Source organism: Molossus molossus, unplaced genomic scaffold, assembly GCF_014108415.1.
Source record: "Molossus molossus isolate mMolMol1 unplaced genomic scaffold, mMolMol1.p scaffold_m16_p_34, whole genome shotgun sequence".
Lineage (NCBI taxonomy): Eukaryota > Metazoa > Chordata > Mammalia > Chiroptera > Molossidae > Molossus > Molossus molossus.
Genome location: NW_023425371.1, coordinates 99,657 through 162,270, shown reverse-complemented (window position 1 = coordinate 162,270; position 62,614 = coordinate 99,657). Strand labels below are relative to the sequence as shown.

The following is a 62,614-nucleotide window of genomic DNA, read 5'->3' as shown; positions in this document are numbered from 1 at the left end:
TTTGTTTTTTGTTTGTTGGGGGGTGAGGAGGTGTTTTGTTTTGTTTTTTTAACAGGAGATGGCTGAGTGAAACAGGATAGATTCTGTGTTCTGATCCTCAGAAAAATCTCTGATGAGTTTATTGTGGTCTTTATGGGTTTTTACTATATTTTTATTTTTTAATATTGTGTATTAGTTTCAGTGTAAAGCATAGTGGTTAGACAATCATATACTTTACAAAGTGTTTCCCCCAATATTTTCAGTACCCACCTGGCACCAACATAGCTATTGCAATATTATTGACTATACTTCCTATGCTGTACTTTACATCCCTGCGACTATTTTGTAACTACCAATTTGTATTTCTTATCCCTTCACCATTTCACCCAGTCCCCCACTCCCTGCCCTCTGGCAGTCATCAGTCTGTTCTCTGTTTCTGTGAGTCCATTTCAATTTTGTTTGTTGTGTTCTTTAGTTTCATATAAATCATGTAGTATTTGTCTTTCTCTGACTGACTTATTTCTTTTTCTTTTTCTTTTTATTCCTCACCCAAGTATATTTTTCCATTGATTTTTTTTTTTTTTTAGATAGAGTGGGAAGAAGAGAGAGAGAGAGAGAGAAACATAGATGTACATGTCAGTTGATTGCCTCCTGCATGACCCTGACCGGAGCCAGGGATCAAATCCTCAACCGAGGTATGTGCCCTTTACTGGGAATCAAACCTAAGACTCTTTGGTCCACGGGCCGATGCTCTAACCATTGAGAAAAACTGTCCAGGGCCTGACTGACTTAATGCACTTAGCATTATACCCTCTAGGTCCATCCATGCTGTCACAAATGGTAAGATTTTACTCTTTTTATGGCTGACTAATATCCCATTGTATATATGTACCAACACTTTTTTTTTATCTACTTGTCCATTGATAGGCTCTTGGGTTGCTTCTATATCTTGGCTACTTGGCTATTGTAAATAATGCTGCAATGAACCTAGGGGTGCATATATTTTTTTGAATTAGTGCTTTGGGTTTCTTTGGATATATACCCAGAAGTAGAATTGTTGGGTCATAAGGCAGTTCCTTTTTTTTTTCCTCACTTGAGGATACTTTTCCATTTATCTTCAGATACAGTGGGAGGGAGAGAGGAAAAGAGAGGGACAGAAACATCGATGTGAGAGAGACATATTGACTGGCTGCCTTCTGCATGACCCCAACCAGGGCTGGGGCCAAACCACAACCAAGGTACGTGCCCTTCACCAGAATCAAACCTGAGACTCTTTCGTCCTTGGGCCAATGCTCTAACTGCTGAGACATACTAGCCAGGGCTCACTTTTAATTTTTTGAGGAATCTCTATACTGTTTTCATAGTGGCTGTACCAGTCTGCCTTCCCACCAGCAGTGCATGAGGGTTTCCTTTTCTCCACATCCTCGCCAGCACTTGTTTGTTAACATTTTGATAATAACTGTTCTAACAGGCATGTGGTGATATCTCATTGTGGTGTTTTTGTGTGTTTTTTTTTGAAATATTTTTTCTTTATTGATTTTTAGAGAGAGAGGAAAGGACAGAGAAAGATAGAAACATCAATGAGAGAGAACATCGATTGGCCACCTCCTGCATGCCCCCCACTGGGAATTGGGCCCACAACCTGGGCATGTGCCTCGGCTGGGAATCAAACCAGCAACCTCTTGGTCAATGCTCAACCACCAAGCCACACCAGTCCGGCTCATTGTGGGTTTTAATTTGCATCTCTCTGATGATTAGTGACGTTGAACATCTTTTCATGTCTATTGGCCATCTGTATGTCCTCCTTGGAGAAGTTTCTATTTAGGTCCTCTGCCCATCTTTAATTTAATTATTTGGGATTTTTGGTGTTGACTTGTATGAGTTCTTTATAACTTTTGGATATTAACTATGGATGGATGTTTTGTCTTGTTAGTAACTTGTCCTAAATTTGCTAAAGTATGATGAGGCTTCACATTTGGAAAAATTCACCAAGAGAATTTATTTTATATTTTAAGTCAGAGGAATTTTTAAGTCCTACATTTTGAATTGTTGACATATATTTTAAATATTACTACAATAAAGAAGTCCAAAGAGGTGTTAACTCCTGAGATGGGAAGAGACCAGAGACACACCCCAGGTTAGATTACATTTCCAAGGTACTTGACTAAGGATAGGAAATTATAATGGAAGTAAGATGACCACACAGAGTATGTTTGGGCTATGTGAATGGGCCAATGAGATGTACACAGAAGTATCTAAGCCCCTTATATGACTCACCCATACATGCCATGTGATCCTGAAGGTTTCTTCCTCCAAAGGGCACCATGTGTTCCAGAAGGCAGACACACAAAATGGAAGCAGCCGTGATCCCCCAGTCACCGTTTGGAGGAAAGGTGCAGTACCTGCAAAGAATAAGATGAGTAAGCAGTCAGTATTCGTTGTGCTAAGCCAGGGAGATAGCGCAGGTATATGCCTTATACAACACAGCCTATCCTAACACAATATTCTAGTTTAGTGATAAGAACACTGGTCTCAAAGTCAGGAGACTTAAATTCTGTGAGATTGAACTCTAAGAAACTGATGATAATCAGTATTTTTGATATTCAAGAATGGCAATTTTACATGATTCATCCTAATAGTTCCACCTCTGTGACCAGCTAGATATATGACATTAAATAATACACTAATTCTGTTTTGATCTCATTTTTCTCATCTATAAAAAATCAGACCTAAAAGACCTCTTAAAACACCACACCTAATAACAGCAGAATACACATTCTTCTCAAGAGTACATAGGACATTCTCTAAGACATATATGCTATATGCTAAGCTGTAAAACAAGCCTCAATAAATTTCAAAGGCTTGAGATTATACAAAGTATGTTCTCTAACCACAATGGGATTAAATTAGAAATCAATAACAGCAGAAAATTTGGGAAATACACATTAAATTAAACAACACACTCTTTAATGACCAATAAACAAAAACATTACAAGAAATTAAAAAATACTTTTGAATAAAAAGGAAAGCACAACATACCCAGACATATGGAATACACTGGAAGCATGCTCAGAAATGTATAGCTACAGATGGGAACCTTAAAAAAGAAAAAGATCTCAAATTCAACCTAATCTCTCATCCTGAGAAATGGAGAAAAAAAAAAAAGAACAGCAAACTAAACCCAAAGTAAGAAAAAGAAGGAAATAATAAATATTAGAGTGAAATAAAGAGAAACTAGAAAAATAATAGAGAAAATAACAAAACAAAAAAATCGGTTCTTTGAAAAGAGCAACAAAATTGATACACCTTTTTCTAGACTGACCAAGAAAAAAAGAGAAAGGAATCAAATTACTAAAATCAGGAAACGGGGAACATTACTATGAAACCTACAGAAATAAAAAAGATTATAAGTGAATACTATGAACCATTATATGCCAACAAATTAGATAACCTAATGGAATGGATAGATTTCTAGAGAGATACAGACTACCTAAAATTCACTCACTAAGAAACATAAAATATGAATAGATATATAATAAGTGAGATATTAAATTAGTGATTTTAAAACTTCCTACAAAGAAAAGACCAAGCCCAAGTGACTTTACTGTTGAATTCTACCTTTAAAGAATTAATACCAATTCTTCACAAACTTTTCAAAAAACTGGAAGAGGGTGGAATACATCTCAATGCATTCTCTGAGGCCAGTATTACCCTGATCCCAAAACTAGACACAGACATCACAAGAAAAGTACAGACCAATATCTCTTATGACTGTAGACACAAAAACCCTAAAAAAAATACAAGCAAGCTGAATTTCCCAATACATATAAAGGATTATACACCATGACCAAGAGGGATGCATCCCAGGAATGCAAGTTTGTTTTAACATCTGAAAAATAATGTAATATATCCTATCAATAGAATAAAAGACAAATCATAGAATACATAGGAGCAGAAAAGGCATTTAAAAAAATTCAATTCCCCTTCATGATAAACACATGCAACAAACTGGGAATAGTAGAGAACTCTCTCAACCTGATAAATGGCATCTGTAAGACCCACAGAAGCACCATACTTAATGATGAAAGACTAAAACCTCCCCAACCCCCAATCAGGAACAAAACAAGGATTTCTTCTTCATCAGTTCTAGTCAACATTTCACTGGAGGTTCTAGGTAGGATGCTTAGGCAAGAAAAAGATATCGAAGTATTATCAAAGTTTATGGCAGAGACCTTAACTTAGGAATCTGGAAGGCCTGTGGAAGGAGCTCTCACACCATTTATCAATCATAAAATCTCTACAGGAAAATCTCTATGTTTACAACACACCTCTATGGTTGTAACAGCCCCTCCCCTTACGTTCCTCTTCCCCTCTGTAAAAAGGGTCTTCCTGCTGCTTCTTGCCCTCTTTTTGTACATGGCTCACCATGGCTGCATGTACTGAGTTGCAATCCTTTATTTTTCCCAAATAAATCCTTTTGGTGAGGGAATACTTACTTGACCTTTGTTTACAGTCGACAATATTCATATCTCTATTTTCAGATGACATGATCTTGCATATAGAAATTTCTAAGGACTTCCCTAAGAAACTATTAGAACTAAAAATGAGTTGAACAAAATTATAGGATATAATCCCAATATAAAACATCAATTGTATTTTTATAGACTAGCAATGAACAATCCAAATATTAAATTAAGAATATACCCTGGCCAGTTTGGCTCAGCGGTTGGAGCGTCGGCCTGTGGACCATAGAGTCCTGGGTTCAGTTCCCACTAGGGGCATGTACCAAAAAAAAAAAAGAGAGAGAGAGAGAGAAATAAGAAAGAAAGAAAGAAAGAAAGAAAGAAAGAAAGAAAGAAAGAAAGAAAGAAAGAAAGAAAGAAAAGAAAATTCTATTTATAATAGCATCTAAAGGAATAAAATTCTTGGGGGTAAATTTAATAAACTAGGTGAAAACTCATACTCTGAAAATTATATATTTTTAAACTATAAACATTTTTGAAAAAAAAATTGAAGAGCACCTAAATAAATGTAGAGACATCCCCTGTCAATGTATCAGAAGACTTAATATTTTTAAGATGGCAATACTCTCCAAATTGATTTATAGATTACTGCAATCCTCATCAAACTTCTAGCTGGCTTTTTTGCAGAAATTGTCAGTGTTATCCTAAAATTCACATGGAAATTAAAGAAACTTAGAAGCCAGAACAATCTTGACAAATAAGATCAAAGTCAGAGGGATAACACTTTCCAATCTTAAAACTTACTACAAAACAACAATAATCAAGAGTATGATACCAGCATAAGAATATACATATGGATCATTGGAATAGAATTGAGAGTCTGGAAATAAACCCTCACATTTATGGTCAATTGATTTCAGATACGATTGCTAAAACAATTAAACTGGAATAATCTTTTCAACAAATGGTGCATGGGACAACTGAATATTCTTATACAAAATAATGAAGTTAGACACCTCCCTTACACCAGATTTAAAAATTAACTCAACGTGGATCATAGACCTAACTGCAAGAGCTAAAACTAAAAAACTAGCAAAAAGTAGGCAAATGTCTTTGTTTGTTTGTTTTTTTATCCTCACCCGAGGATATTTTTGCCTTCACCTTCAGATAGAGTGGAGGGAGAGAAAGAGAGAGAAACATCGATGTGAGAGAGACACATCGAGTGGTCACCCACCCACACGACCCCAACCAGGGCTGGGGACAAACTGCAACCAAGGCACGTGCCCTTAGCGGGAACCGAGCCCCAGACTCTCTGGTCCTCAGGCCAATGCTCCAACTGCTGAGCCAAACTGGCCAGGGCAGCAAATGTCCTTGTAACCTTTAGTTAGGAAATGGCTTCTAAGATATGACACCAAGAGCACATGCAACAAAAGAAGTATAGATAAATTAGACTTCATCACCATTTTTAAATGTTGTGCTTCAAAGGACATAATAAAAAAGGTGAAAAGAAAATCCACAAAATGGGAGGAAATTTTTGCAAATCATATGTCTGATAAATGACTAGTATCTAGAATATATAAAGATCTCTTTCAAATTCATAGCAAAAAGACAACTCAATTTAAAAATGGGCAAAGATATGAACAGACGTTTCTTCAATGGTCAATGGTAAATGGTCAATATGCACATGAAAAGATGCTCAATGTCATTAATCAGTACAGAAATGAAAATCAAAATCACAGCGAGATACCACTTTATAACATCTAGAATAGCTAGAATAAAAAAGAAAATAGCAAGTGCTGATGAGTTATGGAGAAATGCAACCCTTATACATTGCTGGTGAGACTAAAAACCTATGCAGTTTCTTTGGGAAACTTCTTGGTAGTTTCTCAAAATGTCAAATGTAGAGTTACAATATAACCCAGCAATTTCACTTCTAGCTATATACCCAAGATAAATGAAAACATATGTTTATGCAAAAACTTGTACACAAGTGTTCACATCACTATTTATAATAGCCAAAGATGTAAACAACCCAATGTCTGTCAGATGATGAATGAATAAACAAAATGTGGTGTATCCATGCAGTAGAATATGATTTGGCTAAAAAAATGTAAAAAAAGGAATGAAGCACCTTGAAAACAGTGTGCTAATTGAAAGAAGCCAGGCACAAAGGACCATTTATTGTATGCTTCCATGTATAGGAAATGTCCAAAAGAGGCATGTCTATAGAGTAAGAACATAGATTAGTGGTTGCCTGGGGCTGGAGTTGGGGTCAGGAAGTGGGAATGACCACCAATAGATACAGGGTTTCTTTTGGGAGTGATGAAAATACTCTGAAATTGGATTGTGGTGATTGCTGGGGACAGACTAAAAGCCATTGAACTGTACACTTCAAATGAGTGAGTTGTAGGACACATGAAATATAGCTCAATAAAAATGTTATGAAAATGTAATGTGCAGTGGTTTCCCTCACATATATTGCAATACGCTTTGTTGCATGTATCTAGTGAACAAAATGGTAGCTGCAAAGAGTACTCAGCTCACAGGAGATGAGATTTCCATTCTGGTTTTGAGGTAGACTCACTGAACTTCTGGGCCCCAGTTTTCTAATATGAAAACAGTCTGTATTTTGAATTACTCGCGTGTTCCTTTCCTGCACTAATAGCCGAGTATCCTGTGGAGCTAGATCTGAATCTGTATAGAATTGCTGTAGGGGATATATTTTTATGTCTGGGCTTAAGTCCTATAATGAAGTAGCAAAATGTAGAATGAAAAAATGTCAGAAACATTCATCTAAGAAGAAATAAGAAAAAAATAAGAAATGAGTAAGTAGATTATTTTATGTATATGGCATATACTTAGATAACTGAGTATCCATCGAGTTGGTTGAACCATACACAAAATTAACTCAAAATGTATTAAAGACTTGAACATAAAACCTGAAACCATAAAATACAGGGGGGGACAAAAGTAGATTTGCAGTTGTTCACATGGAAAATGATACAATAATTAATAAATAATAATACAAGAATAGACTATATTTTGTGTACTCGCAACTGTAAACCTATTTTTGCCCCACTCTGTACATAAAAGAAGACATAGGTGGTAAGCTCCTTGACATCCATCTTAACAATGGTTTTGTAGATTTGACTCCAATGGCAAGGGAAAGAAAAGCAAAAATAAAAACGTGGCACTACATCAAATGAAAACGCTTTTGCACAGCAAAGGAAATCATCAACAAACCCAAAAGGCAGCCTACTGAATGGGAAAAGATATTTGCAAATAAAATTAGATAAGGAATCAATATCCAAAATACGTAGAAAAATCATACAATTCAACAACAAGTATACAACCAAATTAATAAGTGACAGAGGATCTGAAAAGACATTTCCCCCAAAGAGATCATACATATGGACTACATGAAAAGATATTCAACATCACTAAGTATTAGGGAAATGCACATCAAAACCACAATGAGCCCCCAGCAGCATCAGCAGCAACTGATCAAGAGCTAAGCCCCACCAGGCAGCATTGCACCCCACAGTGCACCAGCTGGACTCAGCACCCCAGCTGTACACCAGTGGGACCCATGCACCCCAGAAGCACCTACCACGACAGACTAATACAGGCCGCCAGTTGTCAATCCTCCAGGACCCACAGCAGGCAAAAGGCACCAAGCACCAAAACAGTCTGGGAGGCACAGCAGCCTTAATTGATACCCACTGACCTGCCTACACATCCCAGCATCCCTCACCAGGCCTAGAACTACCAGACTGCTAAAATGGTGAGATAAAGAAAAAATTCTCAAATGAAAGAAAAAGAGGAATCACCAGAAAAGAAACCACAAAAAACAAATAAACAAACCACAATGAGATATCACCTCACACCTGTTAGAAAGGCTATCATCAAAAAGATAAAAAAACAAAAACAAAAAAAAACAAACCAACAATAAATGTGTGAGAGTATGTGGAACAAAGGGAACCATCACACACTGTGGTTGGGAATGTATACTAGTATAGTCACTATGAAAATGAGTATGGAGGTTCCTAAAAAATTAAGAATAGAACTACAATAGGATCCAGCAATTTGGGGGGCGGTATTTATCTGATGAATATATGAATAGTAATTCAAAAAGATATTGCATACCTGTGTTCATTACAGCATTGTTTATAATAGCCCAGATATGAAAACAACCTCAATGTCCATTGATGGATAAATGGATAAAGAAGATGTTGTATTTATATACAATGGAATATTATTGAGCCATAAAAAGGTGAAGTCCTCTATTTGTGACAATACAGACCTTCAGAGTATTATGCTAAGTAAAATAAGTCAGATGGAAAAAGATAAATACATTTGTTTCATTCACATGGAATATAAAAACAAAAATAAAACAAACGAAAAAAAAACTCATAGATGGAGACAACAGATTGGTGGTTAAAAGAGGAGATGAAGGGTGTAGGAAGGGTTAAACCAGCAAAGAGGGTCAATTGTATGGTGATATGGAAACTGGACTTTTGGTGGTGTGCATGATGCAGTATATGGAGATGTTCGATTATAATGTTGCACACCTGCAACATATATTATAAGCCAATGTTATCTCAAAAAATATAGATATACTATTTTCTCTCCAGTTATGGAAGGATGGGATTTATTTTTATGTCTCTTACTTATGATAAGGAGAATTCCGGTTAAAATAAAGTTATCTTTTTCATCCAGGGTGTGCTGCTCAGAATGCAACAGTGTGACCATCTTTTATGGTAAAGTAATGTAGTGCTAGATTAGCACTTTGAAAAATTGGTCCCAACTCTCTTCTAATATTGAATTCACATAGAAAAAAAACTCTACGTCAGGTGGAAAGTCGGAAATTCATCATGTGTGTGCTCTGTTTCTTTGCCATCCAAGCCCTCCCCTAGTAATGAGTTAGCAGCAATGAAGGTGCATTGATTCTTCAGACCACGAGGGAACCACTTGATTCCCACCTGCTATTTATTGATTCTCAAATCTGGCTGATCATCAGGGGAGTGTGTAAAGAAATGCAGATCCATGGGCTCTGTCCCCTGGAGATGTTTACCCAGTAGGTCCAGGTGAAGCCTGGAGACCCTAATTTTTTTTTTTATCCTCACCCGAGGATATTTTTCCTTTTTTTTTTTTTTTTTTTTTACAGATAGAGTGGGAGGGAGAGAGAGGAAGGGAGAGAGAAACAGAAACATCGACGTGAAAGGACACATCGAGTGGCTGCCACCCGCACGACCAACCAGGGCCGGGGACAAACTGCAACCGAAGTACATGCCCTTAGCGGGAACCGAACCCGGGTCTCTCCGGACCGCAGGCCGACGCTCTAACCGCTGAGCCAAACCGGCCAGGGCAGAGACCCTAATTTTTAAATGCTCCCCAGATGATTCCAATGAGAAGTCAGGTTTGGGGACAATCTAGGCCCTGAATTACTGGATAGCCTTAATACTCAGATGCCACACTCTCTAAGACACAATATTAATTTAAGGACAGCTTTTGTGGGGGCAGAGTAGAGAACACTACATCAATTGTACTAAAACTCCTTTTACTAAGTAAAAATAGTAGTCATGTATCTGTACAATTACATGTTCTTTCTTTTTTTTAAATTTTATTTTTTATCCTCACCAGAGGACATTTTTGCATTTATCCTCAGATAGAGCAGGAGGAAGATAGTGGGGAAGAGAGATAGCAACATTGATGTGAGAGAGACACATCGAGTGGTTGCCACCCACATGACCCCAACTGGGGCAGGGACAAACTGCAACTGAAGTACTTGCCCTTAGCGGGAACCGAACCCGGGACTCTCTGGTCTGCAGGCCAACACTCCAACCGCTGAGCCAAACTGGCCAAGGCTGCCCTTTCTTTTTCAGTACCACATTCAAAGTGTTAGCCCAAGTCCTCTGTTCCCAGAGTCTAAATTTAGATTCTGGTTCCGTGGCAGTGGTGCACAGCGTCGTGGAAGCGAGCTGCTCTTAGTAACCTGTGCACAGGAGATCAATTGCTTGAGAACCCTTAGGACCGAGTGATTCTGAAATACACCAAAGAATAGTAGTGTTTTATTTGCATTTCCCATTTGGTCGAAATCTGTTTTTTTCCCCTTTCTCCCCGTAATTGAATCAATAAGGACTGATGTTCAAAAGCTCTTCCTCAAAGCTGGTCAGAAGGTTTGACACAGTCTTTCAATACACTGGAATAGACCGTGGCAAAGTATACGTCGGTTACAGTAACCTCACCTGGCTCTGGAAAGTCTGTGATCTGAGAGGTTTGATAATTACCCCTGCCTTTGATCGACTTACTTTGTATACCCAAAGACCTTGTTTTGATGCTGCATCATGGTTGTGGGCCTTTTCTTTGTTAAGAAAGTTAGGGATCTAAATTCAAGTTAAAAGTCACCCTAATTTGGAGCCACCAAAATAATTTACCTAACTGAGGCGACAGTGAGGGAACGGATGCCTCGGCTGCAGGAGTGGGTATGCACGTGCACCACCAAGACAACTGTCCTGCAGCCTTCTCTTCACTGTGGTGGCGGAACATTTCTTTTGCTATCGGTTGTAAGAGGAAAACATGGATCTAGGGGATACCCTATTTCTCACTCAGAGTGAAGGTAAAAAATGTCTTAAAAAGGGATACTAGCCCTGGCCGGTTTGGCTCAGCAGTTAGAGCGTCGGCCTGTGGACCAAGAGTCTCGGGTTCGATTCCAGCCAAGGGCACATACCTCGGTTGTGGTTCATCCCTGGCCCTGGTAGGGGTGGTGTAGGAGGCAACCAATTAATGTGTCTTTCTCACATCGATGTTTCTCTCTCTTTCCTTTTCTTTCTCTCTCTTCCTTCTTCACCCCCCCCCCCCCCCAGTCTATCTGAAGATAAATAGAAAAATATCCTCAGGGGAGGATGAAAAATATAAATAAATAAAATAAAGAAAGGATACTACTCCCAACCCTTTATTGAAGCCACTCTATTAAAGGCCACTGATGACCAAATTGATTCATTTACAGACATTTATCAAGTGTTTACTATGCACTGGGCATTGCACAAGTGTTGGAAATCCATAGATGGATGACCACAGCAGACATTTATACAGTGACTACCATATGCAAGCAATGTTTTTCAGACTGCACATAGCAACCTATACGTGGGTCACAAAATCAATTCAGTGCTTACAAGCCATCATTTAAAAAAAGAAGATAACTGAAGCAGCAGAGTGCGTTCACGCATGTATACTCCCACAGCCGTGTGCACTGAACTTCCTATGGTTTGGGGCAAGGCAGTTTTAAAAGCACTGATCTAGAACATCGTTATAGAAGTATTAACATGCATTTTTCACATTTTAACTCTTCTCAAACCAATATGCATCTTAAATTATAAGAAAACTGTACATCAATATTTATCAAAAACAGAAAATGCCTAAGTAAAATAATAGTAAATTGAATACAACAATATATAAAAAGGACAGTACATCATGACCAAGGGAAGTTGATTCTAGAAATGTCAGGTGGGTTTAATATTTGAAAAGCAATCAATATAATTTACCATATTATCAGAATAAAGAAAAGAAAAATATTATATTATCTCAATAGATGCAGAGAGGCATTTAATAAAATTCAGTACCCACTTTTGATAAAATTCTCAGCAAACTGGACATAGAAAAGAATTTTCATAATATGATAAAGGGCATCTATAAACAGACAAATGACCAAAAGCAAACACACACAAATCTTATAGCTAACGTCATACTTATTGCATGAACAAGGCAAAGACACACTATCACCATTTCTAGTCGATTTTGTACTGGAGGTTTTATTTTAAAGAAAAAGAATTAAAATTATCTTTATTCACAGATGAAATGATTGTGTGCATAGAAAATCCAAAGGATTACATATACTTTAATTCTCACAACAACCTTATGAGGTAGATGGAGATTTTGTAAGACTGGCATTTGTTCTTCCTCAATGTTTAAAAGACTTAATGAGGATAATCTATTGCTGGAGTTTTCTTTTGAGAATGTTTAAGTATGGATTCAATTTTTTCAAACAGATAGAAGCCTATTTAGAATTTTATTTTATTTAAGAATTTTCCTTTTATTTTATTTAGTTTCTTTGGGGAAATTTTTCCATTTCATCTAAGTTTTCAAATTTATTTTCATGAATTTATTCATAATATCTTACTATCTTAGTATCTGTGGAATCTGCATTAATGTGTTTCTTTTCGTTTCTGATGTTGGTCATTTGTTTTTTCTCTCTTTTTTTCATTATTTATAGAATATTTTATTAGTTTCTGTAATCACACCCATGTAGATTAAGACCTTGCATATTTAATACAGTGCATTATGCCTGTACAAATGGAAAAAATCATGTTGAACGTTTCTAGACCAATATGGCTGCTAATTTCTGTACAATGCCCACCCAACATGGCATAACTGGGATAGTTTTACCAAAGTTGACAACACAGCTAAAGTTTCCAAAAATTCAAATATACATACATGTATATAAATACCAATAGCAGCATGTTATGCAGCAATAGCAGCAACAGCTTTTGCAGGTCCTGTAGTCACCTGAACAGAATTATAGAGATTTCCAGAGCACTCCATTAAAAAAAGGTAAAAAACAAATCCTCCGAAAACAGCCAAGTTCTGTTACTGCTGTGATACAGGGCACCATTTATTTTTATTATCTTCTCCATCATCATCTGGAAAGAAAACATTCTAGAACAGCATCATTAAAAAGAGATCTGATGAAGCATGGTCACTACTGTGTATCATAAAGCAGGTACAAGATATTTTACATTCACAGAGGTATGATACAGTACTGTCCCACATCTCTGACACTAGAAGATACAGTGAGAAAGGCAGTGTTTGAGACTTAACTTTATTTTTCCAGCAGAGGGCCCAAGGGGTGGTCTGACACAGATCTGGAAAGAAATATACCTTCTCAGACAGGATTTCCTTTCATCGGGGGCATAGCTCTAGGTACTCACTGCTCTTCATGAATATTAGCCAGAAACCAAAAGAAGAAAAAAACCCACCACACCCTACTGGATTCATGCAAAGATGGCTGAGTGGAGGTAAACAAGACTCACTCTAACTGTGTGTGGGTGGTCGGAGCTCCACGGAAGAGAGAAGCCAAGCAACACTTCAGAGCTTTGGGCCGCAACCAAACACAGCATCATTTCAAACAGAAGCAGTAGCCAAACACTGCCCACTTGTGTATGTTCAGGATGCTGACACCACTATTTCATCATCACTCAGTCATCCAGGAAGAAGTGGAGATCAGTTACTATACTTTGTGCTTAACTCGATTACCATATTATAAAAATAGCAAGCTGCCAGGGTCAGACATAAGATCCTCCATGCAGCCCCAGCTCTCTTCAGTTCGCCATTGGGCCCACCAATGCCATCACTGCATCCATGTTTTCTCTCTTTATTTCTTGCCCAGTCTTACTAACATTTATAATATATTAATATTTTTCAAAAGCCAACTCTTTTGGTATTGATTTTCTTTGTTGTATGTCTGCTTTCTGTTTTATTGACTTCTGCATCTATCTTTATTTCTTTCCTCCTCATCTTTTTATTTATTTGCTATTCTTTTAAAGATAGAAACTTAGATCATTTATTTTTAACCTTTCTCTTTCCTAATAGTTATATTTTAGAGCCTCTAAGTACTGCTTTGGCTGCATCCCATAAATTTTGACATGTATGTATTCCACATCATAGCTCAAAGCTTGTTCTGTTTCATTTGACCAGCTTTTTCTGTAAGGGTGCACTTAATGTTTCTTTTCTTTTATATTGGGGAGTTATGAAGCATAATTTTGTGACCAGGGCAATATTTACATAGTTTCCCTAATCATTTTTACTTAACATATATCTTTCAAAACATCTTTTGACATTGTGTCTTGTGAAATAGTTTTGATCAGGAGAGCAGTTTTGATTCTTCCCTGCTTCTCTAAAATCTATGAGAAACAATATCTCAAACTCTTTTTAAAATATGAACTGGTAAAAGTTGCTTGTTCTTAACCTCCTAGTATTTGGGCAAACAATGATGTGAGAATGATCCTCTTTTGTCTTAATAAATAAAACTCAAAGTATTTAAACTTTCTAGAGAATGGAGATGCTAAATATTATATCCAGGGCAATACATTGTTAAAATAAAAAATTATAACTTTTTAGATATAAAAATTTACTTCTATAGTAACAATTTTGGAAGTCCACTAACATTTGCAGGAACAGTTTTCTTTTTTTTTTTATTGTTGTTAATCCTCACCCAAGTATATTTTTCCATTGATTTTTTTTTTTAAAGAGAGTTGAGCCCTGGCCAGTTTGGCTCAGCAGTTAGAGCGGCAGCCTGCGGTCCAGAGAGACCCGGTTTCGGTTCCCGCTAGGGGCACGTGCTTTGGTTGCGGTTTGTCCCCGGCCCTGGTTGGTCGTGCGGGTGGCAGCCACTCGATGTGTCCCTTCACGTCGATGTTTCTCACTCTCTCTCTCCCTCCCATTCTATCTGTACAAAAAATGGAAAAATATCCTCGGGTGAGGATAAAAAAAAAAAAAAAAAAAAAGAGAGTTGAAAGGAGGGAGGGAGGGGGAGAGAGAGAGAGAAAACCATTGATGTGAGAGAGACACATTGATTGGTTGCCTCCTGGAGGACCCTGACTGGGGTCAGGGATCCAACCTGCAACCCAGGTACATGCCTTCGACTGGGACTTGAACCTGCGACTCTGGTTCATGGGCCAACATTCTAACTGCTGAGCCAAACTGACCAGGGCTGCAAGAAAAGTTTATAGTGCAAAACAGAATGCATTTTCTCAGAGGTGTGGAGAAAAATAAAATGTTTTCTTCTTTATTCCCTGAGATGTTTCTTTACCCACTATTAGAAGTATCTGCAGTTTCTAGGCTGACCACTAAAATTCCATTAGCACTGAGAGGAAAAGGCAGACTTAGGAGACTCAGAACTTTCATACGAGTTTTGAGAGTTCTTTATACATGTTAGATCTTTGTTGTAGTCGCACAAGTGCCGGAGGCTCTGTTCATTTTCTTCAGTTTATTTTCATTATGTTGTTCACATTGGGCGATTTATATTGTTCTGTCTTTCAGTTTATTGATTCCTTTCTTTCTCCTCTCTATTCTGCTATTGAGTTTTAAATTTTGGTTATTGTGTTTTTCAGTTCCAAAATTCCTGTCTGGTTCTTATTTATATGTTTCTTTACTGAGACTCACTAATTCTTTCTTTCTTTCTTTCTTTCTTTTTTTTTTTGAGAATATCTTTTGTTTGTTTCAAGTGTATTTGGAATTGCTTGTTGAAGCATTTTTATGATAGCTACTTTAAAATGATCATTCTAACACTTCTGTCATCTTGGTATTTGTGTCTATTGATTTCTTTTCATCCAGTTGAACTCTTTTGGATTCTTGGGATGATCTGTGATTTTCAATGGAAGCCTGGACATTTTGTATATTATGTTATATCTCTGAGTCTTTTTTAAATAAGATTTTATTTGAACCAAACTGACAATATATGCCAGGGAGTAAGATCTAAATTCTCATCTCTGGATCTTTTTAAACCTTGCATTTTAGCTAGCTTCCAGGTGGGAGTATAAGTCCAGGTTCACCACTCGGCCTCCACTGACATCTCTGTGGGGGTAACTCCTCATTTCTGCTGGGCTATTGTGAGCGTTCTCTCTCCCTACTAGTCCTTCACTGACACTTCATGGCTGTGTGAGTTAGCAGTTCTTTGTCATGCTTCTCACGTGGCCTTCACTGACACCACTCAGTGTCATTAGATTTCTTCTTCTCTGAATTGCTTGTTCATATCCTCTGCCGAGTCCTGGCTCAGGCTGTTACCAGCTGTGGGATATGGAGCAAGTTCTCTAAATTCTCTGTGTCTAATTGTGGAATGAAAGCGTGTAGTAGGATTACTTTTATTTATTTTATTTATTTATTTTTTTATCCTCACCTGAGGACATTTTTCCATTTTTTGTACAGATAGAGTGGGAGGGAGAGAGAGGAAGAGAGAGAGAGAGAAACATCGACGTGAAAGGGACACATCGAGTGGCTGCCACCCGCACGACCAACCAGGGCCGGGGACAAACTGCAACTGAAGTACGTGCCCTTAGTGGGAACCGAACCCGGGTCTCTCCGTACCGCAGGCCAACGCTCTAACTGCTGAGCCAAACCGGCCAGGGCTGTAGTAGGATTACTTTATAACTGTAGGATGATTATTAGGATAAAGTGCCTTCACATATGTTTAAAAAAAATTTTTTTTTTCTTTATTGATTTCAGAGAGAGAAGAAGGGAGAAGGAGAGAGAGAGAAACATCCATGAGAGAGAACATCCACTGGTCACCTCCTGCATGCCCTCCACTAGGGATTTGGCCCACTACCTGGACATGTGCCCTGACCGGGAATCGAACCAGTGACCTCTTGGTGCGTGGGTCAAAACTTAACCATTGAGCCGCACTGGCCAGGCACATTCATGTATGTTTCAAACTGCCCAGCACATAATAAGCACTGTATAATCAACTATTGTTAATTCATAGTGTATGTATTAATTTTGATTTGGATATAAATCTTTATCTGTTCTCTCATAAATATGTTTTCTCTGACTGTGGCTTGTCTTTAAACTTAGTTTATAGTATATTTGATCAGATAGAAGTTTCAAATTTATATAATAGTATATATCAATATTTTCCCTAATAATTGCTTTTTAAAGAAATCATCTTCCCCCAAATTACAAAATAGCTTTGCATACTTTCTTCCAGTTGTTTTTAATTTTTGCCTTTCACATTTAGATTAAAAAAAAAAAATTATACGGTGTGAGGAGATATAAATCTAGTTTTTCCCATGTAAAAAGCTGAGTTAGGCCAGATTGCAGGTGCTGGTTATGGGCATGAGGACTGGTGAGGACGGTGACCTGCACTCAGCTTGGTTTCACGCTCTGTCGTTTACTTGGGAGCCAGTCAGTAACCAGGGCAAAAGATCACAGGAAGTTAAGGACATTCGTACAAGGAAACAGCTCTCTGAAATGTCCTTTGTTGTGTGGAAGTGCACCTGAAGGTTTGGCGGTCTCAGCAGCCCCAGGAGAGGCTACAGAACCCAGACAGCCTGCCGTCCATATTGCCCTGGAGGCTGAAAGGGCTTGTGGCACTGTGGGCTCAGAGAGAGATCAGTACGACTCTGCCTTCCAGTCCATTTCCAGCTGGGCTCCTTGTGATTCTGATGCCAGGACAATTGTCCCAGCTCCGTGAATTGACCAGACTTTCCCAAGACTGGTAGCATTGCCCTTACCAAAGACCCCCTGAAGGCAAGTTCTCTGAATACAGTAGCTAACAGCACCCATGTGAAGCAGACATCTGCGAATGTTGGCCATTTTGATTTTGGTTTGTGGCTTCAAATGTCCAAACTTCGAATGCTGCAGAGCGGAAGTGAAAGAAAAATAAATCCTTATTTTTCCTTTCAATGACGCATTCCAGTTCTTTAAAGATTCATAGCACAACCCAGAGCCTTTCTGTACAGATGCCTACCAGTATGCCATGGACGTGGCACTCGGACGTGTGCCTTCTGGTAAATACGGTGGGGTCGGATGTAACAGCTGGGTCATTATAATGGCAAGAAATCTGTAGCCTGTTCACACTAGGAACCTGAGTCAGTCCATAAACTGATCAGCAAACTCTCCAAAAAGAAAATTACTCACATGGGCAGTGGAAGAATACAGGTGTAGTCACAGTCCAGTTTTGTTTCTGTGAACTGACGCTTTCTCGGTAGTGGGCACTGTGTACTCCCAGCGCCCCCAGGCAGCGCTCCTGTGGGGTCATGATGGGGAATAAAAACACAGAATCCTGAGGCAAAGCAGTGCCACCTGGTTTTAAGTATGGCCCCAGGATAAGAAGTAAAATGAGCGTGTGACATCTGACTAACAGGGAGATGGAGAGCTGTAAGAATTATTCATAGTGGGTCATGAAATGAAAATGCCAAGAGGCCCACAGAGGGGCAGCCAGCAGCGCTGGGGGGCTGTTTGCACACTGCTTCTGTACGTGACAAATTCCAATCGTCAAAGCCTTCTCAAAACCCCCGTCCACCAGGACTGCTGGGGCGAGTGCACGAACGACATTGTACACAGGCCAGTGGCCGTGCCCAGATCACAGACGTCAGCAGCTGGGATGGAGCCGGGCGCAGATCACCCAGGACATTCCACACGGCTTCTGGGAAGTCCTCTATTATTTATTAATTTTTGGCAGAAGATGTATCTTTGTCAGTGTGATACTGTCAGAAATATATGTTTGGCCTTCTTCCCCAGTGTCTGGCTCAAAGCTCCAAATTTGGAATTTTCTAAGTGATGAGACCACAGCAGTGTCTTTGGTTGTGTTAATGAGGTGACTCTTAGAAAGCACCTAAGCTTGGGGGCTGGCTGTCAGGGGAGTCAACAAAGCTATTAGAGGGTTGGGACCTTTAGTCCCACCAGCCTTCCCCTGTCCCCACCTCCAGGGAGGGTAGAAGGGCTGGAGGTTGAATCAGTTGCCAATGGCCAATGATTTAATCAATTATGACTGTATAATGAAGCCTCCATACAAATCCAAGAGGACAGTTTGGAGAGCGTCCAGGTTGGTGACCCGTGGAGATGTGGGGAGAGTGGTTTACTGGAGAGGGCGTGGGAGCTCAGCCATTCCCCACATCTCGCCTTGCGCATCTTCTCTGTCTGGCTGTTCCTGAGCTACATCCTTTCATAATAAACCAGTGATCTCGTAAGTGAAATGTTTCTGAGCTCCGTGAGCCCTTCTAGCAAGTGGATGGATGGTGGGCACCTGTGATTTTACAGGCGCTAGGTCAGAAGTTCTGGACTTGTGATTGGCATTCTGAGATGGAGGGGGTTGTTGGAACCTCCAATTTGTAGCTGGTCGTTCAGAAGCACAAGTAACACACTGGGTTTGTGACTGGCATCTGAAGAGGAGGGCAGTCTTGTGGGACTGAGCTGTGCACCGTGGAATCCGATTCTTTCTCCGGGGAGATCGTGTCAGAATTGAGTTGAATTCTGAGCATCTCTAAGGTGATGGAAAAGGAAAGCCCAGGATTATACTGGCTAGAGACAGGGGCAGGAAGAGCCTAAAATGTGCTAAGAATAAGCTGCTGAGTAAAAAGCATGGACCTACTTGGCATGAAAAAGGTCTGGTTGGAGAGAATGGAGAGAAAGGGTTTAGTTTTTTATTATTATTTTACCTTTGCACAATGGGAGATGAGAGAAGTCCCCACCTCCCTCTTCTGACTTAGAGAGAAGACGCAGAAGGTACGTGCCTTTCAGAAAGCAGATCCCAAATGGAACATGATTACCAGAGCATTTTACAGCAGGACCAATTAGGATCACCCCCTTCGTGGAAGCTGCAGGTGATTTCATTTTCAATATGTTGGGAAAATGACTCAAAAGGGACATCCTACTCAGGGGGACAGGCAGCGTGTCCCTGCAAACGGCGAGAGCAGTGCAGTTCTCTGCGCCAGACCACCTTGCTACTGGCCTCCAAAGATAGTCAGAGGAGCATAAGGCTTCCCTGGGAGCTGGTCCTCCTCAGTCCGTGCCCAGGAAATGACTCTCAGAGGGGGCCCAACCGTACGTCAAAGGTCCGATTACAAAGAGGAGGCTCTTCAGTTCCAGAGCCCCCTCCACGGCTTCTTCAGCTTCCAGAATCCTCTTCTCCTGGCCCTTGGGCTGTGCAAAACTGTGAAGAATAGCCCACACTTGCACTGTGCCCTGCGACCACGCTCACCTTAGCTCTGAGCTTAGCCACTGTTTTCATCCCCCACATGGCTTCTCAAGCACTTATTACCATTCAGACTGTTTAAATAAAATAAAAGAATTGTAGGGTTTAGTTTTTTATTATTATTTTACCTTTGCACAATGGGAGATGAGAGAAGTCCCCACCTCCCTCTTCTGACTTAGAGAGAAGACGCAGAAGGTACGTGCCTTTCAGAAAGCAGATCCCAAACGGAACATGATTACCAGAGCATTTTACAGCAGGACCAATTAGGATCACCCCCTTCGTGGAAGCTGCAGGTGATTTCTGATTTCCACAAACCATGGTAACAGCCTCTGAAGTTCAGCTGGTCTGTAAGTCCTGTGTGAGAGGCAGGACTGACAAGCACAGTTAATGGTGTAGAACATTTCTTTGTGCTTTTGTTTTGTTTCAGTTAGAGAAAGAGGGATATAGTTTCTTCTTAAGTAGCTGATATATCTCTTACCAGCAATTACAGGGATCTATTATTCCAAGGCCTAGATTCTGTTATGAAGCATTGGGAGGAATAAAGTAGGATAGGTTAAAATAGTTAAAAACTTAAAATAGATCAGGAAAAATCAAAAGAGAATGGACCACATTGAATATGAAGTGTGGGGGAGTTTGCATTAACTCCCTGCAGCTTCCCCCAGCCTCCAGCTGGGCAACGTGGCCTCCTCTTTAAGTAGAGCTCCCAGCCACGTGACCTGGCTCTACCCCTTCCCACCTCAGGCCTGTGTGTGCTGTCGCCTCCCTCTCTCTGGTTTCAGAGGCAGAAGACCCATCTCTTTTCTTGGCTAGCGATGTCCCTTCTATTACTCCATGACTGGCTCCTCAATTTCCTTCTATCTTTTCTGTTCCCACCAGTTTCTCTCCTCTACCTACCTACATGCTCAAGTCTCACTCACCCTTAATTTATGATAAAGCCTTCACTGTCCCCAACCCCTCCACCTTCTGTCCTTGAAAGGCTGGTCCGTATTTGCCTGCCCTGCAGTCTCCCTGTGGGCACCCTCAGCCGAGCCCCGTGGATACTGCTCCCGGGGATACGGGACAGCTCGACTGCCAACCACTCCTCCCGCAGGCCCTGTCCTGGACTCTTCCTCTCCAATACAGTTTTGGCTTCTGTTCCTCCCCTGCCCTTGGGCATTGATATTCCCCAGGGTCTGGCTGCTGGTCTCTCCTTCCTTACCTCCATTCTCCCAAAGTGACCTCACTTTCTCTCGTGACTTCAGCCACCACACATATGCTCCCAATGACTAAATCCGCACACGTGACCTGTCTCTTCTTCAGCACAAGGCACTCGTTTCCAGCTGCATCCTGGGTAATCCTCCACTGGTATCCTCCGCAGGCACGCATCCAACACCGGCGCTCCCTTCCCCGCACACCTGCCCTCCTGTCTCAGTCCAGACCGAGCCAGTCTCCTCTCGGCACTGAGGCCTGACCCCTCGCAGGCCTGTCCAGCTCCTTCCTCTCCTTCAGCCTCCAGACAGTCACCCCCAACTCCTGCCAGATCACCAGTTAAAATATCTGAGTCCACCCCCTCCTCTCCATCGCTGGTGCCGCTACCTGGGGTCTGGCCCTCGCTATTTTCACCTGCAGATGCCTCCTAACAGATTTCCCACTTCAGGTCCCACTTCGCACTTAAGCTTCTCTCTGTACCACAGCTGGGTCAGATCCCGACACCTGCTTCAACCTCAATGACTTCCTGATACTTAACAGTACACTCCGCACTCCTGGCATGGCTACCAGGCTCTCCCAGTGCAGCACCTATGCCGCCGCCCCTGACCAGTGTGCTTCCCCCCCTTTCACTTCCCTTCCCGTCAGGAGGCCACGTTTTACATCAGAGGATACCCAGGAGCGGAGGGCGGCTGCGTTTGCAGATGGAGAGAGTAAGCTTATAAAAATGACACCACTCATTTGCTGCTCTCTCTGCAAGTCTGCAAACTGACAGCCTGTTTTCATGGAGCGCTTCATCCTGATTCCCGAACACCCGAGTCCCAACAACCTTCCGAAAGACACCACAACTCTCTCTTCCCGCTCCAGCTACCAGCCCGGAAATACCGAACTTCACCTTTCTCTGCTGCTTTCTCCCCCTTTGGCATTGCTATGCCCCTCCCCTGCCTCCTGCGCTTGGCCAACTCCCGCACCCCAGGAGGTCACGCCAGTTCCAGGGCAGAGCCCCCCTGCTTCCTTCCCCTGCAGGGGGTGCCTCTTATAGCACTTCTCACACGCTGTCACCCGGATTTATTCATGCGTCTGTCTTTCCTGCTATACTGTGATCTCCTTGAGCTCAGGGTGTGTCCAATTCACCCTTGTATCCCTAGTGCCTGACTCATAATAGCAGCTCAATAAATGTTGTTTAAATAAATGAATGAATGAGTGAATGAATGAATGACACATTTTTCTGAGTGCTGCGGAAGGGCAATAGGACTAGAAAAAACAGCTCCCGTCCTCCTGAGGGTAAAGGTAGTACAGGATGCAGAGTGGATACTTAGGAAACCCCTTAAGATGGACAAGGCAGTGGAAATGACAAATACATGGTGCGGTAGAGAGGAGGTGCTGTTTCAGGCTACTGTACATCCAAGCAAGAGTCATCCTTTCTTCCCCGCCTTCTCCTCCAGTTCTTGAATCACCAGGTTACAAGGACTCATGTGCCTGCTCACAGCAAACTGACTCATCCCACCTACCCACCCGTCACCTGGCCAGAGGCAGTGGCTGGGAAGCTGCTGCCATCACCATCAGGCCCACTGTTCTGACCTCCTGAGCCTGTCCTGGGGCGTGTGGGCTGCTCACAGCCTTTGCTTCTCGGGAATTTGTGTGCTTTGCAGGTATACTGTTCAGAGTTCAGTGCACGTGCTTATACTTTCTGGCCTTCAGTTGCACTCTTATTTTAATTGGTCCCTGTGAAACTCCTTTTTCTCACTCAAGAGTGTCATTACATGGAACTCCATTTGATATAAGCCATTATCTTTTCTATTGCTTGCCATTCCCGTTGACTCGTTTTCGCTGGCTAAATGACCGACCTTCACCTGCGCTCTGCCCTTCCTTAGTCTCTATTTCCAAACACTAGCGATTTCTCTTTTCTCTTACCCTTAAATGTTTCCCATTCAGTACCTCTGAACCTTCCCTGTGTGTTTGCTAGAGACTCTTTTCTTCCTTCTCTATGTCTGTGCTTCAGACAGAGTCTTTATGTTCTCGTTTTATCGTGGTCACGGCTGCCTAGACGCGACACTTGCTTTTTATCCTTGCGTAGCCGAGAGCTTTCTCTCAGTAAGTCACTTACTCATGCGTCTAATATGTTCTCAGTGCTGCATCACACATTCTTGTATTGGGTCAGCATCTAATTAGGGAAAAAGAACTTAGGTATTTTAAACAGAGGAATTGGTTACAGAAGTGTTGAAAGGAATAAAATGGCTAAAATGTATGAAAATATTAACCATACCAAGTGTTGATAAAGATATAGAACAACTGGAATTCTTATGCACTGCTGGTGGGAATGTAAAATAATTCAACTTTGGAAAGCTACCTCTTAAAAAGTTAGACATATATGCCCTGGCTAGTTTGGCTCAGCGGTTACAGCGTTGGCCTGCAGACCAAAGAGTGGCGGGTTCAATTCCCGTCAAAGCACGTACCTCGGTTGCAGGTCATCCCCAGCCCTGGTCAGGTCTGTAGGAGGCAACCAGCCGATGTGTGTCTCTCTCTATCTCCCTCTCTCTCCCCCTCCCTCCCACTCTATCTGAAAATAGATGGAAGAATGTCCTCGGGTGAGGATTATATAAAAAAAAAAAGGTAGAGATTCCAAAATGGCGGCGGAGTGAACGGAGCTACACAGACGTCTCCCAGGACCAAACTGGAATCACAGCTATAACACAGACAAATAGACGGGGAAAAGCAGCAGGAAAGCAGCCTGCGAGGACCATACACCGAGGGACACTGACTCCATCCCGGGAGGCTTGCGAAGGCGAGAGACGGGGGCTCGGAGCCCACGGTGGGCAGCTCGGCAGCGGCCTCAGCTGGGAGCAGCGCCCTCGGGTCACACTCCCAGGCGGCCCCACAGCGCAGCCGGGACAGAGGCTGAAACAGCCACAGCCACTCACCTTGGGCTCCGGCAGAGGGAGGGCGGACTGGACTGGAGCTGTGTCGGGACGCTCAGGGTCTGGAGGGGCTCAGAGCTTTTGCTGAGTGCAGCCACTCAGGACGATGGGCATATTGCTCCTTCCCAGGGCTCTGGGGAGAGGCAGCAGCCCCTCCCTCGGAGATCCAACCCCACCCTGTGGGCCATTGAAGTGCTAATTGAGGCTCACTAACAACCAGTGTCTGCCCCACCCTCGGGAAATCCCCTTATGCTGAGCACCTGAGGGAGTTTTTCAATCAACTAACAACCCAAAACTCTTCAAGTAACCTGGACTGCTAGCCTCCAGGCAAAAAGCTAGAGGATGACAGTACCATTCCTGGGCTGGCAACTCTAACCAAGAAAGTAAGACTTGACAGTGGTGTTTAACGTGGGTCCTCCCTCGCTCGTCTAAACCCAGGAGAGGGAGCTGCAAACAGCAGAACACTTATATTCACAGGGAAAACTTGGCAGTCTCCAAAGCCCACTGTGATAGCCAAAATGGCGAAACACAGAAACAAAAGCCAAATGAAAGAACAAGACACCTCCACTGAAGATGAGATCAATGTGGAGCAGTTAGGCAAGTTAACAAAGCTAGAATTCAGAGCCATGATCTTGAGAAAGCACAACAGCATGAGTAAGGACATAGAGATGCTGAAAATAAACTAATTGGATATTAAAAACCACCAAGAAGAAATATAGACCACATGATAGGACACAAACTAAATTTCTACAAGTTCAAGAAGATTGAAATCATATTAAGCATCTTCTCAGATCACAATGGCATGAAACTAGAAATCAATTGCAACAAAAACATGCAAAGACATTTGAACATATGAAGGCTAAATAGCATGTTATTAAACAATGAATGGGTTACCGAGGAGAACAAGGAAGAAATTAAAAACTTCCTGGAAACCAATAAAAATGAACACACAACAAACACAAAATCTATGGGATGCAGTGAAAGCATTTCTGAGAGGGAAGTTCATAGCACTCCAGGCCTACCTCAAGAAACAAGAAAAATTTCTATTTGACTATCTAACCTCACAACTTAAAGAATTAGAAAGCAAACAAAAAGAAAACCCCAGAGCAAGTAGAAGGAAGGAACTAGTAAAGATCAGAGCAGAAATAAATGACATAGAGACCAAAAAAACAATTCAAAGGATCAATGAAACAGCTGGTTTTTCGAAAAGATAAACAAGATTGATGGACCCTTAGCTAGACTCACCAAGAAACAAAGAGAGAGAACCAAAATGCACAAAATCAAAAAGGAAAGAGAAGAAGTAACAACTGACACCACAGAAATACAAAAGATCGTTAACAGCTACTGTGAACAATTATATGGCAACAAATTCGACAATCTAAGCGAAATGGACAAATTTCTAGAAACACACAGTCTCCCAAAACTGGATTGGGAAGAGATAGAAAACTTGAACAGACCAATTAAAACTAAGGAAATTGAAGAGGTAATCAAGACTCTCCCAGCAAACAAAAGCCCAGGCCCAGATGGCTTCACGAGGGAGTTTTACCAAACATTCAAAAAAGAACTAACACCCATTCTCCTCAAACTATTTCAAAAAATTCAAGAAGGAAGTCTTCCAAACTCGCTTTATGAGGCCAGCATAATTCTAATTCCAAAACCAGATAAAGACACTACAAAGAAAGAAAACTACAGGCCAATATCCCTGATGAATATAGATGCCAAAATCCTGAACAAAATGCAAGCAAATCGGATCCAGCAATACATCAAAAAAATTATTCACCATGACCAAGTGGGATTCATCCCAGGTATGTAAGGCTGGTACAATATTTGCAAATCAATAAATGTGATACACCACATAAACAAAACAAAATGAAGAATAAAAACCACATGATCCTATCAATAGACGCTGAAAAAGCATTTGACAAAAACCATCATCCATTTCTGATAAAAATGTTCAGCAATGTGGGAATAGAGGGATCATATCTCGACATAATAAAGGCCATATATGAACGACCTACAGCCAACATCATACTCAATGGGCAGAAACTAAAAACATTTCCCTTAAGAACAGGAACAAGACAGGGATGTCCACTTTCGCCACTCTTATTTAACATTGTACTGGAAGTCTTAGCCACAGCAATCAGACATGAAGAAAAAATAGAAGGGATCCAAATTGGAAAGGAAGAAGTGAAACTGTCATTATTTGCAGATGACATGATATTATACATAGAAAACCCTAAAGACGCCATCAAAAATCTACTAGACTTAATAAATAAATTTGGCAAAGTAGCAGGATACAAAATTAACGTCAAGAAATCGATGGCAGCCCTGGCCGGTTTGGCTCAGCGGTTAGAGCATCGGCCTGCGGTCCGGAGAGACCCGGGTTCGGTTCCCGCTAAGGGCATGTACCTTGGTTGCAGTTTGTCCCCGGCCCTGGTTGGTTGTGCGGGTGGCGGCCACTCGATGTGTCCCTTTCACATCGATGTTTCTCTCTCTCTCTGTTCCTCTCTCTCCCTCCCACTCTATCTGAACAAAGAATGGAAAAATGTCCTCGAATGAGGAAAAAAAAAAAAGAAATCGATGGCATTCTTATACACCAATGATGAACTCACAGAAAGAGAAACTGAAAAAACAGTCCCATTTACCATCGTGGCAAAAAAATTAAGATACCTAGGAATAAACTTAACCAAAGAAGTAAAGGACCTATTTGCAGAAAAGTACAGGACATTGAAAAAAGAAATAGAGGAAGATATAAAAAAAGTGGAAGCACATACCTTGTTTATGGATTGGAAGAATTAACATCATTAAAATGTCCATATTACCCAAAGCAATCTATAGATTCAATGCAATCCCCATCAAAATATCAACAACATATTTCATAGAACTAGAAGAAATACTTCAAAAGTTCATATGGAACCAAAAAAGACCTCGAATAGCCACAGCAATTTTGAGAAAGAAGGACAAAGTAGGTGGGATCACAATACCAGATAACAGGTTATACTACAAAGCTACTGTTATCAAAACAGCCTGGTACTGGCACAAGAACAGGCATATAGACCAGTGGAACAGAACAGAGAACCCAGAAATGGACCCAAAACATTATGCTCTATTAATATTTGACAAAAGTGGCAAGAGCACACAGTGGAGTAAAGACAGCCTCTTTAATAAATGGTGGTGGGGCCCTGGCCAGTTTGGCTCAGCGGTTAGAGCGTCGGCCTGCGGTCCGGAGAGACCCGGGTTCGGTTCCCGCTAGGGGCACGTACTTCGGTTGCAGTTTGTCCTCGGCCCTTGTTGGTCGTGCGGGTGGCAGCCACTCGATGTGTCCCTTCACGTCGATGTTTCTCTCTCTCTCTCTTCCTCTCTCTCCCTCCCACTCTACCTGTACAAAAAATGGAAAAATATCCTCGGGTGAGGATAAAAAAATAAATAAATTTTAAAAAAATAAATGGTGGTGGGAAAATTGGACAGCTACATGCAAAAAAATGAAACTAGACCATCAACTTACACCATACACAAAAATAAACTCAAAATGGATAAAAGACTTAAACATGACCTGTGAATACATAAAAATTCTAGAAGAAAATGTAGGTAACAAATTTTCAGGCATCATAAACAGCAGAATTTTCTCTGATACATCACCTAAGGCAACAGAAACAAAGGAAACAATGAACACATGGAACTACATCAAACTAAAAAGCTTCTGCACCACAAAAGAAACAACCATCAAAATGGAAAGGCAATCCATTGTATGGGAGAACATCATTGCCAATGATACATCAGATAAGGGGTTAATTTCCAAAGTATATAGAGTGCTCATACAACTCAACAAAAGGAAGACAAAGAACTCAATTAAAAAATGGGCAGAGGAGCTGAATAGACACCTCTTCAAATAGGACATACAAATGGCCAAGAGAAATATGAAGAAATGCTCAACATCACTAATCATCAGAGATATGCAAATTAAAACAACAGTGAGGTATCACCTCACACCTGTCAGAATGGCCTCCATCAACAAATCATCCAACAAGTGTTGGCAAGGGTGTGGAGAAAAGGGGACTCTAGTACACTGCTGGTGGGAACGCAGACTGGTGCAGCCACTATGGAAAAAAATATGGTGTTGCCTCAAAAAATTAAAAATTGAACTTCCATTTGACCCAGTGATCCCACTTCTAGGAATATACCCTAAGAAGCCTGAAACACCAATCAGGAAGAATATATGTACCCCATGTTCATAGCAGCCCTATTTACAATAGCTAAGATCTGGAAATAGCCCAAGTGTCCATCAGTAGACGAATGGATAAAAAAGCAGTGGTACATATACACAATGGAATACTATGCAGCTATAAGAAAGAAAGATCTCTTATTCTTTGAGACGACATGGAGGGACCTGGAAAGTATTATCCTAAGTGCAACAAGCCAAGCAGAGAAAGACAAATTCCACATGATCTCACTTACATATGGAATATAATGAATATAACAGTCTGAGAAATAGGGTAGACCCAGAAACATGGAAGTAAGGTACAGACTGACAACCCTCAGAAGAGGGGGTGGGGGGGGTGGGAAGAGATAAACCACAGAACTTATATGCATGTATGCATAACCAATGGACATGGACAACAAAGCTGGGGACGGGGACGGGGTGATGGGGAGGAGGGTGTCAATGGGGTAAAAATGGAGAAACATCTGTAACAAAAATAAAACTAAAATAAAAAAAGGTAGACATATAACTACTCCATGATTCAGTCATTCCAAGTGTAGGCATTTCCCCAAGAGAAGTGAAAGCAGATATCACCACAAAGACTGATACACGCCTCATCATAGCCACTTTATTTGTAATAGCTCAAACTGGGAGCAACCCAAATGTCCACTATGAGGTGACTGAAAACACAAACTGGGGTCCATACACATAGTGGAATACTATTAAGCAATAAAAATGAATAAATGATTAAAATGCAACCACTTGGATCAGTTTGATTATGCTGAGTAAAGAATTCAAATTTACATATATGTTTCCATTTAAATAAAATTGTAGAAAATGCAGCAGTGATGACAGACAGCAGCTCAGTGGCAAGTAAAGGCGAGGGAGAGCTTACAAAGGAGCAAGAGAAACTTTTGGGGGGTGCATATGTTTGTTATTTATATTGTGATGATAGTATCACAGTGTATACTTTTGTTACAATTTATCACATTGTACAGTTCAAACACTTCAAGGGTACCTCAAGAAAAATGTAAGTAAGTCCTCCTGGGAAAAGGCTGGAAGTGCAGCAAGGTAAAAGGTGACATTATCCAGAGGTTAGCAACTGCAGAAAGTCCCTTCTATGTAGAGTTGGAGGAACATAAGGAAAAATGTTGTTCACGGAACCCATGTTCCTTGGCTGCTAAGATTAACAGGGTCCCTGCTAGGGCTGCTGTTTCAAAGACCATTGCTACTTTCTTCAGGCAGCTGGGAGCATGCGCTCCCTTTACCCTCTAGGACCTGGGGTGTGTGGAGTCTCGTGGAGGTGCTGCTGCTGGAGGGGAACCCCCAAGTGTTGCCTCTGCTGGAGGCATCACCCAAAGCAGAAAAAAATAAATGGCTCTCCCTTCTGTCTTTCAAATTCCTTTTCCATCGACAGAAGCCAATTGGGAAAAAAGTTTATTTTGCAGGTTTCCAGTTCTCTACGATCAGAGGGGAATAAGGAAAGGTCTTTATGGAGCTGAAGACTAGTGGACAAGTAACAGACACAATTTGTGACAAAAGAAAAGCATAAAATAGGCAAAGGCATGGTTCTGAATCTCATGCATCTTGTCTGCAGGCACACCCTGATCCTCCTGAGATTACATGGCTCTCCCAGCCCTGCCACTACTCAATAGCTCAAAAGAGTGTATTCGTGTGAGTGGGTGGGGGGGCTTGGCCTTTTCTGCCAAACAGCTTTTTGGGGATTGACAGCCAGCCTCTGAAGTAAACCTACCACCACTGTCTATGAAACCTGCTACATAGACAGAGCCCCTCAAACATCGTTTCTCATGCCTGCATGGTAATCTACTTTAGATCCAGAGGGGTTGTGAAGAACCCTGGGTACCACAAGAACTCAGGGAATTATACTTTGAAATCAGAAAGTTACAATCGATCTTGAAATTTCATTTTTATATCCTGCAGATTAAAGTTCAATTCCTTGAAAGCCTGCTGAGTTTTGTCATAATAATCGTTTATAAAGCGGAAGCTAATTTGATGTGGGAAGGAGAAGGAATTTTTAGTGTAATTCTCTGGCGTTTGCTTCTGTTTCAAATGGTGTGGGAAGTCTACATGGTGAGTTCATTTATTTTTAAAAATTAAATCTCATTAACTTGGCTTGGCACTGACAAATCCACTGGCCACGACCTTTTCAATAATGCCTAGCAAATAAAGCATTTTGGGAAAGTAAATGTAACTACAAAAGAGAAGCGTTGATCTTTCACATATATAAGTTCGGGCTTTACATGTATTAACCCATTTACTAATAATAGTGTTGGGAGTTTATTAAATTTTTTGAATTTAGTTTTACTTATACAAGTAATTCCTAAAGAGTCAATGCAAAAATTCAGAAGTACAGATAATGCAAGAGGTTTCCATGACCCCCTCACAACCCGTCCCTCTAGAATCACTGCTCTTTGTGTGTGGCATGTCCCGTCCCACCCTTCTTCTTTGCTTTTACCTCCACAGGAACGTACGGAATCGCATGTGCTGTTTTGAACAAACGTGTACACACGCGGAGGCTGGTAGATTGCAAGGTTGGCCTTACAACTTTTCAGCTCCTCTTGCTGACAGAAGGAGTTACTTCCCCACCCCTCGAACCAGGCAGCCGGTTCCAAACGCAGGTCTCCAGGCCGTGCAGCTCTGCTCTCACTGCCGCAGGACTTTGAAACCAGCATGAGAACAAGCCTGGGCAAGCCCCCTAAAGAATGTGAGACTACATGGGCAAACAGACCCAGACACTTCCGCTATTTACCAGAAGAATTAAAATGGCTAAAGAGTTCTCCTGATTAGCTGAGCCAAACCATACAAACTGGCATATTGGACCCAGCCCAAATTACCGCCCTGCAAAAATTTGAGCTAAATAAGTGATTGTTTTTAAACAACTACGTTTTGAAGAGATTTATTATGAACAAAAGCAAACTGATGTTAGACCAATATGGTGTGTCGTTTTATAACTTTTTTCTTTACTCATTATGTTAGAAAGAGTTTAACTTATCCATATATACAGATGTTTTTGGTTAATCCTCACCAAGGACATGCTTATTGAAAGGGTTAGTGATGCTTTAAAGGGTAAAGGTAAAAGCTTGCAAAAGGCGGAAACTGTGGAAATTATATTGCTTGCATGACCTTGGCTCAGCCTTTTGTTGAGTACGGATGAGGTTTATCTGGATTGTCCGCAAGGCAATGGATAACCCAGCAGATGCCTGACAAGATACCAGACCAGCCCTACTGCAAGGTGGACAATGGACCAGATAAAGTACATCAGCAGGAACTGCCAGAAGCTAAAAGTAGGGTATATAACCGACACCCCAACCCTGATTCGGGGCTGAACCCTTCTCGGATCAGCCCACCTGCATCCAGGCATATGCAATAAAGCCATTTTGCTCTACACTGGCCTCGCGTCGTGCATATGATCCCCCCCTCCCCCCCCCCCCCCCGGCTCAGACTTTTTACTTATTGATTTTAGAGAGAAGAGAAGGAAGGGGGAAGAGAAAGAGAGAAAAAAATCAATGTGAGAGAGAAACATTGGTTGCCTTCCCGTACATGCCCTGACCTGGGACCGGGAATTGAACCTGAAACCTAGGTATGTGCCCTGACCAGGAATCAAACCTTCAACCTTTTGGTGTACAGGACAACACTCTATCAACTGATGATCCATGCTGGTCAAGGCTTATACAGATATTTTCAAAATATAATCCACTTATCAATCTTTTCCTTAATGGCTTCCCTATTTTGAATTTTGCTCAAGAGCAACTTCCTAATCAAGGATATACTCTAGCCTGGCCGGTGTGGCTCAGTGGTTGAGCATCGACCCATGCACCAAGAGGTCGCCGGTTCAATTCCTGGCCAGGGCACATGCTCAGGTTGTGGGCCAAATCCCCAGTGGGGGGCATGCAGGAGGCAGCCAATCGATGTTCTCTCTCATCAACATTTCTTTTTCTTCCTCTCCTTTCTTCTCTCTCTAAAATCAATAAAGTAAATATATATATACTCTATATTTTTCTAATATAGCAGTTTATGTAAGTGTGTGTGTGTGTGTGTGTGTGTGTGTGTGTGTGTGTGTTAGCTTTAATTTTTTAATCCTCTGGAATTTATTCTAATTTATAGTGTGAAATAGAGAATGTTTTGCCAAATGAGTAACCAATAATGCTAAACACCATTTATAAAGTAGTTCATGATTTTTGCACTGATTTGCAATACTTTACTCTGTACAAAACTGATCTACTTCAAAACGCTATTGCATTGCATTGATGTCTGTTACTGGATCAATAACAAAATGACTACCACCATATAAAAATTACTACTGCTTTATAGTACATTTTGACATTGACAAATCAATCTTTTTTTTTTTCTTCAAAAATTTCTTGAATATTTTCTCTCCCAGATCAATTTCAAAATTAGTTTTTAAATTCCCTGAAAAGTAATCTTTGAATTTTAATAATGATTACACTGACCATATAGGTTAATTTGCCATCAGGTGAACTTTTAATAACATTGAATCTTGTTGTCAAGGATCATGACATGCTCTTTCATTTATTCGCATGTTGCTTTATGCCCTTTATGTCCTTTATGTTAGTAAAATTTTGTAGTCATCTTTTAAAATATAGCCCTGGCCGGTTTGGCTCAGCGGTTAGAGCATCGGCCTGCGGTCTGGAGAGACCCGGGTTCGGTTCCGCTAAGGGCACGTACCTCGGTTGCAGTTTGTCCCCGGCCCTGGTTGGTCGTGCGGGTGGCGGCCACTTGATGTGTCCCTTTCACGTCGATGTTTCTCTCTCTCTCTCTTCTTCTCCCTCCCACTCTATCTGTACAAAAAATGGAAAAGTGTCCTTGGGTGAGGATAAAAAAATAAATAAATAAAAAAAATAAAATATAGAGCACATTTACCATTTGGTTTAGTCCTCAGTATTTTACAGTTTTTAAAGTTATTTACATTTTCTAATTCACTTTTGCTTGTCTGAGAAAATTATTCCTGAAAATAGTTTTCTTTAAATCTGGCCATTTTGGTAATCTCTTATGCATTTGAATTTGCCAGTTGACTCTTTTGGACTTTTGGGGGTTAGATAACCATATCATTTGAAACACAGAGTTTTATATTTTTTATTGAATCGGCAGAATGTTCCCTGTATTTGTATTGGTCTGCCTAAGCTGCCATAACAAAAGACCACAGGCTGGGTGGCGTAAGCAAAAGAAATTTATTTTCTTGTGGTTTGGAGTTTGGAAGCAGAAGATCAAAGTGCCAGCAAGATAGTTTCTGGTGAGAAGTCTCTCCTCAGCTCTCAGACACTGCCTTCCTTTCTGCACGCTTGGCTCAGCAAGCTCTGGGTCTCTTTCTTTTCTTATAAGGACACCAGTCATAAGGGATAAGGGTCCCATCATTGTGCCTCACTTACCCTTACTTCTTTAAAAGCCCCATCTCTAAATACAGTCTCATGGGGGTCAGAGTTTCAGCATATGGATTTGTTGGGGGGGGGGGTACAATTCCATCTGTAATAAGATTGTTGAATGCATATTTTTTCTCGTTTGTTTCCTTTTACCTATTTCTGAAGTAGCATAAAAATAACATTTTAATTTTTTTTTTTATCCTCACCTGAGGACATTTTTTTTTTTTTTTTTTTTTTGCATTTATCTTTAGATAGAGCAGGAGGAACAGAGGGAGGAAGAGAGAGAGAAACATCAATGTGAGAGAGACACATTGAGTGGCTGCCACCCACATGACCCCAACCCAGGCCAGGAACAAACCACAACATATGTATGTGCCCTTAGCGGGAACCGAACCCGGGACTCTCCGGTCCGCGGGCTGATGCTCTAACCACTGAGAAAACCGGCCAGGGCACATTTTAATTTTTTATTCTCAATAAATGAGAGATAAGGTGGGCAAAATATGCAAAGAAAACAAAATAAATTTGGTACAAATCAGAGTTATCACAGAGGTTTATTTGAAAAAGGTATGTTTGTGCATAGATCACCTAGTTCACTGGTAGACACAGACCACCATATGTTCAAAAAGTACTTGTTGATTGACACTTGGTAGAACTGCCACAAACTTTTTATTGTGTGTGTTGTGCATCTAAAATGTCCATAAGAAGTTGTGTTTAATACCATATAGATAAGTGGTTTATGTTTTTAAAAAAGCATTTATTCATTTTCCTCTTTCATTCAGTAAAGTCTTGTTTTTAGGCAGCAGGTATATATTTTAATTAATTAATTAATTAATTTAAAAAATTCTCATCCAAGGATACTTCTTTCTGTTGATTCTTAGAGAGAGTGGAAGGGAGGAGGTAGGAGGAGAGAGAGAGAAACATTAATGTTAGAGAGACATATCGATTGGTTGCCTCCTGCACACGCCCTGACCAAGAGCAGGGATTGAACCTGCAACCCAGGTATGTGCCCTTGACAAGAATTGAACCTGAGACCCTCTGGTGCATGAGCCGATGCTTTAACCACTGAGCAATGCCGGCCAAGGCAGTGGGTATATTTTAAAGACCTTGGGTTATTCTCCTTGAACAAAAGTGATAAATCCTATAATAAATGGAAATCTCTATTTCTCACTGGTTCAAAGAAGTAGGCACAATATTATGGCTATAAAGTAGTTCATAATTCACCTCTGTTATGAGTTTGAAACTTTGGGGCTAGAATGCCATATTTTAAGTCATAAACAGTTTATGTTGAACAACTCCTACCAAAAATTATTCTTAAAAAATGTATTCATTTAAAACTTATATATGACAAGTAAAGTATTAACATGTTTTAGGCACATTGTAAGCATTCAACACTTGTTAGTCCTTAAAAGAGAAAAACTTAAAGATATGCACGATGAAAAAAATCCAAAGATATTTATTTAATATATGCCGCGAATGTTTCTGCTTTTGTAAAAATAGCAGACTTCATTTTTTCCTCTTCTTTCTATGTCATATCCAGTCTCAAAGGCACTCTTTTTAGAAACACACACACACACACACACACACACAAAATATTTTAACTATAATCCCACATTCTATTTTTTAAAGTTTTAAATTTTTTTATTAATTAATTTTTGTTACAGATGTTTATCTTTTTTCCCCACTGACTCCCCCCTTCCCCTCCCTCCCTGCCCTCTCCCTAGTTTGCTGTCCATGTCCACTGTTCATGCATACATGCATATAAGTTCTGTGGTTTATCTCTTCCCCACCCCCACCCCCTATTTAGGGGATTGTCAGTCTGTATCCCATTTCTGTGTCTCTGGGACTACCCCCTTCCTCAGACTGTTATGTTCATTATATTCCACAAATAAGTGAGATCATATGAAACTTGTCTTTCTCTGTTTGGCTTGTTTCACTTAGGATGATACTTTCCAGGTCCCTCCATGTAGTCTCAAAGGATAAGAGGTCTTTCTTTCTTACAGTTGCGTAATACTCCATTGTGTATATGTACCACAGCTTTTTTATCCATTCGTCTACTGATGGACACTTGGGCTGTTTCCAGATCTTAGCTATTGTAAATAGTGCTTCTACAAACGTGGGGGTACATATATTTTTTTCTGACTGGTGTTTCAGGCTTCTTAGGGTATATTCCTAGATGTGGGATCACTGGGTCAAATGGAAGTTCAATTTTTAGTTTTCTGAGGTAACACCATATTGTTTTCCATAGTGGCTGCACCAGTCTGCATTCCCACCAGCAGTGTACTAGAGTCCCCTTTTCTCCACACCCTCGCCAACACCTGTTGTTTGATGATTTGTTGATGGCGGCCATTCTGACAGGTGTGAGGTGATACCTCATTGTTGTTTTAATTTGCATCTCTCTGATTAATCTCACATTCTTAAAGACATGACTGCATCCTTGTGTCCAGATTCCTGATCTGCATCTTTGATGGCTTGCTGACCTTGTACAAGTTCCTTCATCTTTCCTAGCCCTGATTTCCCAATTTATAAAATTCGAACAATAATACATTCCTTAAGGGCTTTCTGTGAGAATTTCATGAAATAACCTATGTGAAATGTTTAAAACAGATAAAAGCTTAGTAGACGGAATATTATTATTATTATTGAACATTGTCATGTTTTCTTGGATACTGATTTAACTGAATATATTTAATGTGCTTGTGTAAACTAATCTGGAGAAACCTTTAAGAATCTGATTTTCAACAATGATTTTTTTTTAAAGAACCCTAATTGAACATTTGAGTTTCTTGTAATGTTATATCCTGCACTCCAAAATTTGTTCTTCTCAAATGCACCAAAGACTACAAAACATCCTTTGTTAATGATGGAAAAGAAACAGCTTTTTCAGAAACAAGACTTGATCATGCAGGGGCTTGTAGATTTATGTCCAGTTCTTTGATTTAAAAAAAGAGACAACGCCCTTCTGGAGTCAGAAATGTTTCTCAAACCACTATAGAATAACAACTATGACTCTCTACTTGTTATTTTTATTGCTGAATTGAAAGAGACGACTTTCTACAATGCCAACACCAGGAAGATATTATTCCACAAATAAGGCCCAGCATGACATTTATGAGAAAGCCGGGGTCCTCCTGCGCAAGGCTGATTGGTGCTCAGCCAATGGGCTCCGGGGCGTTATGGGGCTTATCAGACACAGGGCAGAGCGTTGCCTGTACCTGCGGAACTTCAGGAAATGCTCAACTCTTGTCCTAGCAGCACACATCTGTGGCCAGCAAAGAGCAATCGAATTTTAAAGATGAAGCATCTTCCCCAATTCCCTTTCATCTTGGCCGTCTATTGCTTCTGCCTGCTACAGAATCCTTCCTCAGGTAAGGGGACCCCGTCATCAGATCCTCGCTGACCCGAGCCCACAGAAAGACTGAGATGCTCCTTGGTCCTTCTGGAGGGAGGCGAACTTTATTCCTCTCCCTACCCCCTATTTCCACCCTTTTAATTCCTGGCTTCTCATTGTCTCTAACCTTTAAGAGAGGGTGGACAGAGCCAGATGTCACAGCCTTTTACCAAAGGAGGCAACTTTCCTCCTTTCAACCGGCTTGTACAGCTCCTGCCCCAGGGCTACCCAGAGGCTGTGCCCGCTGAAACTGTGAGGAATAGGCTTTGGGGAAATTCCAACTTCTCAGCCATGTGTGCTCCCAGAATTCTGAACAGGAGTAGAATTGAGATCACAGTCCTCAACACTGGAGACTGAGGGCAGCTGGAGAAGAGCGGGGTAAGAACGCGCATAGGAAAAAGGAATATTTTCATAGCCTTTTTGTGGGTCCCAAGAGGCAGGATCCCTGAAAGCCCAGCGGAGGCCCCACAGCTTCCAGGACGGGCGCTGTCCGAGGTGCTGGCCGAACACTGGCGTCGCATCATCAACTTCCGAGAACCAGTGCGCTTGTAGGGAAACGGGGTGAGGTATGGGGTCAGTATTGGGAATTCGTTACCCATCTTCAGGTAGCTCCCCATATGACGCAGGGAAGGATGTGGTGGCAGAACAGCTACGGCTGTAAACACGAACTGTTTAGAATTTTTATTTAGGGGAGTAGAAATCTTTGAAAAATATATTTAAACAGAAAATGTATTTCAAACAGTATGTTTTTTTTAACCTATGTTCTATAGTACAATCACAAAACCTAAGTACTTCAAGAAACTGTAGAAGTCATTTGATTAACTTCTCATGGAAAACAGGGGTTGCCTCTATAATTTTTCTATTTGATTATTTTCAATAACACCCAACTCACTACCAGTCAAAGACAGCCAGTAGCTGCCTCCTCTGGGCTCCAATAGAATCTTGTTTATATTACACTTTGGTAAATGTATTGCCTTTTATTTATCTGTATATATTTATATCCCTTTCTTCATTTTTTATTTGACTTTATGCTCCCTGAGGGTAGGATCCCTATGGTCTTTATTACTGAATTGCTAATACAGAAAACTTTTTTTTTTAAATACTCACTTGAGGATATTTTTTCCCATTGATTTTTACAAAGAGTGAAAGGGAGAGGGGAGGGAGAGAAAAAGACAGACAGACATTGATTGGTTACCTTACACACACACCCCAACTAGGACTGGGGATCAAACCTGCAACCCAGGTACATGCCCTTGACCAGAAATCGAATCTGCAACCAACACTCTAACCACTGAGCAACACCTGCCAGGGCAAGACAGAATCTTTTAATAACTCTTTATAGAACTGGTTTGAATTAATTTGAATTTTTAATGTCACTAATCATCAAAAACGTCTTTATACTAAGCTGAAATTAGAACACATGTAACTTCTAACCATTAACCCTAGTTCTTTCCTTTGGGGATACACAGAATAAGACTAATATTTCTTAGGACAGTTCTTAATATATTTGAAGGTAGTTAACATACACTTCGAATTTTTTATCTTTGCCAAAGGAAACTATGTTTGATTCCTTTTATTCTACCACACATCCTATCATTTCAAGTAGGACCATTACCTTTCAAAGCCTGGACACTATTATTTGAATATAGCACAAGATTGCCTTAGTTTTTAGCTTTTTCTTGGTTCATAAAGAGATTTCTGGGAGCAAAATATCAATTTGGGTTTTAAATATATATACTCTATTCTTGAGCAAGATATTCCTTATTATACATTTTAAAAATCTAAGTCAGGGTTTTATATTTATCCCACTTAATTTCATCCCGTTAGTTTTGACCTATTTAGTTGTTTCTTTCAATTGCAGTGTTAGCTATTCTTCCAAGTGTTGTATCACATGCAAATGGGATGAAAGACAATGAAGACTTCATTTGGGTCAGATAAAGGTTGACTGGCACAGAGTCCATCTGCATGTTGGTAGCGACCTTCCTCACAACCTTACCGCTTAAGTGTCTAATGAAGCAGAGAGACAGACATCCATAGTTCTTAAATGTTCCAAGAGTGATTTTGATGCACATACTTGTTAACACCATTTCCTGATATTCCAACCTCATAAATTCCATCAAAATACCAATTAAGTTGTTATCTATGCATTTTGCCCCTTTTCCTGACTTACTAATTCTTATACTGTTAACTCCTGGTAAATTTTTTTAAAATTCTATTTTTAATTAATTTTGGTACAAATTGCAGATTTTCTAGTGGTATGTAGAGTGTGTTTTCTTTGTCAATCCTTTTTAACAACACTATTTATAGAATCTCTGTACACTTTTCATGGTGAAGATTTAAAAGTTAATGCTATGACCTCTTCTAATTGATATTTTTATGATTTCTCATAATAGGATACCCTCCACATTCAGATGGTTCTCCAGATGGCTTGGATGCTGTGCAGCTTGAGGTACACTGTTGTTCAGTAATATGAGGTTTTTATTTAGTCTTGGCCTTGAAAATATCATGTGGATAATGTTCACTTAAAACTATTTTAAGAGCAGATCCTTGGCTGCAGCAGGACTCTGTTGTCATTTCCATGGCCTCATTTCAGGTATCCTGAGAGTTGTGTTGAAATTCATTGCCACCGTGTGAGAAGCTAATACAAGGTTCATAAATGGGACAATGTTAGAATATGTGTTGTAATAGAATGCTATTGACTAAGGGACTTTTACTTAATTTTGATTTATTTTCTTCATTTTTTTTAGCAACTGGCATATTGGGCAACTGTTTCTCGGCAACCTAAGGTAAAAAAATGAATATACATATGATAATTCTTTTAGTTATAACAGTACACATGTTTATGTCCTACTTGAAATCTGTAATGAGCACACTATTTTACTATCTACAGGAGAATTTTGTGTGTATGTGTGTTTGTGTGAGAATATAGTTTTAGTCGCAATAAAATAAGTTTGGGGGACAATTATGGATATTTAATTATAGGATGGGTATTAGATGATATATGTGGTTATTGTTTTGTGTTTAGGGGTATGCGATTTAGAGAAAAAGTTTCAGGATGTCTGCAACTTACATTCAAAAGTTTCAGGAAAAAATGTATCTAGGTAGATGGAGGGACAGATAGAACAAAAGCAAATGTAGCAATATATTAATAATTGTTTAATCAAAGTGAGATATTTTATTTCATCTCCTCTTCACGTTTAAATTTTCCATATTAAAAAGTTTAGAGGAGAGCCCTGGCCGGTTTGGCTCAGCGGTTAGAGCATCGGCCGTGGACCAGAGAGACCCAGGTTCCGTTCCCGTGAAGAACATGTATCTGGGTTGCAGCTTGTCCCCGGTCCCTGTTGGGGCCGTGTGGGTGGCAACCAGTCGATGTGTCTCTTTTACATCGATGTTTCTCTCTCTCTCTCTTTCTCCCTCTTTTCCTTCTGCTCTATCTGGGGAAAAAAAAAAGTTTAGAGGAGAAAAAAGAATATAGTTTTAGGAAGTAACAAGCAAATCTCTTAAATATAAATTACTGTAAGATACTTGTGGTTCATCAACATTCTTACAATTATCATAATCACATTTACATATCTAATTACATTAATTGGCTATATTATGATATAGCATAATATATTTTACAAATTGATATACTATGATTTGGCAGTTCTCCAAAACAATAGATTTTATGTAAAGGACCTAATAGTAACTATAGTAACCACAACAGAAATATTTCAGTGGATACAAAGTAAATGTTGATTTATTCTAAAGTACCAGATGGTGGTATCAAGGTAGACCGAGATTTTTAGCATAGACTATATGTTTCACTTTGAACTACATCTCCTCCTGCCTTTCCTAACTCACAGTACACCATGCTCCAGACAAATGAACTTCTTATTCTTCACATGTACCAGGCCCCTGTGTCTTCACACAGGCTTTCCCTTAGCCGGAAATGCCTCTGCCTCCTTTGCTGCTGTGTTTAACAGACAAGACTCTGAAGCCAAAGTACTGGGGCTCAAAACCCACATCTCCTTAACCTTAGTACGTTTCTTAATCACACTGTGTCTCAGTTTTGCCATCTGTAACATGGGAGTAATAGCTGTAGTAACCTTACAATTTTATTGTGAGGATAAATTGTTTTAATATTTGTGAAGTATTTTCAACAGTGTCTACAAGATGGAAAGTTATAGCACTTAAGGACTAGCTGTTACCATTGTTTCTTGATTAAATGAATTTCCATTCTTCAAGATTCAAGCTTCATTTTCTCTCTTGAACTTCCTAAGTTACCATGCCCATTTCTTATTATTTTCAGTTTACCATTATGCATATGTTTGAAGACAACTGTCACCTCTATCTTTAGAACTAATCATTACGGCCTCGGCACCCAGAGCAAAAATTCAGGGTGAGAACTCCACCTCCTTCCACTGCCTTCTCGCCTCACACCGAGGGGGGTTCCTTATTCCTAATACCAAAACGGTGAGGGGGCCCCATGCGTGAGCACAGGAAGTGGAAGTGTGGCTGTCACATGTGCTACCTTTAGTATTAAACTGGGTTGTGTGCAAAGGTCCACTTGGAATGAATTCCCTCCCATCTTCTGCATTTCCCCATAGCTGATCCTGTTTGTTGAATCCAACTGCAAGAGAGCAAGGCATCGCTCAGTGAATAAAACTACCAGTACGGCTCCTCTGCCTTGAAGTGCAACTTTCGGCATGTCACTTCCTCTCCTGGGGCTTTGGTTTCCTCTACTAGCCAATGTCTGAATGACTCGTGTGGGCTGTAAGTCCACCTTCAGTTCTGGTCTCCAGAAGAGTCCAGGTCTGTGTCCCCAGGGAACTTTCTTTTTTTTGTGTGTGTGCTTCGCTTTTTTTTTTTAAATCTTTATTGTTGGATGTAAAATGTATTACAGATGTTCCACATTTTTCCCCCATTGACCCCCTCCTCCCCACTCCCGCCCCCCTCCCACCTTTTCCCACACTATTGTCTGTGTCCACTGGTTATGCATATAAGTTCTTTGGTTTATTTCTTCCCACCCCCCCAACCCCTTTCCCTTTGAGGTTTGTCAGTCTAGCAATGAATTTGTGCTTCTTAATCCCTTCACCTTTTTCACCCATTCCCCCAACCCCTTCCCAACTGGCAACCAACAAAATGTTCTCTGTATCTATGAGAATGTTTCTGTTCTTCCTGTTCATTTTGTTTGTAGATTCCATTGTTGATAGATATGTATTCATTGCCATTTTGTTTGTTCATACATTTTATCTTTTTCTTCAAAAAGACCCTTCATCATTTCATATAATAACGGTTTGGTAGTGATGAACTCCTTTAACTTTTTCTTGTCTGGGAAAGTTTTTATATGTCCATCGATTCTAAATGACAGCTTTGCAGGATAGAGTAATTTTGGTTGTAGGTTCTTGGTTTTCATCACTTTGAATATTTCTTGCCACTCCCTTCTGGCCTGCAAAGTTTCTTTTGAGAAATCAGCTGACAGCCTAATGGGAACTCTCTTGTAGGTAACTAGCTGCCTTTCTCTTGCTGCTTTTAAGATTCTCTCTTTGTCTTGAAACTTTTGCATTTTGATGATGATGTGTCTTGGTGTGGGCTTCTTGGGGTTCATCTTGTTTGTTCATCTTGTGCTTCCTGGACTTGTATGTCTGTTTCCTTCACCAAGTTAGGAAAGTTTTCTGCCATTATTGTTTCAAACAGGTTTTCGATTTCTTGTTCTCTCTCTTCTCCTTCCGGCACCCCCAATATGCAAATGTTGGCACGCTTGAAGTTGTCCCAGAGGCTCCTTACACTATCCTCATTTTTTTGGATTCTTTTTTCTTTTTGCTGTTCTGATTGGGGATTATTTGCTTCCTTATATTCCAAATCGATGGTTTGCTCCTTGGATTTACATACTCTATTATTGAAGCTGTGTAAATTATTCTTTATTTCAGTTAATGCCTCCTTCAATTCTAACTGTGTATCCATGATTTCTAACTGGTCCTTTTTTATGCTCTTGAGGCCCTCCCTAAGTTCACTGAGGTTCTCACTAAGTTCATTGAGCATCCTTATAAGCAGTATTTTGAACTCAGTATCTGTTAGGTTGCTTATCTTCCTTTCGCTTAGTTCTTTTCTTGGGGTTTTGTTCTGTTCTTTCATTTGGGACCTGTTTCTTTGTCTCCTCATTTTGGCTGTCTCCCAGTGTTAGTTTCAGTGTATTACTTAATGAGAGGTATGGGGCTCGCTGAGACCCGATGCTGCTCGTTTGAAAGAATTTAGGAAAAACCTGAAGCAGGATCCAAGACTGGCCAATCCTATGGTTAAGCAAGTGGCAACAGCTTGGGTGGGCTTGAAAGTTGTGTGGGGTGGGGCGGGGCCTCAGGGAGCCACCAGGGCGGGGCTACCAGTGTGAGCCAGGTGGCTGGAGTCCCAGATATGACTGCTGTCTGCCGCCCCAGGGAAGGGCTCACCAAAGGAACAAAGGCCTCTTACAGCACGTTTGTCCTCGAGGAAGCCCTCTCTCCAGCCCTCACTCCAGTGCCAAACAGCTCAGTTCTTCCCTGTATGTCTCTGGTGCCCCTCGAGCTGCCTCCCCTCCGAGCTTAGAGGGAGAGAGTCCGATAAGTCCGTGCGCGGGCCCTTTAAGGAGCTGCCTGGGGCTCCAGCCGCTTCAGCTTCCCTGAGCCTCAGTTTCCGCTGGTTTTTCCAGCCAGAAGTTATGGGGATTCTCTTCCTGGCACTGGACCCTGAGCGGGGCACCTGGTGTGGGACAGAGACCCCTCAGTCCTCAGGAAGGACCTTCCCAGCCGCAGGAGCCTCCTGATTTTTATCCACCACACGTGGGTGTGGGACCAGCCTGTCGCGCCGCCGCCGCAGCCGCCTCCACCCCTGCCACCCCTGCCGCCACCCCTCGCGCCGCCCGTCCTACCAGTCTGGATGTAGTTGCTTTTTTTTTTTAATTCCGTAGTTGTATGACTTCCATTCAGTTTGATTTCAGGCGGTTTTGAATGATGATTGTTCTGTAGTTTAGTTGTAACTTTGATGTGGTTGTGGGAGGACGCGATACCGCATTTACCTACCCCCCGTCTTGACCGGAAGTCCCCAGGGAACTTTCATTATGAGGCCACTCAGAAAGCATTACTGTCTACAGACCGAAACTCTCTTTGTGTTTCATGCTTCTGGTCACTATGTGAGATCAGAAGCATTTTATATGGGAGAGGGAGCAGTAGATTCTTGTGAACACAGCCCTACTCTTCATCCATTCAAAAAAATATTTATTGAAAGCATGCTATGTGTCAGGGGCTGGGGATATACAATAGTGATCAAAACAGACAAAAGTACCTGTTCTCATGGAATTTATATTCTAGTAGGGAAATAAAAAATAAACAAAATAGATAAGTACACTAAAAAAAACTTTTTTCTTGCCTTGGCCAGTTTGGTTCAGCAGTTAAAGCGTTGGCCTGAAGATGGGAGGGTCATGGGTTTGATCCTGGTCAAGGGCACTTACCTGGGTTGCAGTTTTGATCCCCAGCCACAGCTGAAATCGTGTGGAAGGCAACCAATCAATGTGTCTCTCTCACATCGATGTTTCTCTCTCTCTCTCTCCCTCCCTCTCTTCGACTCTATCTAAAAATTAATGAAAGATTATCCTTGGGTGAAGATTAACAACATCAGCCCTGGCTGGTTTGGCTCAGTGGTTAGAGCATCGGCCTGTGGTCCGGAGAGACCTGGGTTCAGTTCCCATTAAGGGAATGTACCCTGATTGCAGTTTGTCCCCGGCCCTGGTTGGGTCGTGTGGGTGGCAGCCACTAGATGTGTCTCATTCATGTCGATGTTTCTCTCTCTCTCTCCTTCTCTCTCCCTCCCACTCTATCTGAACAAAAAATGTCCTCAGGTGAGGATAAAAAGCAACAGCAACAACAACAAATATATATATGTGTGTGTATATATATATGTGTGTGTATATATATATGTGTATATATATATATATATATAATTTTCTAAAAAGAAAATTAAAGAAAGAAGGTGCATATAAAATCTTGAGAATGGTGTTTAGCGACCGAAAAAAACATCTTTATATTCCTTCTTATTTTTTGGTCTGAAAAGTACTGGTATAAAATTTAAACATTGTACAAAAAAACACACGCACAATTGTTCATCCAGTAAGTTTCAGAACACACACACACACACACACAGGGACAGATGCTGACAAGGTGACCAAAAGCTGTAAAAATATTAACAGTAAATTTTAGAAGTGATAACCATAAGGAAAGAGAGTGAGTCTCCACAGAACCTCTACTATTAGTAATGTTGGGTCATTATACGGGGTGGGCAAAAGTAGGTTTGCAGTTGTGAGTATGCAAAACAGTTTATTATTGTATTTCTATTAATTATTGTATTATTTTCCATAGGAATAACTGTAAACCTTCTTTTTCCCACCCCCTGTAATGTGTGTCTGTGCCCATATGCACGTGTGTACATGTGCATACATAATAAAGAGAGAAAACATAGATGCCAGCTACTGCAGAAACTCTCCCCAAAGTTTATAGGAAGATGTAATCATATTCAGAGCAACAAAGTTAGAAGTGTTATTAAGAACTTTCATTTTTGTCTTAATTGGAGTTTGAGCTGATTCGATTTTAAATGTGAATGGTATCTGAATGATCAATAGTAGCCAGATCAGCATATTTAAAAGAGCATTCACAGTAATCACCTTTAGCGATTTTATGAAATACAGGCGTGGACTCCTGTGCTGTCGTTTTGTGAGACCCCTTCTTCACAGCGTCCTTGAGTAGCATGTGCTGCCTCTACAGCTTTTCCCAGGCTGTCTCTATGCAGACAAGAGCAAGGCGGTGCTCGACCCAGGACTCGGGAGTGAAAAACTGTGCTTTGTGCACGAACAGTGAAGATTCATGTTGAAAGCTTTTAGGAAAAAAGTTTGGTCAGTTGCAACCAGCCATTACAAAAGCTGAATTCTAGGGTATACCCAGAAGCAAATGAAAATCTGCAATAATTATGGTATTCCAACTCTTAGTCCGATGGTCATCTGGGAATAGATTTAGGGTACCGCTTCTATATATCATAGAGTATGCTTTCCCCCAAAGCCTGAAAAGGTAAAATAAGATTAAGTTTTAAAATAATGATTTATTACTGGCAACTTTTTTTTATAAGATCCTGCATCAACAATCATCTTATTAAGTCTGTGTAATGAATTGATTTTTAGCTTGGCAATTTATGTAATAATGTTAAGGTAAATCCTATATATGTTCATAGCATAACTTATACTGAAAATGTTGTCAGTTACCTGCTACAGGAAAATTCCATGTACTTACCCTCAGAATTCTCTCTCCAGGTTTATCAAGACATGTACAAACAGGTGAGTACTGCCCAGCCCAGGAGCAAGGGCATGCAACTTCCACTTTATAGCCAGTGATGCAATATTGAAATGAACTTTCTTTTTTCTTATTCAGTTTTTATTTCACTACTCCAGGACTCCGAAGCCAACACATGCAGTTAAAACTGGGGTCAGTATTGCATCATAATCATCTTTCTGTGAAAGTCCCTCTCCTCTGCATGCCTTTATCCCTTCCTAATGAATATGTGCAGATCAGTGGAGGAGCAGGGGGCTACCCTCTCGTGTAGCAGCTTCCCAGGTGCCTTTTCCTGCGGCTGCAGGAATTCTCTCTCTCTCTGGGGTGGAGGTGGGAGGAGGCTGACAGGCCTAAAAAGGTAGACGATAAATTATAGGAAAGGAAAAATAAGTAAGAAATAACTTATCGTGCACGTAAACAGTTGTACAAAAAGACTCTGGCAAAGGCGGAGTTTTACCCTCTGTTCTTAAAATTTTGCAGAGTGTTTTGTGAGGTATAAACCACCCCCAACAGTGACCCACAGATGCTCATTTTCTGTAACCGTCACAAGGTGTGTGTGCTCTTTGAAAACTAAGCATCGCCTCTAACTTTCTTAGTATAAACTTGAGTTACCCTCGGGTGCAGGTTGTGTAAGTGAATTTCTGCAGGGTAAGACTTGAGAATTATAAGGAAGATCACAGAATAAAACTAATTCAGGTGTCCTATCACAGCAACTGAAATTTTGCCATTAGAAAGTCACTTATTTATATAATCAAGGCTTTTCAAGACTTCAAGAAGACCCTTTAAAAAACAAATACCCAGCCAAGTACTTTTCCCCCAAGAGTCAAAGTGGCATGAGTAGCACAGGTTTGGGAATGGGAACCCAGGAGTGGCTGGGATGTTCTCAAGAAAGGCCATGGGCACTGCAGAGGGAGGACCATGGAAGGGCAAAGGTAAAACCGTCTGTGACACAAAGTAACTTTTACTCTGGGCCAGACTACTCAAGAGGCTTCCCAAAGACTAGATAAGACACAGGTGTGTGTGTCAGTGTGCGTGGCAGTCACAGACAGGCCGTCCAGGGAGCAAGGCTTAGGCTGCTACCCTCCCAGCAGGTCCCTTAGATCAGAAGAACACACCTGGGGAGCCAGAAAGGATCTGCGTGGCGATGCTTCTTTGGGACAAAACACTCCACACCAGAAGCACCGGGAACTTGGGGTCAATGCAGATAAAATTATGATTTATCTTAAGGGAATATTTTTAAGTGATGTGTGGAATTGAAATCTGCTATCAAGGCGGGCGATTCTTTATTGAAAACATAAAACTTCGAAGCTTAGGCTCAGGAATGATGTTACTGTGAAAATTAAACCCATTTGTAAGAGAGTGAGTGGAAAACACGCGCATAACCCTGGGCCGCGGCCCCGCAGCCTCGGCCCCTCACGCGCCCCTCTGTTGCAGTTGCCTGCTGCGCACCCTTTCCTGCGGCTGGCCGCCAGGCTCGCCAGGGGACGGATGAGAAGACTTCCACAGCGCGTACGTGCTTTCTTCTTCCGTCTGTTCTATGCCAGTAAAAGTACCTTTCACCGGGGTAAATGCGTTATCTCATTTGCATTCTCTCCTTGCATCAAATCTCCCCCCGGGGGGCCGCTCTGGCCCTTTGACCTTGCACAGGCTCCTTAAGCTGCCCCTAACCTCAGCTCCTCCGCTGGAACCCTCCGCCGGCCCGCGTGGTTCCGTCCTCTCCTCTGCGGGGCTCTTCATCCACGTTTTCTCGTTTTTGCTTTTGTGTTGTCTGCCCATGTACTCTGTGCCTTCCTCTTCCCCTCGATCAAACTTTTGCTGTGGTGACATCCTCTGCTTCCCTACCTGTCCCCATTGCCCTACCTGTCCTTCTGCCCAAACCTCAGAGCTTTATTTTTTGTTGTTGTTTTAAGAAAAAAATAATTTAAGTTTAGAAATTGCCAATTTCAGTAATAGCTGAACCTCAAAATCTTAATCCAGGTTTTGTTGCATGGTAGCGAAAAGAAGAAAAAGGAAACTTCTTTTGGACACTGTGAGCCCAAGTAGGGTGATCCCAGTATGCCCAGGACTTCCCTGGTTTTACCTCTGAAAATCCCCAGACCCTCGGAAACTGCTCAGTTCCTGAGAAACCTGTGGGTCACCCTAAGCACAGGGGCAGATTCCCTGGTCTGCTGCCCACGCAGCTTCCAGGCTGGGGGGCCTCCATCCTCACGCCAGATTCCCGGGCAGAGACCAGCTGAAGAAGCTAAAATGGCTTATCTAGAACATGTGCCTCATCCAGGGGTCAAGTTGAGGCTGTTAGCAGAGCTACCAAATATAACATTGTCCTGGACACAAGCAGTAGCTCAATCAAGAAAGCAGCTTGCTTTCCCCAACAGGAAATTGAAATTGGCTACATAGCTGTTCCCTGGGACTGTTTTTTGCACCTGCCTTCTGACTTCGAGTGGATCAGGGAGGTGCAGGATCACAGCAGGACAGCAGCCACCTCGAGGATGTGGTTCCTGCTCCATTAACCTGAGTCTTTTCCCTCACAGGATGCGGGGGCTGTGGCACTTGACTTTATAAAGAAGGTATGTAAGCTCTGTGGAGAACACAAGCCCCCAAAAACGACCTGTGAGAGGACAGGGAAGTACTTGGAGCTGCGTCACCGAGCAGCCTCTTTAGATGACTTCTGGAAAGAACTGGTCTCCCAATATGCCCCTGGAAATCTTCTTTGAGGCTGAGCATTTAATTTTGGGATTCCCTAGGCTTGATCTGGGCCCCAAAAGAGTCACGGGACAATCCTCTGGCTGTGAATAGCTCATCTCCAGTCTCAAAGATGAGTCACTTGGGCTGTCTGTCCCTGGAGCTTGCTTTCTGTGGCTCTGGGGCACACATGCTAGCTGTACCAACTTGGAGAGGCACTGCAGTGGCCCAGGCCCATATACATGTGCTTCTCCAGGTTGTCATAAATATCTGGGGACCTTGTTAAAATTTGAGATTCAGTAGGGGCATTTCTAACAAGTTCCTAGGTGGTGTTGATGCTTTGGGACTGGGGACCACACTTTGAAAACCACTGTCATAGACATCTTTGAGACACCTTGGGCGCACAGGCTTGCATAATGGTTTGTGTTTTTATGTTGCAGGACCACGCTGCTACCTGGGGAAGACCATTTTTTCTTTTCAGGGTATAACATGTTTTCTTTTCTCTGTTTTTAACCCTGGTTCCCTCCTGCCACCCCAGTTTGGAGTCCCTGCTGAATGAGCACAGCCAGGGTCCCATGACAAACTGGTGAATAATTGTGGGGACTCTCTAACCCTTTACTTAGGGGGTGACTCTCAAAGTTTTCTCCTACAGAGTCATGCTTGTAACGGACAGGGTCCACGGGGACACAGGCTGAGAGCACCAGTGCTCGGGGAGCATGGGGTGGAAAGTGGGAGTTCTAGTGATGGACAGACACGAGGGCCAACCAGAGTCTGAGTCTATGCTGCTAAACATGAAGGTCTGGATACCTGGCTCCCAAACACACTGGCAAGAGGAGTCTAGGCAGCATCTTCTCCTCCTTCCCAGGGGACTTGGAGCCTCTTGCAAAGGTCTTGGAGTCAGAGAGTTATCTTTTAGTTTTTGACCTGCCAATCACTAGCTATGCTGCAACTCCTAGACACACAATGTTTGCATCAGAAAAATGTGCAAATCAGCCAGACTTGTGCCCTCAAACTGCATTCTGTGGGCCGTCGGTGCTAAGAGCTGCTCTGCAAAGATCAAATAAGACTGGAAAACACTGCAACCAACATTCGCGAGGGCTCACAGTACACACCAGTGTGTCCGGCAGAAAACACCTGTTTAATGTAATTTAACCATACATTGTTTCCCAAACTGTTTTGTCCATGGAAACGCTTCCCACCCCCTCATGCCACCCCATGTACACCTTTATAATCTGCGTGACCTATTAGTAGTTGTTCTCTGGAAAGTTCTTTGTGAAACAATAGGTCTCCATGATATCTTTAGGGTGAGAAGTCCTGTGACAAATAGTTTGAGGACTGTCCTGCCCTATAACCAGAGGCTGGGGCGGGGGGAGGGGGGGATGTGGGGACAGTGTCTGAGCAGCTAGGGTCCCGGAGCTCTGTCACAGAGAACCTACAGACTAGAATGGGGCTGAGGCTCACCCAGGGAGCCCCGGAGGAGGCTACTGGCATCTTAGTTGGGAGAACAGGGTCTTAGGTTTCAGAAGAAAGAATCTGAAAGCAAGAAACAGGTTCCAGACTGTTGTGTCTCAAAGTTGCTCCTTTTGTTTTCCAGCCAAGGAATGGAAGAAACACTGAAGATAACACCCAGTAGGAGAGTCCAAGGTCAGCTCATTGCAGCTTTCTTTCTCCAAGAACATGTCACGAGTCTGACGGGGAGAGTGAGAGGCAGCCAGAGGGGAATATTGAAAGAGAGGGGAGCCACATGGAACACCTGAGGCCCTCTGCCCACGCCCTCTGCTCTCAGCTCCGCAGCCCACCCAGCCTGCCCTGGACACCCAGCCCCACCTCACACTGGCTCTGTGCCCCAGCTGTCTCCAGCCATCACTGTGAGGGGCTGAAATGCCCTCTTGGCCCAACGGATTCTCTGTGAATTCTCACCTGGCCCTTCGAATGAGAAAAAAACTACTCTGGATGCTTGTGGGGTGTGGAGGGGTAGCTCCCTACAGTGAGAACATTTCAGAGCACAGCCAGACAAGGCCTTTCCTTCCCCTCAATGATGCTCCGAGACCTGAGTTTCAATCTGGGGCAATTCCTGGCCTTGGGCCCGTGGAAGCAGACATCCCTGCAAGGGCAGCCCTGCGCCTCCTGCCTCTCATGAAGACGTGATCCCAGGGACATGAGGTCACTGTCTGGCCAAGGCATTGCAACCTCTCTCCTGGAGCCCGACCCCGACCTGCTGACAGTGGTCAGCGCCCAGCAAGCCAAGGGGCCCGAGAAAGCTGTCTGGATGCTGGAGAACAGCTGCCCAGGGGCACAGGGGAAGGTGTTCCCTAAGGCTACGGCACTCACACAGCCTCATGGCTTATTGAATACAGCAGAAACAAATCTTATAAGTATCGATCATGGGCATTTATGACATGTCAAATTGTGTAATTTAAAAATATGTTATATAATAACATGCCCATGGGCCTCCTCTCGACTGTGTAAATGATTTCATCTGACTTGTATGTTTTCTTTTCTTTTTCAGAGTTTAGTGGCAAAGGGAAGCTGGATCAGATCAGGCAACTCAGCAATTATTTTGGACAAATATAAAAATTCTTCCTGTGAACGATATTTAAAGATAATTCTCTTGCTCTATATTCACTAAAATATTCAATTGTATAAAGAATAAAGTAGCATTGACACATTTTTATTTCTTTTCTTTTTTAAAATTAATTTATGTATTTTTGTTACAGATGTTTCTCCTTTATCCCCTACTGATTCGCTCCCACTCTCTCCCCTCCCTGTCCCTAGCTTTGCTGCCCATGTCCATTGTTCATGCACACATGCATATAAGTTCTGTGGTTTATCTCTCCTCCACCACCTCCTCTTCTGGGGATTGTCAGTCTGTACCCCACTTCCACGTCTCTGGGACTACCCCATTCCTCAGACTGTTATGTTCATTATATTCCACAAATAAGTGAGATCATATGATACTAGTCTTTCTGTTTGGCTTGTTTCTCTTAGGATAATACTTCCCAGGTCCCTTCATGTCATCTCAAAGGATAAGAGATCTTTCTTTCTTACAGCTGCATAGTACTCCATTGTGTATAGGTACCACAGATTTTTTACCCATTTGTCTACTGATGGACATTTGGGCTGTTTCCAGATCTTAGCTATTGTAAATAGTGCTGCTACGAACATGGGGGTACATATGTTCTTTCTGATTGGTGTTTCAGGCTTCTTAGGGTATATTCCTAGAAGTGGGATCACTAGGTCAAATGGAAGTTCAACTTTTAATGTTTTGAGGTAACACCGTATTGTTTTCCATAGTGGCTGTACCAGTCTACATTCCCACCAGCAGTGTACTAGAGTCCCCTTTTCTCCACACCCTCGCCAACACTTGTTGTTTGATGATTTGTTGATGGTGGCCATTCTGACAGGTGTGAGGTGATACCTCATTGTTGTTTTAATTTGCATCTCTCTGATGATTATTGATGTTGAGCATTTCTTCATATGTCTTTTGGCCATTTGTATGTCCTATTTGAAGAGGTGTCTATTTAGCTCCTCTGCCCATTTTTTAATTGGGTTCTTTGTCTTCCTTTTGTTGAGTTGTATGAATATATATTTTAGAAATTAACTCTTTATCTGATGTATCATTGGCAATGATGCTCTCCCATACAGTGGGTTGCCTTTTCATTTTGATGATTGTATCTTTTGCTGTGCAGAAGCTTTTGAGTTTGATGTAGTTTCATGTGTTCATTTTTTCCTTTGTTTGTCTGTTGCCTTAGGTGATGTATCAGTAAAAATTCTGCTGCGTATGATGTCTGAAATTTTGTTGCCTATGTTTTCTTCTAGGATTTGTATGGATTCATGGGTCACATTTAAGTCTTTTATCCATTTTGAGTTTATTCTTGTTTATGGTATAAGTTGATGGTCTAGTTTCATTTTTTTGCATATAGCTGTCCAATTTTCCCAACACCATTTATTAAAGAGGCTGTCCTTACTCCACTGTATGCTCTTGCCACCTTTGTCAAATATTAATTGAGCATAATGTTTTGGGTCCATTTCTGGGTTCTCTGTTCTGTTCCACTGGTCTATATGCCTGTTCTTGTGCCAGTACCAGGCTGTTTTGATTACAGTAGCTTTGTAGTATAACCTGAAATCTGGTAATGTGATCCCTGCAACTTTGTTCTTGGTGTGGGCCTATTTGGGTTCTTCTTACTTGGGGCTCTCTGTGCTTCTTGAACTTGAATGCCTTCTTCCTTCACCAAATTAGGAAAGTTGTCTGTTACTATTTCTTCAAATATATTCTCTAATCCTTGCCCATTTTCTTCCTCTTCGGGGACTCCTATGATATGAATGTTATTACGTTTCCAGTTGGCCCACAGTTCTCTTACACTTTCTTCCTGTTTTTTCCTTTTGGTTTTCTGATTGGTTGATTTTTTTCTACCCTGTCTTCTAATTCACTGATCCGGTCCTCAGCTTCCTCCACTCTGCTGGTTAGTCCTTCCAATGTGTTCTTAATTTCTGCTATTTCATTCTTTATTTTCACTTGGTTGGTTTTCAGTGTTTTTATATCTTTACTCTTGGTGCTGATGTCCTTACTTATGCTGTTGAGCTTCCTCAAGATCATGGCTCTGAATTCTATCTCGGATAATTTATTTAGCATATTTCATTTATGTCATCTTCGATAGAGTCCTCTTGTTCTTTTATTTGGGATTTGTTTCTTTGTTTCACCATTTTGGCTCTCTCAGTGGGTTTTGGAGCCTGCCAAATTTTCCCTGTGGGTTTTGGTGTTCTGCTGTTTGTGGCTCCCCTACTGGGTTTTGATGAGCCTGGGTGGGCCCATGTTAAACACCACTGTCAAGTCTTACTTTCCTGGGTAGATTTTCATGCCCAGGAAAGGATCAGTTATCCTCTAGCTTTTTCCTGGTGGCTAGTAGTCTCAGTTACTTGGAATGTAGCCCTGGTGTTCTGCATAAGAGGATTTCCAGAGCGTGGGATAGAAGCTGGATATTAATGAGCCTTAGTTTGCATTTCTTTGCCTCACCTGGGAAAGGCTGAATCTTGGGGGGGGGGGGGAGAGCTGCTGCTTTTCCCCACAGCTCAGGGAAGGAGCACACTAGCCACCATCCTTTGTGGCCACAACTCAGCAAAAACTCTGAGTGCCCTCCAAATCCCAGGTGTCTCTCTGGTGCTTCAGCACCCCGCAGGTCCCACGGGTAACTGGATCGCACAATCCCAGCTGGGTTGCACAGGCCTCTCTGGTGCCCGCATCCTGCAGGTCCCGCGGGCAGGCAGCTGGATCGCACCAGTCTCCCTTGGGCTAGGCTTCCCACCGCTCTTGTGAGCTGCTGGACCGCACAGGCCTCTGTGGAGCCCCAGGACCCCCCGCTGGCGGCTGGGTAGTGCTGCTGCCCCATGGGGCTCAACTCCTGCTCAGCTTTTGCTGTAGTTTTAGGGGCTGGGTCTCAGCTGCTGGTCTGTGCTTCTATTGCCTGGGGATGGATGTCTGCTCCCCAGCCTCTGTTGCTGGGGGTGTATCTGGACCCTAATCGGGCTGCTACTATGGGGGATGGTGCTGGGCTCCGGGCTGTCTGTGGCTTCCACCACCGGCACCTTGGAAGCTCAACCATGGTGCACTGGTCTGTGTTGACACAGAGTGTCCACTGGTCCGATGGTGCCAGGTGTGCTGGTGGGCTCAGGTTGCTGGGCCCTACCTGCTTCCACTGTCTCCTCCCAGGGAAGACCCAGGGTGCAGGGAGAAGCGCCCTGGAGAGTCGCTTATCACAGTAGCGGCTGCTCAGTCCACAGCACAGGAACCTTCTGCTCCACATCTCTGCCCTGCTCGGATTTGTCATCCACCTTCAAGTCCACTCACACTCTCTCACACTCGCTCACTCTTTTACACACTCACCTTCCCTCCAGTCCTGCCTGCTGCCATCTTCGATAATAAATCCCATTTCATTTCTTATTGGAATGTCTTGGGGGAGGGATCAGTATATATTTAAAATAATGGGATATTTATTTTTTTAAAAGTACATTTTTGGGGTATTGTTTCAGCATGCCCCAACTATCTTGTTATTATTGAGAAGCTTGGGACAGATGAGTTGCCTTCAAATCCTGACTCCTTCACTTTGTAGCTGGGGGACCTTGGGCTGGTCACGTCCCACCCCTGTGCCTCATGCTGTTGCACAGTAAAATGGGGTTAATAATAATAGCACCTTCGTATAGTTTTTGTGATGACTGAAGAGATGGTCCATGTAAAGGCCTTCACCTTCTCAGGCTCCTCCTCCATAAATAGTATTTGACTTCCAGACCCCCTCCCCCACCAGGTCATCTGAAGGAGTAGACAGTGACGTAGAAGGTGGGCACGCAATGCAGCGAGACACCCTAACAATACATGCGATAAGCTTAAACTGCACGGATCAGTCTTTTAAGGCACTAAAGTGGGTGCTTTTATTCATCTTCACAGTCCTGCAAAGTAGTCTATCAGAGTAAGGCTAGTTACTACAACAGATACACCTCAGAATCGTGGTGGCTTAACCCAGTAGAATTTTATTTTTTTCAAAATGAAGTGCAAACTTCAATGAACTTTCTGGATATATGTTTCATTATATCATCTAGATAAGTGATAACTATTTTTACTTTTTCTTGTATTATAGAAAGTGTATTTGCCTAATACAATAGTAAAATAAACATTTTTGTAACTTTTTTTTCTCCCGAAAGAGCTTTGATGAACAGATGGAAATATAATACGTCTGGTTTGTTTAAAAGCTTTACTGAATCATGAATAACTCTACAGATATTTCTTCAGTTTTGTCTTAAAACAGCTAATACTTCATACTGTTCAGTAATGAACTATTAATAGGAAAACTGCTTTTCTGAACATTTGATGGCTATATTCTAAGACCAGCCCAGACACTTCCTCGAGCCCTTCTGTGAGCACCTCGCCCTTTGGCCTCATTCCTTGTCATTAAGGCACCTATAAACTGGTGATACTTTTTTGTTTAGATTTTCTCCACTTATCTAAAATAGAAGCTCCTCAAGGAGACAACAGGCATGGAAAATTATGTACAGTCATATTGACTAAGACAAAAAGCTTTATAGAAAACAAAATTATGGAACCCCTGCCACTGAATCAGTAGGAGGCAGCCAGAAACCTGAGACGGGAGACTATGTCGATTTCACATGCTGTCAAGTCATCAGATTCAAGCACATGCCATCATATTTTGCTAAGTACCTGTGAAGAAATGACATTTCTATGAAACAACCACTTACAGCTCTCTGGTAGGATAAATGGAGTATTATGCCTCCCCATTCTCCCACTTCTACAAAAAAAAAATTTTTTTTGGGAGGCATTGTATTACCAAAATAATGTTAACCCTGAATCTCAACCTGCTTAAAGACTGGACAGTTGTCCTCCTAGGAAAAGAGTGCTACAAGATTGAAAGATTCATTCTATAGATGAGCTTAAATAGTTAACTAATACAAGATATGCAGCAACAGCTAGTTTGGACTTACGTTTTAGAATTACATTAACCTGTGCTTGAAATCTTGTCTGTAGCCCTATACATTATCCCACAATACTGGTTTAATTAAAATAATTCTGTTCATTGAATCCAATTACATACATCTCGAAAGTTTTTCTGACTGAAATCTTTATAACCTTTTCACAAATGTGATGTAGAGGCTCTTAAAATATAATTTAAGTTTTAGAGGTTATGTTTAGATTATTCAAACTTAATTTTGGTGACCCAGTTGACAATATCTATACATTGTAAACTCCCAGAAACCAAAACCCAAACAAAACATGCTAGGTTAAATGTTTAAAGGTTACATTGCTATGTTGCTATGCTATGTAAATATAAATGTTTATATATATGGCATTTCTTTAAAAAAAAATTTTCTTTATTGATTTTTAGAGAGAGAGAGAGAGAGACATCGACGAGAGAGAACTTTATGATGCTCATATTTATGGAGGTGATTAATTCTACTACAAAAGCCCTAAGTTCCATGCCAGGTGTAAAGCCTCCCTCCCTCCCTCCCTCCCTCCCTCCCTCCCTCCCCCCTCCCTCCTTTCCTTCCTTTTTTCCTTCTTCCTAGTGAAACCCCTGAATTTAATGTGATATTGGGGAGCCCCATCTCTCCCTTTCTACCACCTACTCATCCAGCCTCTTGTAAGTTGCCTGAGAGCCGCCCGAGTCTCCATCCTGAAGCTCCAGGTGCCGTCCTGTGCTCAGCCCCCTGGGCCTGCCTCTGTGAATCTCCTTCTCCCACGTTCACAGTGCTGCTTGCTCTCTGTAGGCTTTCCTGCTGGGCCCAGGAGGACCCGGCAAGTATGAGGGCTGTGGGCTGGGAGGTCACTGGGGAACAGGGGTGTCAGAGGGCTTGCGAAGCCATCATCATTAAACGTGCACCGAGTGCCTGCTTTGCGAGAGAGGCACTGTGCTAGGGTCTTGGGGACAGAGGCCGTGGGAAGGAACTGGGTCCCCTCAGCGATGTCTTCAGGTATGTAAGCTATGGCTCCCTCGAGTAGATTGGTGATGGTCAAGTACACAGAGCCAGTCCTGGCTGACTGGGGGACACAGTCTGGGGTGTCTTTGTGGCTTCATGTGCTCTGCTTTGTCTGCTGGAGTGAGTCGTGTCCCTGTCTAGCTCAATTCTTTGGCCACTAGCTGTTGTACACCGAGGGCGAACTCCTCATTCCCCCCCTCAGCTGGCGATGAACAGGACAGAGCTGCTTGAGACACCGTGAAAGGGAGGAACGGTGCCCACAGCAGTTCTGAGACCCAGGAGGCATGAGACACTATCAAGGAGACTAGGGATCTCTGGACTTGAGGGGTAAGAGGCTGTACCACATCCTGGATAGAAAATGGCCAGGAAGGGGCTACAGCTGGTGAGCAGGTTGACTGTGCTGTGAGTGAAGCGGGGATCCCGGAGTCTGGGTGGAGGCCCCAGCACTGTGCACACAGTCTGCACCACAAACCTGCGAAAGGCACCATCCGGCCGTGTGCTGCTCACTTAGTAGACATGGGTCCCCAGAAAGAGGCGCAGGAGGAGGAGGCTGAACACAATGGGCATGGAGAGCAGCAGCGTGAGGAGCCGCTCTGGGGGGATAGGGGGGGGGGTCCATCGAGGTTGCTTTCGGGGTGTCTGGCTGCTGCCGCAGCTGCCTTTATCGTGAGCCACTGCAGAGGCCCTTAGAGGGACACGCTGGCTACAGGCCCGTCCTCCCGGCTTCTGTTCAGAGCTCACACCGTCCACACCAGGTGTTCAGAGTCCAAGTTCCTTTCCACATTGCAGGGTCTGCCCAGAATGGGCTCCTGGGCCTCCACACCCTCTCTAGACACTGAGTGGCCAGGGAAAGAGAAGATGCTGTCAGGAGCCAGGACTCAATGGGCCAGGCCATTCCTTTCATTAAACTCAGTCACATGACCATGTCTGACTGGCAAGGAGGCTGGAAATGTCACCTCGCTGTGCGGAGGAGGAGAGGCAGAGTTGGTGAGCAGCCAGCCAGTCTCTACTGTAATAGAAGTATTATCCTTAGGGCACAAAACAACTGACCCTCAAAAAAATCAAATACTTGCCCAAGGTCTTTCGCTAAATGTCAGGGTCACTAGACAAACCTGGATACAACTGACCCCAATATCTGTGAGTCTTCACCAGCACAGGCTGTATCCCAGGGACAGTCAGCCTTTGGCTGGGGGCAGCCGTGGAATGAGATGAGGGTACATGGTTGAGCTGTATATGAAGTCACAAAGCTACAAGCCCTGCCACCTCAGCCCTGCCTTGTTAGGTAGAGACGGACCCAGTGCAAGAACAGAGAGAAGCAAGAATTCGCCCTGACCAAGTCATGCAGGGCAGTGCGTGATGGGCAGCTGAGCAGGCATCTGGATGGATTGGTTACCCCTCCCCCACCTCTGCTTGGGGTTCCAGGTTCTTTTCCAGTTCAACATGTTTAGACACTTTGGTTTTCTTAGTCTTTCTGGAGGTATTTATCTTGTGTATCTCACTACCTAAAAGAACAAATATGCCTGGACCAAACAAACCCTTTTGGAGAGCTGGAAAAATTCCACTCTGGACAATTTTATTTTTTGCTAAAGTCTCTGATCTCTTCACTGACTCCTGGTATTTCAGCTTAATATTAAACCATCAAGTTGCCTCAAGAGATTAAATCACAATCTATAGAAACCCTGAAGGAACGAGCAGTAGGAGTTATTTTATTTACACGCTGAGTCTCCCAGACATTGGCGAGATAGAATGGAGGGAACTGCTGAAATAAAGCAGAGCCCAGGAGAAGAGACATCACTGCGTGGCAGCTACAAGGATGCTGGGGCACTGGGCAGCTGGGCAGTACACCATGTAGCTACAGACTCGGAAGAGGTGGCCAAGGGAAGAGCTACCATTTTATCACCATTCCCTGGGGAAAACTCACCATGACCTCAAGCAGGTAAAGAAGAGTGAAGAGCATTTGTGGGAAGGAAAGCCACGGTAGAGTAATTTTATGTTTGATTTGCACTTAAGCAGTGGACAGCGTTGTAAAATGGACCTGTTATCAGGGGATAGGGTCCTTTACCAGTCAGCTAGAAAACAGACACTTTGGTAATGGGACTTGTATTACTTGGAGTCCCAATGTGGATGACCCAGATCAGTAGCGTATAGAAGGTACTCAATAAGAGAATGGCTTGTGACGATGCTAATGAAGGGATTGAGATCCAATGAGGTTGAGATCCCTCCTAGAGCAGCCAGAGAACTCCAGAGGTTCAGAGCCACCTCTGGCCTCTGCCTGCATCAACTTTAACAGGGCCCCTGATCTACCCAGGCCTTGAGCACCTCGCCCAGGCCAATCACTGCTAGCTGCTCAGACTGACAACCCAGCCCAGTGCCTTAGCCATTAGGACTCCTCAAAACATCCCAGCACCATGGACCCGTTCACTCCCCACATACATGGTCACCATGCGCACTGCCAGCTGCTACTGCCTCCACGGAAGAGGAGATAAACACCATCCTTCCCTGGAATCCTCTCCTTCTAGCCATTCTCCAGTCGCCTCTCTCTTCTCCAGGGCCAACTCCTCCTCTGGGTTCTCTGGACCATTGGGCCAGGATAAAAACCCCTATTTACCTGCAATCTCTTCCCTAAATTCAGTGCTTCCACTTCCTTTCTCTTCCCTGAGGACTTCCTGGGACGGAGGTGGGCTGGGAGAGGCTGCTCGTTGTCCAGCACGCCAGGTATTCCAGGACACCTTGAGCAGAGGTCCTCCTCACTGCCCTAAGTATTCTAGGCCAGCTGTCCTCCATCTCCCCTGAAACTCCACACTTCTTGTCGGCTCGTTTCTTCTGGCTAAGCCACCCTACCTTTCCACAGCGCTGTCATCTACAGACATCCTGGCTGCACTCCCTCTTCCCTCGAGGGATCTGGTCATTTGTTCATGGTCCTCCTCTCCACTTCATGTCCTGTGCCATCCAGGTTGGCACCAAAGCCCCTGAACACTCTGGGCTTGGAGTTCTTGACCTCCTCCATTGACAGAGCTTTTCATCTCTTCACTCCGGCTGCCCACTGGTTCTCTCCTCAACCTCACTGCAAGCTTTGTGCAGAGGCTGAGTCTAATTCATTTTAAGTTCTGAGACCCAGGACAGTGTTTGGTTTGTGGTAAGGCTCTCAGAAAATGTTTACGTGAATGGATAAGTAAAGGAACATGTAAAAGGTAAATGCCTAGTCCACATTTGCGGTGCTGAAGTAACATACTAACTTAATAACTCAGAGAGACTGCATTAATCAAGTCACAGCACTCCCCTCTTGTTTGATCATCATTGGTGCAAGTTCCTTGGGTGGAGGATGCTGATATTATTAATAACTTTAGAGATTGTAATTTGATTAACTGAAAGTTTGCCGTGCTTGATTCATGACTGACAGTGTTAGATCTCTGTGTGGGTCTTTTACAAGAAAATATCTAATGATTATGGGGAGGCCAAGGTAGGAACTGATTTGAAATGTAAAGAGAAGTAATCATTGACAATTTCATGGGGGCCAGTCCTCTGGGTTCCTTTCTGTGACCTGGGATCTAAAATTGGTAATCAAGTCAAATATAAACAAATAAACAAACACCACCTTCCTCCCCCCAAATACAGGACAAGGTACCATTTTCTTTCTATTTAAGCTTAATCAGACAGAGATCACCAGGGACACGCCTGTAGTCCACGTACAGATTTGTAGACCTGATGCTGTGAGGGAGGCACTCCATAGGAGCCATGAAGTGCTTCCCAGAAAAAGGAGGAGGTTTGTAAGGTCAAGATCCTGCTGAAGGATCCAGGAAAGTCCAAAGGAAGTGGGGATCAGTGCTGTACTTGTTGCAGTTACCAAGGCAGAAGTATGAGAAGTAGGGACTAAGAAGAGGTTGGGTACCATCATGAACAAGGGTGGCTCAGCATTTGGGAACCCCAGTATAAAAGATGGGTGTAGTGAAATGGGTCTAGGTGCGTCATTGCTAAGAAAGCAGTGGTCATTCAAAGTGGGTGTTGTTATGGTATTTCACAGCTACAGCCAGACCTTGGGAGAAGAGCTGTTGTCTGTGAACTTTGCATTTGGCTTTATCTAAATCTGTCCTCCCAACCTGGGCAACAGCAGGGCTACTTTAACTCTTTTTCAATCCAAGTTCATTTGTATTCTTTCAGTCCCAGAAAAGTTTTAGCTCTTTCAGTTAACTGGATTTAGCCAAAGTTTAAATATTCCCCTTTAAAGCACACTAAAACCAAATGTCCAAATTTCCTTCTATATCTATGACCATCATACACAGAAGCAAAATCCTGCAAAGCCTAGTGCAGGAAAACTTTAGGGTGGTCCATTAAAACAACTGGAACCAAATTAAAATCAGACTAAAATCAGAGGTGACTTATTCCCAGCAAAAGTGGGGCAAGCATCTACTTGCTATGGCATGATCTGTTTCATGTGGCTGGTATTGGGGAACTGTTTTCTCTATTAAGGCGACAAAGCATTCACTAAGAGGAAGTATTTATTAGCTCCTTTTCTCTCAGCTCTTTAAAAACAAAAAACAAAAGGAAAATCATTGAGAGTCTGAACACATTATGAGCCCAGCTATTATAGCCGATGAGAAACAATTCTAATATTCCCGTGGTTCTCAAACTTTAGTGCTTCAGAAACACCTGCAGGGCTTGCAGAAACCCAGATTGTGGTACTCTATCCATAGAGATTCTGATTCACTAGGTCTGGAGTGGTGCCCAAGAATTCACAGTGTTAGCAAGTGCCCAGGTGATACCAATGATGCTGATGCAAGGACCACATTCTGAGAACCACTTCTCTACCTCAGTGCCTCCACCTTCCATACTTTTGTACTTTCTGTTCC

General features: G+C 42.2%; 1 protein-coding gene and 1 pseudogene across 1 annotated transcript; one reads left to right on the top strand and one right to left on the bottom strand.

Moving 5' to 3' along the window:
* Window positions 1-13,502: 13,502 nt before the first annotated feature.
* Window positions 13,503-49,318, top strand: NMS (neuromedin S). Its single transcript, XM_036281385.1, has 7 exons — window positions 13,503-13,516; window positions 37,041-37,252; window positions 39,669-39,724; window positions 40,023-40,061; window positions 46,586-46,609; window positions 46,704-46,757; window positions 49,136-49,318. The coding sequence occupies exons 1-7, from the start codon at window positions 13,503-13,505 to the stop codon at window positions 49,316-49,318; spliced, it is 582 nt and encodes a 193-aa protein (XP_036137278.1).
* An 8,098-nt stretch (window positions 49,319-57,416) lies between these two features.
* Window positions 57,417-58,255, bottom strand: LOC118643356 (annotated as a pseudogene).
* Between the last annotated feature and the right edge of the window lie 4,359 nt (window positions 58,256-62,614).

Bases quoted from the DNA above. Each gene is read 5' to 3' on its own strand.
- NMS (XM_036281385.1), top strand. The intron at 37,253-39,668 runs GTAAGGGGACCC...TTCTCATAATAG, and splicing joins GCTACAGAATCCTTCCTCAG to GATACCCTCCACATTCAGAT. The intron at 39,725-40,022 runs GTACACTGTTGT...CATTTTTTTTAG, and splicing joins TGGATGCTGTGCAGCTTGAG to CAACTGGCATATTGGGCAAC.